We start from the raw sequence: 72,089 nt of genomic DNA, 5'->3' as shown, positions 1-72,089 counted from the left end.
TACCATTTATTGAATATCTCTTATGTTCAGACACCTTGATAAAGGGACTTGATTTTGAGGCGCCTGGGTAGCTCAGTCAGTTAAGCGTCTGCCTTTGGCTCAGGTCATGATCCTGGGGTCCTGGGATTGAGCTCCCAGTCAGGCTCCCTGCTCAGTGCGGAGTCTGCTTCTCCCTCTCCCTCTCCCTCCCTCTGCTCCTCTCCCCCAGTGTGTGCATGCTCTCTCTCTCAAATAAATAAATAAAGTCTTTTTTTAAAAAAGGGACTTGATTTCATGCAGTCCTTATTATAGCTATTTTGTAAACATAAGAACAACATTTGACAAATTGCACAGGAAGTAGTGAGATGAGAATTCAAAACCAGGCCAGTGTGACTTCCAACTCTTTCCATCACTCTACTCTCAATAAATAAATGAGAAGCTGGAGGTGGGAAGAAAGGATAAACTTTGGGAAAAGCAGGGTTTCTCAGAGACCTCATTCCTGTTGCCTCAAGACTAGACTGTTTCTGTTCAGCAATTTAAAAAGAATATTTTGTAGCAGGGGCTTTGGACTAAGCAATTTGAAATAAATGCTGGCTTTGCAACTCATTTTATATACTTCAAGCATTCTTAAATTCTCAGTCTCAGTATTCTCATTTGTGAAGTGGAGAGACTAATTATCTAATTTAATAAGAGGGTATATAATATGCTTTGCAGAGAAGCTTGGTATAAGATGAGGATATAATTGTTCCTGCCTTCCTGGAATATATCCTGATATATCATTGTGTGTTCTTGTTTTGGCACTAGGTAGATTCAGTTTGCTACTTTTCATTTAAAATGGCTTCTTCTATAATCACAAGAGAACAAGAATGTTTCAATATCGGAAATTGAACAACACATTAAAGCAGACAATTATGGGGCACCTGGGTGGCTCAGTCTGTTAAGATGCTGGCTCTTGGTTTTGGCTCAGGTCATGATATCAGGGTCCTGGAATTGAGCCCCGGATCGAGCTCTGTTCTTAGTGGGGAGTCTGCTTGGGACTGTCTCTCTCCCTCTCCTTCTGCCCCTCCCCCAACTCATGTGTGTGCTCTCTCTCTCAAATAAATAAATCTTTTTTTTAAAAAAAGAAGACAACTATAGTTATATTAGTGGGTGCTGAGAAAGCACTTAATAGGATTGATCAAATAAGCTTATTAAAAATCAATAAAATTTGGAATCAATAAATCAATAAAATTGGAATACACATATATTATTTAAATATTAAAAGTTTACCCAAAGATCAAGCAGCCAACCATTGTTCTAACAGGTGAAACATTAATGCCACTTCTGTAAAAATAAAAAACAAGATTTGAATGTTCATTTTCACTCTTAATCTTTCATAATGGGTTGGGGATTTCATAAATTAAAGTAAAATGGAATAAGTTGTGTGAATAGTAGGGAAACATTACCAATCACCCATTTTTACTTATATATGCTAAATACAAATAAAATCCAGAAATAAAATCTATAATTTACATGATAATTTGGTAAAATAGATATTAATGCAAGATTAAAATGTTATTTCTCAATCTAGCATTATGTGTGTGGAAATAGAAATAGGGAAATACTTTATTTATAAAAGCAACAAAATACATTTTAAAACTATAGAAATAAATTTAATGCAAATAATTTTATTGACAAATTTTAAAAAGGTGTTAATAAGTGAAACATCTATCATATATTCTTGGATGTGAATGCTTATCATCATAAATGTTGATTCTCTTACATTTAATCTGTACAAATAATGTAGTTCTTGTTAGGATTCCAAAGCTCGTGTTTGTTTTATGAGAGGGAGATCACTTTATGCCATATTAGCTAAGTCAGACTATGAGGCTACACTAATAGATCAGTGATATGTGATTATATACATGACACATATATATAAAATCCATGAAAAGGTCTGTAAAACAATGTACACACACATGTAGAGTGCCATCGAATGTTTCTGTCTTCTCATTTCTCTGCTGTGTAGCTGTTTAACTCCTCCAGTTTCCTCAGTTATTGGGGTATAGACGTGGTGGGGAAATTAACAAAAACAGAACAACAACAGATGCATACTTGGAAGGTTGTGACAACACCTAGATCCTGGCCTCTCTATGCCATGGATCAGTAACTGTGGGTAGACCACTGCCATTCTCTGGAGCTTGTAAGCTTTCTTTAATATGCACATGCATACTTGCAAGGACAGGCATCCATGTATATGTGCTTATGTGTGCCTGAGTGACCATTTCATGCATGGTGAACTGAGTTCTTATCATGAAAGCCTTTGTACCAGGTAGCCCTGAGCTACCAAATGTGGAGGGCATCCTCCTCATGGAGCACAACCCACCTTCTTGGGCTGTAACCTCTTGAGTATTCTCTCTCTAATCTCCTTCATCTTGACGCTATAGAGAATAGGGTTTATCAGTGGAGGAAGCAGGAAGTGGACATAGGAGAGAAGAGTATGGGCAGGCTGAGGTTGGCACCCTGAGACGGTCAATGAGGGCCAGGAGGATCATGGGCATGTAGAAGAGGAGCACAGCAGAGAGGTGGGCAGCACAGGTTTGACCAGCCTTCCAGCGCTCCTCGCTGGATCCCAAACCTTGCAACACCCTGCCAATGAGGCCATAGGAGAAGAAAATAAGCAGGGGGTCCAATCCCATGGCTGACAGAACCACAAAGAGGCTGTAGACTGCACTCCAAGCTCCCGGGCAGGCCAAATGGGCTATATCTGGGTGCAAGCAGTAAGAATGGGTCAGAACCTGTGGGTGGCAGTAGGACATGTGGGCCAGGAGGAATGGCAGGGGCAGGTGGAGACCCAGACATCGGAAAGCGATAGCCAGGCCAATCTTGCTAATGACATCATTGGTGAGGAGCGTTGGGTAGTGGAGAGGGCGGCAGATGGCTAGTGCTCGATCTAAGGCCATGGCGAGCAAAACAGAGGACTCCATGACAGAAAAGACGTGGACAAAGAACATCTGGAGGAGGCAAGCTGAGGCAGGGACAGCATGAACACCAGCAAAGGCAAGACCCAGGAGGGTGGGCATCAGGGCTGTGGCCAAGCCAACATCAGACACACTCAGCAGGAAGAGGAAGAAGTACATTGGGCGGTGCAAGGTGGGATCCAGGGCAATGACGCAGAGGATAGTACCATTTCCCAGGGCAGAAAGAAGGTAGATGGTGATGAGTGGTATTGTCCACCAGGAGGGTACAGCTGACAGACCTGGCATGCCCACCAACAAGAAGGTGGGGGCCATTGAAGTGTTACTGGGGGCTGCCTGGTTGGGGAATGTTGACATAGTCCTGGATCCCACTTTGAATTCTGGAACCTGAAAACTGATTGGAAAGATTTACTTAGTATTTTGACACATTTGCATGATGCAATCTAAAACAACCTGCCTCCTCCTTCCCCAGCCCCCAGCACACACGCTTACACATTCCCTTCCCTGAATACACATACATTCTAATATCTATGCCATACTCATCTCTTGTCTTGGCAGTTTTTCTAAAGCTGTCTTTAAATCTGTTTCTCTCCCTAAATCGTTGCCCCACTTTCCTTTAACCCTGCCTTTTCTTGTAGCTTTTTCCTAACTAATGTCCCGCCGTCAATGGTAAACACCTGCGAGGGGGTCTATACTCCTATAAATATCTTTTCTGCTCCCCTCAACCCCAGACATTCTGACTTCATGCTGCCTTAACACACTCACATTTCAGTGAACTTTAAGTGCTCTCATCAAAGTCACCAGTTACCCCTTTAGTACTAAATCAAGGGGCACTCATATTTCCTAAACTAATGTATTTCTCAATGAGCTTTGGCTGTTATAAATCCAGTTTCTCCTTTTCTTTTTAATTCTACCTCTCAGAAGTTAACTGCTCAGTTCATCTTGCTGTGTCCTGTCCAAGGTATATCTTGGCATTTTTGAGGGATCTTTATTTGGGTCTTTTCTTTTTCTTCAGTGGTCTTATCTACTCTCATGACTTTAACTAAACTCTGTAAATTGATGAATCACAAATATATCCCCCTAGATCATTCTATGTTCATCTCACCCTGGAAATCTCTACCCTTATGTCCCATTTATCTTTATTTTATTTTATTATTTTATTAATTTAATTTAATTTAATTTATATGAGAGAGTGAGAGAGAGAGCACGAGCTGGGGAAGGAGCAGAGGGAGAGGGAGAGGACAAAGGAGAGGGAGAGGACGAAGGAGAGGGAGAAGCAGACTCCCTGCTGAGCAGGGAGCCTGAAGTGGGGCTCCATCCCAGGACCCTGGGATCATGTTCTGAGCCAAAGGCAGATGCTTAACCAACTGAGCCACCCAGGTGCTCCTGTCCCATTTATTTTAAATTCAAATAATTCAGAACAGGTCTTCACAAAAGCTTCTTAAAACCTCTTCCAGTTTCCTCAATTAGTAGGAGACAGTGTTAGGGAAATTACAATGACAAAAGAAAAAAAGAAAAAAGGGAACATATCTTGATTCTCAAAGTCAGTTGGTGATATCACCACTCACCAATTTCCCAAAATAAAAGCTCCACAATTAACCTCATTTCACATATAATGTCCAAATATTTTTCCTAATTTCAACAAGAAGGACTGAACACACACTATAGTCTTATCTCCTTCCCTCAGTCAAATGCCCAAAAAAGTTAGAACTGAAATTCCAGACAAAAGGACCATGAAATTGTGATATGGGGAAAAGAAAAACAAAAAAATGCTAAGTTATGTTCTTAGGGGAATAATATGGATGTAAATTAACTCTAAATATTTATTATGAAATTCTAAATGTATATATCCTAAAAATATGAAGTTAAATATTTTAAAAATAAGTGTAAAACTTTCAAACTATGAAGGAAAATAAATGAAATAAAGATCTTAATCAATCTAACAGAAAACATTAAAAAAGGAATGAATAGAGGTGCCTGGGTGGCTTAGTCAGTTAAGCATCTGACTCTTAGTTTTTGGCTCGGGTCACTATCTCAGGGTCATGAGATCGAGCCCCTTGTAGGCATGGAGCCTGCTTAAGATTCTCTCTCTCCTTCTCCCTCTGCCCCTCACCCCTTAAAAAAAATGGAATGAGTAGGAACAAGATATTCATTTGTAGCGTGATTGAGTGAGGGGGTTGAAAAATCCTCTCCCGAAAAGCGACTGCAAAACTGGTAAAACTGTCAACACCATTTTAACACCCTGAAAATCCATCAAAAACATAAGCCCATTCATGAAAACTACAGAACTTTGGGAAATAACTCCCATGTTGTTGACATTCTGGCCTGGGGCTGCCCTCATTTTCCCCACTGCCTCCAGTCCTGTCGGCAGTGGTAACACAGGGAATGCTGACAGCTTTGCTCCAGGGGCCTGAGCTGGCTTCTCTGATCTGGAGCTTGTGTGGCGCTGCTGGGGGCAGCCCAGTAGGAAGGGCCTGAGGCTCTGCTACCCTGAGGTTGTGGCCTTCTCTGGGGTGAGCCGTGGATCAGCGCACTGGCTGGGTATTTCACAGGGAATTCTGGCAAAGTGGCAGATAGATTTCCAACCGTAACAATGGTTACAAAGTAAAAGGACTAAACACTCACAAAAAGTAGACACTGTTAGACAGAATAAAAAAAGCAAGGGATAACTATATTCTGTACACAGGAGTCATATTGTAGATGCCAAGATATGTAAGTTGAAAGTAAAAAGATGAAAAATCATATACCACACAAACAACTATAAGATAGCTAGAGTGGCTATACTAGTATCAGATGAAAAAGGGTTCAAGACAGGAAATAGTATGAGACAAAGATATTTCATAATATTGGAAAGATGGACATTTATAAATGCATATACAATAACACTAGATCTCTAAAATACATGAAACAAAACTGAAAAAATTGAAAGAAGAAATAAATGATTCAACAGTAACAGTTGGAGATTTCGATATCCCATTCTCATTAATTAGACAATTAGACAGAAAATCGGCAAAGAAACAGAAATCTTGAACAACATTATGAATCAAAAATGACATTTATAGAATACACAACATTGTGTATAATAGACTATAGTCTGGGTGACAAAATAAGCCTCAATAAACTTTTAAACAGTAAATCATACAAAGGATGTTTCTGGGTACAATGGAACTAAATTAGAGATCTATAATAGTAAGAAATCTGGACTTTAAGCAACATGCTTTTAAATAATCATTGGTTAAAGAAGAAATAGCCAGGGCAATTAAAAACTATTTTGAATTACATAAAAAAGAAAACAGAACATACCAAAACTATGGTGTACAGTTAGAGCAGTGCTTTGAGAGAGATTTATAAGTTAGTATGTCTAGATCAGAAAAGAAGTTTTCAAATCAATAACCTGAGCTTCTGCCTTAAGTAGTTGTAACACAAAGAACAATCAAAACCCAAAGCAGGTACAGGTGAAGTAATTAAAGATCAACAAAATGGAAAATTGAAAACAACAGAGAAAATCAATAAAACCAAAATTTGTTCTTTGAATAGAACAAAATTGAAAACTCTTAGTAACCCTTACAAAGAAAATAAGAGAAAAGATATAAATTATCAAGGTCAGGAATAAAATAAGGAACATCACAGCTGACCTTACAGAAATCAAAATGATAATAAGGGTATATTATAAACAACTATATGCCAACAAATAGATTAAGTGAAAAAAATTCCTAGGAAGACATAAATTACCAAACTGACTTAAGAATAAATAAGAACCCTGAACAGACCTATAACAGATAAAGAAATTCAATTAATAATTTAAAATTTTTCTACAAAGAAACCCCAGGCTCAGGTGGCTTCATTGGTGAATTACATAAAAAATCAACATAAGAACTAATACTAAATGTTTCTCAAGGTTTGGGTTTTTTTTTTTTTTAAATAGGGGAGAGTTTTTTAAAATCCAACTCATTCTAGTCCCCATGGTGGGATTAGTGATTTTATAAGGAGATGAAGGACCAGAGAGCTCTCTCTGCCACATGAGGATAGAGTAAGAAATTGTCCTTCTGCAAGATAGGAAAAGGGTTCTGACCAGGAATAAATTAGCTGGAATCTAAAATTTGGACGCCCCAGACTTCAGGCTCTGAGTAATAAATTTATCTTGTTAAAAGTATATATATATACATAAAAAATCCAACTCATGCTAGGAGGATAGTGGGACCTTGATTCTAAAGCTAGACAAGGACATCACAGAAAACTACAGACAAATATCTCTGAAGTGAATAGAGATACAAAGTATTAACATAATAGCAAATCAAATTCAGCAACATGTAAAAAGAATTATATACTTTGATTAAGTGAGATTTATCCCATAAGGGCAATGTTGGTTTTACATTTCAAAATCAGTTGCTATAATATGCCATATTAATGGAATAAAGACCCAAAACTTCATAGTTATCTCAATAGACACAGAAAAAGAATTCATCAAAATCCTATAATCATTCATGATAAAAATTCTTCACAAAATAGAAATAGAAAGGAACTCCTCAATCTGGTAAAGGACATCTGTGAATAAACCTACAGCTAACATCATACTTGACTGTAAGATTTAGAATGAGGAAAAGTTATCTGCTTTTGTCACTTCTATTCAACATTGTACTGAAGATTCTAGGTAATGCATGAAAGAAAACAAATTAAAATGTCCACTTTGGTAAGGAAGTTATAAAATGATTGTTAATCACGATGGCATGAAACTCTATGTAGAAAATTCCAAGGAATCCATCAACAAATTACTAAAACTAATCAATGAGTTTCACAAGGCCACTGGATACAAAGTCAAGATACAAATATCAATTGTATGTTTATAAATATCAGTGAACCATCTGAGAATAAAATTAAGAAAATAATTTTATTCACAGTAGCATCAAAAATTTTAAAATAGATAAGGGAAAGAATGGAACAGAGTGTCTCAGAATGGGACAACATTTGCAACTTACACTACTGAAAAAGTTTAAAATTGGAATATTTAAGGAACTACAAATAAATAAAACAGAGATGGGCAATCTGATGTAAAATCTAGCAAAATATGAGGTGTGATTTTATATAAGAATATATATATATATATATATATATATATATATCTCCATATATATATATGGTGCCTGAGTGGCTCAGTCAGTTAAGCGTCTGCCTTCAGCTCAGGTCATGATTCCAGGGTCCTGGGATCCAGTCCCTTGATGGCAAGGGAATACATATTTACAAAATGACAAAACATTTTTTACCTGTCATGTGGGATAAAATCATAAAATTTAATAAAATTATATGCTGGAAAAGATATTAAAACTGCTCTTAATCAAGGCTGTCAGTTATAAAATTTTGTAGCTCTTTTGGGAGCAATTTGGTACATTTCATCAAAATAAGAAATACTTGGCAATTCTAGTTCTTGATCTATCAGACAGAAAAACCCGTATGCATGAAGAGGCATAAAATATTTTTGTTTGCAAGAGGAGAACATAAGTAGAATAGAGTTCTTCATAATTCTCATATTAATTCTGATAACTAATTAATCAGAGAAATGGTCATGGTGCATAGTAGTCTCAATGGTTAAGAAAGAAAATATATTGTTGAGTTTAAAATATGCATAATGATTTATCTATTATGGTAGCATATATGTTTTAAAAGGCTCCTAATGCTATCCCTCAGATAGCTACATTTGTATATAAGTGCCTAGAAGTCCTGGACAGATTTGCATTAATTGATTTGATTAAAGTAGTAATGGCTGGAGCAAGGGGACTAATATTGAATTGAAGATAGGATTCAAAGATGACTTTGGCCTTAACCCCAACACTATTTTTTCTTGGAAAGACATATTCTCATACCAAATGAGTAACTATAAATTACTTAGTATAACTCCATTGTCTCATCTCAAACTTTTCTTCTGTATCCACTTTTACTCATCAACAGTGTTTTGGGTTTTGCTAAGGTTTCCCTGCTGCCAGTTCTTCTGCCTTCCAAATCTTCCTCCACGTAGGTGTCACAGTGTTATTTCTAATTTGCAATCTGATAATGTGGCTGTGGCATCTTTCCTTTAAACCATCTGATTTTCCACCGCTTTAAAATAAAGACCACACCTTTTTTTGTCATAGAAACCTCTTTACCATCTGTCCCCTAACAACCTTTACTGCTTAACTCATTTCTGTTCTACTTCTATACATGCATTTTAGCCTTCCAGAGCTACTGTGATTCCTCAGATAGATCATTAATTTTCACACATTCAAAAAATACATTTTATAAGTGGAATGTCCTGCTCTCTCATATATATCATGAAGTTCCAGCTCAGACATTGCTCCTCTCTTCCCTGAACACTGTGACCACCTTTTCTCAAACAGGCTCTGGGATAGATTATTTACCCTCTCCTATCACATCAGCACATTCTCTAATATAGTCCTTATCATTCTCAATCATTAATATTTCTGTGCCTCCCTCAATGGAATGAATAAAGAGATGGTTCTTTATTTTATTCATTGTTGTGAATCTAGTTCTTGGTTTATATTAAACTTCACATAAATATGCTTCATAAACCTTTTATACATTTTTTTTTACACATTTTACACATTTGCAATTCTTTTTCTCTAAATTTTCTCCTGGATTTGATCCTTCTTTCTGAAATGCCCACTGAGTTTTATTATTCCATAAACTGTCACCTTTCTCAAAATCTTCCTATCCACCCCTCATGTACGTACATCTCATATAAGTTTCTCCAAAATGTTATTCTTTTCTAGTGGAGTCCTTTCTTCTCAACGTATTTCTAGTCCTCACCCTCTTGGAGTCTATGCCTCTGCCTGAAGTGACCCCTAGATGGAGTTAGGCTTGCAATGCCGAGCACAGAGGCTCCTGCTGAATCTTACACATTTCACAGAACATTCCTGCTCATTAAAAGCAGGCCAGGTAGTGGATAGAATTGATAGAAGGCAAAGCAGAAAGAGGTTTGGGATAGATGCCTGTTGAAAAAAGCCTGTGAGACTTTTGTGGGAATATTTAAAGCTCCACGTGGGACCTTCAAATTTGACAGGTTCACTCCTTCCCAGAATTTTGAAAGCGCTGTCATATACACCTAACTAGCATACAAGAAGCACATGTACCTCCTGCCATTTGTACTATTCGAACACAGAAAGGTACTCACATTTTGTAGTCGACGTGTGTTCCCACACATAGCACAAACATATATGCATGCACTCACACACACGCACACACACACAAACACACACTTATCCACCCTGATACGCAGAAACACTCATGTATAGAAGGTTTATATTCATGGACAGAAATATTTTTGAGGCAGATGCATATCAAATTAACAGGTATTCAAACAAAAATATAACTTATACATATATTCAAGGGTGCAGAAATATGCAAATGCTCATTCCCGAAGATAGAAGCCCTTCTGAATACCTACCGATAGAAATGCATGTCTAAGTGAAAAGGCATGTGGAAGCAAAATGCTTGTAGGTCATGTATGTGATCATCTATGCACTCACCTCCACAAATTGTGAATGCCCAACGCTCTTAATCTTTTGCCACCTCACACAATCACAGACAGGTAAATTTAAAGATTCAGTCATTCTCCAAAACACACATATGCAGCTAATGAGTAACCTTTATCTCCTCACATACACACATGTTCATCAGATGTTCACAAACCTCCCTTCAATATGCAGCCACATGCGTACATCAATATATTTCAGAAATGCAGGGGATCATAAACATACATCTTGAGTCACATCTCACATCACACCAATTAGGCATCCTTATCTCACGTCTAATATCTGATATATTGCTACAAAGATAAGTAAGCTAGCTCTCTTTTTCTCAACCTGAAATCTTGCTCTCTATAGATTTAATTCTATGATTCAAACCTAAGAGTGGGAACATTGTCACCAAAACATGTGTATAAATACTGAATGATGTTTTTTGGGAGAGAACAAAAGTTTTATCCTCATTACCAGATTAGTTCCCTTCCATCTGAAAGGCAAATGGAACATAGGATATTTGGCTACAGGGCAGATTTTTAAAAAATTTTTTTATTGTTACGTTAATCCCCATACATTACATCATTAGTTTTTGATGTAGTGTTCCATGATTCATTGTGCATAACACCCAGTGCTCCATGCAGAACGTGTCCTCCTCAATACCCACCACCAGGCTAACCCATCCCCCGACCCCCTCCCCTCTAGAACCCTCAGTTTGTTTCTCAGAGTTATAGGGCAGATTTTTTTTTTAAATGTTTTATTTATTTATTCATGAGAGTCAGAGAGAGAGAGAGAGGCAGAGGCAGAGGGAGAAGCAGGCTCCCCGCCTAGCAGGGAGCCCGATGCGGGACTCGATCCCAGGACCCTGGGATCATGACCTGAGCCGAAGGCAGACGCTTAACCATCTGAGCCACCCAGGCGCCCTATAGGGCAGATTTGACGCTGGTGTCATGGAGAGTTCTGAGCAGCCACATAGAGATAGCAGAGTATTATGGGTAAATTTGCTCACTTTATTAGGTCCTAGACCTAGCCCTGGCAGTTAGGGCCCTCACCACAATTCTCCCTGCTATTTACCAGACTAGCATTGAAGACTGTTTGTCAGACAGGGTCTTTGGTTGCAAATGAATGCTGCAGTATTAGGATGGCTTCAAGAAGTGGCCAATGTGTGAGGATTTATAGCATCAGCTCTCTAGGTGTTGGCCCCGAGGGGATAAAATGGAGTAGGAAGAAATGGCTAAGAGAGTAGATTTGTCTCCAAGGCAATAATTGCCCCTCCATAACCTGAGAGGCCCCCTTTTGTCTCCAGATTAACCTGGACTGTACTGAAAGAGATATCTTTAGTGCTGAGCACCAAGCAATCCACTGGAAACAGGTGGTATATCCCATGGAAAAGCACTTAACAAAGTATGAGATCAAATCAGGTACATTATGGAATATTGATATGGTTAGAGACCTATGCATATCAGGAACATAAGGAAAACAAGCACAGCATGTGGGAGGGAGGAATAAAACAATCTAGGGAAGAGGAATGATTAGGTAAGTTATAAGGCCCAAATTTATTTATTTATTTATTTATTTATTTATTTATTTATTTATTTATTTTAAAGATTTTTAAAAATTTATTTGAGAGAGAGAGAGACACAGCGAGAAAGAGAGAGAGCATGAGCAGGGGGTGAGAGGGAAGGGGAGAGGCAGACTACCCGACGAGAAGGGAGCCTCATGTGGGACTCTATCCCAGGACCCTGGGATCATGACCTAAGCCGAAGACAGCTGCTTAACCGACTGAGCCACCCAGGTGCCCCGTAAGACCCCAATTTAGAAAATAACCACCCATGTTTTTAGTCTCAAATCTTGGTGGATAGTTGGAATATAAGGCAATGATCAGTTCGGCTGCTCCCTATATTCAGATTAAGTCTTTACTGGGGAGATAGAGTTTTGCCCTGAAGAACCTGGGAACAAAGGACCCTGGCAGGTTATTATCAGGCAAGGTAAGCAAAAAAACAGGCCATATTTGGGGGACAGAAGATACCACCACTGAATTTTTATGGTGCCCCAAATTCCACCATCCAGAGGTTTTGGCCACCAGTAAACTTAAAACTGCACTATGCAATTTGAAGACATCCCTCCGTGATCTGTTTGGTCAGCAAAGTCTGCTCCACATGACTTCCTAGTTCTAAAGTATGATGTTAAATATTCAGTCCCAGTTCCACATAGACTGCATGCTTGGTCATAATCCTTGGCTTTGCACCTATGGTTACCTGTCCCTTCTCTCCAGTTTTCCATCTCAGGAAACGACTTTTCCTTACTGGAACTCAGATCCCACAGGACTTCTATTGTATTGCTCCCTCCCAGTGAATCACTCTCTCTTCTACGACCCTGTGGACCCCTCTCGCATAAGCGAGTACGCTACCGGAACTCTTCCCATGCCTTCCTACTGCTCTGTGAGCTATTTGAAGACAAGAACTATCTTTTTCATTTTCATTCCTATTATAACATCTTTCCCTTAGACAGGAAATAAGTTTGTTGAATTCTGTGAGCTGTTTTAAAGAGTTGGCTTAAATAAAAATGTGTCTCACTGCCCAGATTCTGAGCCCCTCCCTTCTACAAAGGGCACCATGCTTTTCTGATCTCTCCACCTGCTCCATCCCAATCCTCCAGCCCCCATCTACCTTCCAACTCTTCAAAAATTGAAGTAACTTTCTGAGAATGGTCAAATTCTTTGGCCTATCTCCTTTCTGTCCTTTCAGGCTCAGAAACAGAAACTGCCACACCCTCCTCTTTCTTTCTTATTTCATCTCCCCACTTACTGTCCTCTCCCCATTTATTTTATCACTCTCACCCTGAGTCTTATTGTCCGTCCCCACACCTGCTTCTCCCTTTTGCAGTTCACTTACCACACTTGGTTCTCCCAGCGACCCTCACACACTTTGGTGTTCTAGTAGACTGACTCAGGTGTACTCTTTATGCAACCCTTGTTGTACCCCATCTGGGCGAGTGGATGGGGTGTGGGATACAAGAAAGGTGAGCACAGGTGTCCAGCCTCTTGTTGCCTGAACCCCATAGGGAGCCGCTGTGGTTATTTAAGGGCTGGTTGTTCTGCCCAAAGGAAGCACCATGATGACCTTTGAACTGCAGCGGGAATGGAAAAGTCCCTCCATCCCTAATATCCAGTCCTATCCTCATAGCCCATGAAGCAGGTTCCCCTCTACCCCATACTAATCCTGAGCTCATAGTCCTGATAGGTCCTGGTGTCTTGTCTCACCCTGGCCTGTCTGCTTTCTGACCATTGCCACAACCTCTCCCCAGCCTTTTTTTCAGAGAGCAGATAATTAGCCCCAGAGAGTGCCCCAGGCTCAGTCCACAGGGACACCTTCTAGTTTTGTTGCTTGTTTCTGTTTCAACTGATTGCCCTTCGCTCAGTGGAGTACCACATGGTGCTAATAGCTCTAAGGTCACAGGTTCCACCTCTGCAGAGATCACTTAGTCATTTTGCTTTGCATCCTTAGGTTAAGGCCTGAATCAATTCAAAGACTAGCAGGGGTAGAGAATGGTCTCTTACCGTCATGGTTTCATCCCCATCCCTGACCACATGCACACTGCTATCCATAAAGTCAACTCTCTCTGAAATACAACAACTAGCTGACTGGACCCCCTCACTCCTCTTGCCCATTTTGGCTCACTCTCTTTCTTTCTCTTCCCTTCTCTCTTCCTCTTCGGTACTTTGCACTTTCTCATTCTCCCTACCATTTCTTGATCTTTATAGATGCCCTGTTTGCTGATGGATCAGGTATTGCCAGGCAACCCGCTCCCCATGTCAGCTTGTAGCTTTTCCTTCACACCCTGGGCATAATCAGCCCAAATCTCCGTAAACCCTCATTGTAAGCCATGCTGTCTACTGCTCCTCCCCTCCCAGAGAACTTCCAGGGTGCTTTTGTTCCTGTAATCCCCGCAGCAGACCTGGGTAACCAGATCCCAACTCGTGGGTTTACCCAGCTCATCCCTGTTCCTTCTACTCCCTTTCAGGAGATGCTGCCTTAATCTCTCTATCCCCAGGGCACAGCTACACTTCTCCTGGACTCAGGTTACCCTCCTCACACTCCTTCCAGCAATTCCAGCAGGTGTGATCTGTTGGACCTGGATGCTGCCCTCAAACTCTGTGACTGAAGTTTAACCCCATGGTGAATGGAACTGAGGACATGGACTAAGTTAGTCTTAGCACCGCAAACACCCACAACTCCATAACCAGGTCCTCTCTCAGGCTCCCTGATTGGTTCAGTGAATGATTCTATATCCTTCTGTCATCCTGGGATGCAGGGTTACCTCTCTTCTGACCTCTAAATCATAGGAAGGGCCCCACAGCTATCTGCGCTCTGGTTTCCTGAATGTTCAGGATAGCCATTTATTCATGTGATAAAAGAATCTGGCTTAATAGGTTGGAGGGAGGGACAGAATTAAACCATCCTTGGGTCCCTCCTTTTCTCAGATCAACATGTGTTTCTTTCGATTTTATGTTTTAGGAGCCCACAGTATGGTGCTGTGGCTTTCAGATTTAGACTATCTAGGTAAAAATCCTCACTTTGCTATTTACTAGCTGTAAGGCTGTGGACAAGCTACTTCACATCTCTGGGCTTCAGTTTCCTCATCAGGAAAAAGAATTGGGATGAAATGTGAGTGAAGTGTCCAGAACAATGCCTGCCTCCTGTTATTTACCGTACATGCATGCCAATCTCAGTTCTCTACTCTCCCCTCTTTGTTGTCTAAAATGGCTTTCTTTCAACAGGTAATTTTGAGCACCTCATATATGCCAGGTGTTTCAGGCCACCGTAGTAAACAAGGGAGGTAAGACACCTTCTTTTATGGGTCTCACCTTCCAGTACAGAGTGATAGTGCAAGTATATATATGGTCTATGTAACAAACAGAAAAGGGTCATGGGATAAGAAAGGAAGAGTGCCTAAATACCACAGAAAGGGTGACATTTCTGAAGCTGATATTTAAGCTGAGACCTAAACGCTGAGAATGAAGTAGCCATGTGGAGGTATGGAGGACGTATGTTCCAGGCAAGTATTCGGGCAGTGAGGCAAGAATAAAGTTGGCATTGCTAAGGAACCAGAAGGTGGCCATTCTATTTGGAGTAGAAGGAAAGAGCCCGAGATCGAACGAAGAGATCAGAGATGTTCACAGGTTTATGCCACATAGTTTCAGATCAGACATGGTTAGACGTTTTTATTCTAAGTGAAAGGAAAGACTCTAAAGTGTTTTAAAAGCAGAGCAGTGTAAAGATGTAACTTATGATTTTAAAAAGTTACTGCCACCCATCATGTAAAGTAAGGATGGACTCTGGCTGACCATAATGGAAGCGGGAAGACTGTTTAAGGGAAACCTTCCTGGGCAGGTGAGATTAGTGGAAATTGACTCAGCATGACTCTCAAAACAACTATGTTTCTACATTTGTGTGTGCCACTGTACACTTAAAGATGGCTAAGATTCTTCGATTAGGCCAAGGAAGAAATGACAAAATTATCTGTATACTCCCTGACCAATCACTGCATATTTACCAAGTTCTGTGAGTTCTATGTAGCATTCATACTGTACATACTATTCATTCTTCTATCCTGTTGTCCCAGCTCTTGTTAATTGTACATTACCTTTGTATCCTGTTCCCTATTGTCCCCTCTTCTTATAAAGAATGTATCTGATCATGTCATTTTCTTCTGCAGAATTTTTCCATTGTTTATTCTCTGACCCTTAGATAAATGTGAAATTATTAAGGCATTTAAGGCCCCTAACATACTATTTCCAATATTTTCTACTCTTACCACTAATGTCCTCTCACCCTGTAACTCGCTGTGTGGAGCTACTGCATTGTCTCCTGAAAATGCCTTAAACTTTCTCACCCACATGCTTTCACATATGCTCTTCCTCTACCTGAAATATTCTCCCTAATAGCTCTGCAATCCAAATCCTAATGTTTCTCTAATACCTAGTCTAATTTCACTTCACACGTTAAATTTCCTCAGTCCTCCCTGCCCCCTACCAGCTAACAATGATTCTCCTCATTTTAAATGCCTAATCTTGGTCTGATCTCCTCAGACAGCCCATAACACTTTTAACTTCTCTTGTCATTATTTCTTTTTTAAAGATTTTATTTATTTATTTGAGAGAGAGAGCACACAAGCAGGGGAAGTGACAGGCAGAGGGAGAGGGAGAAGCAGGCCCCCCGCTGAGCACAGAGCCGGATGCAGGTCTCCATCCCAGGGTCCTGGGATCATGACCTGAGCCGAAGGCCAACGCTTACCTGACTGAGCCACCCAGGTGCCCCTCTTGTCATTATTTTAATATTAATTTCTTTTCTGAATCTCATATACACACAGATCACCAAAATTTTTTGATCTTATGAATCTGAAACTCTATACTCATTAAACAGTAACTTCGTGTTTCCCTTTCCCCACAACCCCTAGTAACCACCATTCTATTTTCTGTTTCTATGATTTAGACTACTTTACATACCTATATAAGTGGAATCTTATGGTATTAAAAGGACATCACTCATATTTTTAACATTCCAATAGTAACTACTTTTTAGTGATGTTTGTTTATTAACAATATGTTAAAATGCTTTTTTCCCATAGAATTAAAATTTACAAACTTTCTCTAGCAATACTTAATGCTATCCAGATAATGTTGAAATCAATATTTGAGCTTTAGCCATTAATTTAAGAAAAATTTCATGATGTATTCTATATAGAGACTCAAAAATACAGTTTTCATCATTAAGGAAATCAGTAGTTACTGTTGATCAGATTTTTTCTATATATACATATTTTTTAAAAAAGTCTCAATGAACAATTTGATGGATGAAGGGTATCATTACACATGGTTTTATAAACTGCTTTTTATTTATTTTTTAAAAATTTTTAAAATTTTATTATGTTATGTTAGTCACCATACAATACATCATTAGTTTTTGGTGTGGTGATCCACGATCCACTGTTATAAACTGCTTTTTAAAGCAAAGTTCAGCTCAATGCTATTTTGTTTTATACAAATGAAATGAAGGGCTTCTAAAAGTATTGCCCATATCTGTTAAATTAAAACAAGAGAGGGGCACCTGGGTGGCTCAGTCGTTAAGCGTCTGTCTTCGGCTCAGGTCATGATCCCAGGGTCCTGGGGTCGAGCCCCGCATTGGGCTCCCTGCTCAGTGGGAAGCCTGCTTCTCCCTCTCCCACTCCCCCTGCTTGTGTTCCCTCTCTCGCTATGTCTCTCTCTGTCAAATAAATAAATAAAATCTTTAAAAAAACAAAAGAAAACAAAATAAACATGAGATACAGTTGTAAAAGACACAAAGCCCTGTTCTTATTTCACTGGTACCTCCACAGTAGAGTTAGTATGAAGGGGAAAAAAACATAGTATAGTATATTCATACAGATGATTATTATTTCTGATTGTTCAGTCCAATGGAAACTAGAGATGTAATAACTAGAGAATTTAAAGGTTTAATGTATTTTATTTTTCCGTCTATACTATACAATGTAGACCTGATTATGCTATGCAGTCAATAAATCACTGATAGAAAGGCATATGAATACCTAAAATTTATCATACAAACATTTTAAGCAAGATCACTGCAAGTCAGGAAAACAAATCAATCAAATTAGATAACAAAATATTCATATATCAAATAGCTTAATATTTACATTTCTGAGAATGCATGTTTCTTTTGACTACAGAGTAGCTTCTTACTAATAGCAAAGTAAAGCCCAATATGGAATTTGGCAAGATTATTAAATATTTCCAGGTGAAAAGGCAGAAGAAAGGACATAAAGTACATTTCTGTTCTCCTTTCCTAGAACATTTGGCTCACCCTTTATTTCAACATTGCTTCTTGCTCTCTGGGAGGGGTAAGTCAGCAAAGCAAGTGACGGCATGGTTGGCATCAGGACCACGTTTGGCCACATCACATGGTCAGAAAAGAAGGTGTGAATAGCAACAGAAGTTACAATGCTTGACACACTTTGCTTTTAAATGCTGGCATCAGAAGCAAATGGTTGAAAATTACTTTGTAGGAACATTCAGTTAGGTAACAAATACAACTCATAACCTGCGCATGCTAGGAGTGAAAGGCTCTCAAGTAAAGGAACAAAAGCCAAACTCAAAAAAAAAAAAAAAAAAAAAGGAAAAGAAAAGTTACAGTGACCATACCTGAGAATGGTCAGGACATATAGTCTTTGTTCCATGACTATCGTCACCTAATCCAGGGATGTCCTTCATGGAAGTTTCCAGAGAGAGCAATGAGGAAGGAAAAAGTCAGTGGAGTTGAAAAGGACACAGTCACGACAGACAATGTTGCCTACGCAATCTAGATTCTACTCTGTTCTTAAGAAATGATGTTTACCCCAAATTTCCTGGGCTGAGGAAAATACCATATGATTTCACTCATATCTGGAATTTAAGAAAGAAAACAAGTGAGTATAGGAGAAAAAAAAGAGAGAGAGAGGCAAACCAAGAAACAGACTCAACTATAGAGAACAAACTGAAGGTCACCAGATGGGAGGTGGGTGGGGGATGGGTTAAATAGGTGTTGGGGATTAGGGAGGGCACTTGCTCTGATGAACACTGGGTGTTGTTTGTAAATGTTGAATCACTATATTGTACACTTGAAACTAATATTACACTGTAAGTTAAGTAAATGGAACTTAAAAACTTAAAAAAAAAAGATTCAGCAAATACATTCTTTGTCCACTGTCAATGTTGCCACAGAAATGTAGCAATTTGAACAATATGCTGTTTCATGACAAATTCTCAGATTTAACATCCACCAATACAAGCTCATTACTCAGCAACTATTTAACATTTGCTGGGAGGGAAAGAGTAAGCAAATGTGCTATGCTAGTGTTTGTAGGGGCCAATGGCAGGCTGCCCAAAATGTACCACAGTGGTATATTGATTATTTTGAATTGAAACTACCTGGGAAACAGCCAGTGCAGGGACATTCAGACACTTTTCTGTCACCCCTGAAAGCAGGAAATAAATCTCCCATATGAAAGATACCTTCCCTGTACTAAGAGGCGAAAGGATATCCTTATCACCAAAGATAGAAACTTTAAAGCTGAGAAAGCAGAAATAAAACTTGCTACTTTTTTTTATTATGTTATGTTAATCACCATACATTACATCATTAGTTTTTGATGTAGTGTTCCATGATTCATTGTTTGCGTATAACACCCAGTGCTCCATGCAGAACGTGCCCTCTTTAATTCCCATCACCAGACTAACCCATCCCCCCACCCCCCTCCCCTCTAGAACCCTGTTTGTTTTTCAGAGTCCATAGTCTCCCATGGTTCGTCTCCCCCTCTGATTTCCCTCCTCATTCTTCCCCTCCTGCTATCTTCTTCTTCTTCTTCTTTTTTTTTTTAACATATAATGTATTATTGGCTTCAGAGGTACAGATCTGTGATTCAACAGTCTTGCACAATTCACAGCGCTCACCATAGCACAGTCCCTCCCCAATGTCTATCACCCAGCCACCCCATCCTTCCCACCCCCCACCACTCCAGCAACACTCAGTTTGTTTCCTGAGATTAAGAATTCCTCATATCAGTGAAGTCACATGATACATGTCTTTCTCTGATTGACTTATTTCACTCAGCATAATACCCTCCAGTTCCATCCACATCCTTGCAAATGGCAAGATCTCATTCCTTTTGTTGGCTGCATAATATTCCATTGTATATATACCACTTTTTCTTTATCCATTCATCTGTTGATGGACATCTTGGCTCTTTCCACAGTTTGGCTATTGTGGACGTTGCTGCTATAAACATCAGGGTGCACATACCCCTTCAGATCCCCACATTTGTATCTTTGGGGTAAATACCCAGGAGTGCAATTGCTGGAGTATATGGTAGCTCTATTTTCATCTTTTTGAGGAAGCTCCATACTGTTTTCCAGAGTGGCTGCACGAGCTTGCATTCCCACCAACAGTGTAGGAGGGTTCCCCTTTCTCCGCATCCCCGCCAACATCTGTCGTTTCCTGACTTGTTAATTTTAGCCATTCTGACTGGTGTGAGGTGGTATCTCATTGAGGTTTTGATTTGGATTTCCCTGATGCCGAGCGATGTTGAGCACTTTTTCATGTGTCTGTTGGCCGTTTGGATGTCTTCTTTGGAAAAATGTCTGTTCATGTCTTCTGCCCATTTCTTGATTGGATTTTTTGTTCTTTGGGAATTGAGTTTAAGAAGTTCTTTATAGATTTTGGATACTAGCCCTTTATCTGATATGTCATTTGCAAATATCTTCTCCCATTCTGTTGGTTGTCTTTTGGTTTTGTTGACTGTTTCCTTTGCTGTGCAAAAGCTTTTTATCTTGATAAAGTCCCAAAGTTCATTTTTGCCCTTGCTTCCCTTGCCTTTGGCAATGTTTCTAGGAAGAATTTGCCTTGGCTGAGGTCGAAGAGGTTGCTGCCTGTGTTCTCCTTTAGGATTTTGATGGACTCCTGTCTCACATTGAGGTCTTTCAACCATTTGGAGTCTATTTTTGTGTGTGGTGTAAGGAAGTGGTCCAGTTTCATTCTTCTGCATGTGGCTGTCCAATTTTCCCAACACCATTTGTTGAAGAGACTGTCTTTTTTCCATTGGACATTCTTTCTTGCTTTGTCGAACATGAGTTGACCATAGAGTTGAGGGTCCATTTCTGGGCTCTCTATTCTGTTCCATTGATATATGTGTCTATTTTAGTGCCAGTACCATACTGTCTTGATGATGACAGCTTTGTAATAGAGCTTGAAGTCTGCAATTGTGATGCCACCAGCTTTGCTTTTCTTTTTCAACATTCCTCTGGCTATTTGAAGCCTTTTCTGGTTCCATACAAGTTAGGATTATTTGTTGCATTTCTTTGAAAAAAGTAGATGGTATTTTGATGGGGATTGCATTGAATGTGTAGATTGCTCTAGGTAGCATTGACATCTTCACAATATTTGTTCTTCCAATCCATGAGCATGGAACATTTTTCCATTTCTTTGTGTCTCCCTCAATTTCTTTCATGAGTATTTTATAGTTTTCTGAGTACAGATCCTTTGCCTCTTTGGTTAGATTTATTCCTAGGTATCTTATGGTTTTGGATGCAATTGGAAGTGGGTTTGACTCCTTAATTTCTCTTTCTTCTGTCTTGTTGTTGGTGTATACGAATGCCACTGACTTCTGTGCATTGATTTTATATCCTGCCACTTGACTGAATTCCTGTATGAGTTCTAGCACTTTTGGGGTGGAGTCTTTTGGGTTTTCCACATAGAGTATCATATCATCTGCAAACAGTGAGAGTTTGACCTCTTCTTTGCCAATTTGGATGCCTTTTATTTCTTTTTGTTGTCTGATTGCTGTGGCTAGGACTTCTAATATTATGTTGAATAGCAGTGGTGATAGTGGACATCCCTGCTGTGTTCCTGACCTTAGGGGGAAAGCTCTCAGTTTTTCCCCATTGAGAATGATATTCGCTGTGGGTTTTTCATAGATGGCTTTTATGATATTGAGGTATGTACCCTCTATTCCTATACTCTGAAGAGTTTTGATCAAGAAAGGATGCTGTACTTTGTCAAATGCTTTTTCTGCATCTATTGAGAGGATCATATGGTTCTTGTTCTTTCTTTTATTAATATATTGTATCACACTGATTGATTTGCGGATGTTGAACCAACCTTGCAGCCCAGGGATAAATCCCACTTGGTCGTGGTGAATAATCCTTGTAATGGACTGTTGGATCCTATTGGCTAGTATTTTGGTGAGAATTTTTGCATCCGTGTTCATCAAGGATATTGGTCGTAATTCTCCTTTTTGATGGGGTCTTTGTCTGGTTTGAGGATCAAGGTAATGCTGGCCTTATAAAACGAGTTTGGAAGTTTTCCTTCCATTTCTATTTTTTGGAACAGTTTCAGAAGAATAGGTATTAATTCTTCTTTAAATGTTTGGTAGAATTCCCCTGGGAAGCCATCTGGCCCTGGGCTTTTGTTTGTTGGGAGATTTTTGATGATTGCTTCAATTTCCTTAGTGGTTATAGGTCTGTTCAGGTTTTCTATTTCTTCCTGGTTCAGTTTTGGTAGTTGATACATCTCTAGGAATGCATCCATTTCTTCCAGGTTATCTAATTTGCTGGCATAGACTTGCTCATAATATGTTCTTATAATTGTCTGTATTTCTTTGGTGTTGGTTGTGATCTCTCCTCTTTCACTCATGATTTTATTTATTTGGATCATTTCTCTTTTCTTTTTGATAAGTCTGGCCAGCAGTTTATCAATCTTGTTAATTCTTTCAAAGAACCAGCTCCTAGTTTCTTCTATCTGTTCTACTGTTCTTTCGGTTTCTAGTTCATTGATTTCTGCTCTGATCTTTATTATTTCTCTTCTGTTGGGTTTAGGCTTTATTTACTGTTTTTTCTCCAGCTCCATTTGGTGTAGGGTTCGGTTGTTTATTTGAGACCTTTCTTGTTTCTTGAGAAAGGCTTGTATTGCTATATACTTTCCTCTTAAGACTGCCTTTGCTGCATCCCAAAGATTTTGAACAGTTGTGTTTTCATTTTCATTGGTTTCCATGAATTTTTTAAATTCTTCTTTAATTTCCTGGTTGACCCATTCATTCTTTAGTAGGATGCTCTCTAGCCTCCATGTATTTGAGTTCTTTCCGACTTTCCTCTTGTGATTGAGTTCTAGTTTCAAAGCATTGTGGTCTGAAAATAGGCAGGGAATGATCCCAATCTTTTGGTACCGGTTGAGACCTGATTTGTGACCTAGGATGTGATCGATTCTGGAGAATGTTCCATGGGCACGAGAGAAGAATGTGTATTCTGTTGCTTTGGGATGGAATGTTCTGAATATGTCTGTGAAGTCCATTTGGTCCAATGTGTCATTTAAAGTATTTCCTTGTTGATCTTTTGCTTAGGTGATCTGTCCATTTCAGTGAGGGGGGTGTTAAAGTCCCCCACTATTATTGTATTGTTGTCGATGTGTTTCTTTGCTTTTGCTATTAATTGGCTTATATAATTGGCTGCTCCCATGTTAGGGGCATATATATTTACAATTGTCAGATCTTCTTGTTGGATAGACCCTTTAGGTAGGATATAGTGTCCTTCCTCATCTCTTATTACAGTCTTCGTTTAAAATCTAATTTGTCTGATATAAGGATTGCCACCCCAGCTTTCTTTTGGTGTCCATTAGCATGGTAAATGGTTTTCCACCCCCTCACTTTCAATCTGGGGGTGTCTTTGGGTCTAAAATGAGTCTCTTGCAGACAGCATATCGATGGGTCTTGTTTTTTTTATCCAATCTGAGCCTGTGTCTTTTGACTGGGGCATTTAGCCCATTTACATTCAGGGTAACTATTGAAAGATATGAATTTAGTGCCATTGTACTGCCTTTAAGGGGACTGTTACTGTATATTGTCTGTGTTCCTTTCTGGTCGATGTTTTTTTTAGGCTCTCTCTTTGCTTAGAGGACCCCTTTCAAGATTTCTTGTAGGGCTGGTTTTGTGTTTGCAAATTCCTTTAGTTTTTGTTTGTCCTGGAAGCTTTTTATCTCTCCTTCTATTTTCAAAGACAGCCTAGCTGGATATAGTATTCTTGGCTACATATTTTTCTCATTTAGTGCTCTGAATATATCATGTCAGTCCTTTCTGGCCTGCCAGGTCTCTGTGGATACGTCTGTTGCCAATCTAATGTTTCTACCATGGTAGGTTACAGAACTCTTCTCCTGAGCTGCTTTCAGGATTTTCTCTTTGTCTCTGAGAGTCGTAAGTTTTACTATTAGATGTCGGTGGGTTGACATATTTTTATTGATTTTGAGGGGGCTTCTCTGTGCCTCCTGGATTTTGATGGCTGTTTCCTTCCCCAAATGAGGGAAGTTCTCTGCTATAATTTGCTCCAGTATACCTTCTGCCCCTCTCTCTCTTTCTTCTTCTTCTGGGATCCCAATTATTCTAATGTTGTTTCATCTTATGGTATCGCTTATCTATTGAATTCTGCCCTTGTGATCCAGTAATTGTTTATCTCTCTTTTTCTCAGCTTCTTTATTTTTCATCATTTGGTCTTCTATATTACTAATTCTCTCTTCTGCCTCATTTATCCTAGTGGTTAGAGCCCCCATTTTTTCCCTCTTGTTTTGCAATTTATTTATTTTTTAAAAATTTATTATTGTTATGTTAATCACCATACATTTGGGAATCATGGCAACAGGCCCCTCCCCCAGAAGATCAGCAAAAACAGCCATCCAAGACCAAGTTTACTGATCAGTGAGAACGGCAGAACTCCAGCACTAGGGGAATACCACACATAGAATTCATGGCTTTTTTACCATGATTTTTTAGTCTTTCAAAGTTAATTTTTTTAACTGTCTTTTTTTTTTTAATTTTTCTTTTTCCCTTTTTCAACCAACATCTTATCAATCCCTTTTTTAAAAACATTTTTATTTTTCATTTTTAGAGTCATATTCTATCCCTTCATAGTAGTTACCCTTATTTTTGGCATATATATATATATATATATATATATATATATATATATATATATATATATAAGTTGTTCTCTCTTTAAAATTTTGAGATAGAGTTTCTTCTAACAGATCAAAATATACCCTAAATCTCTAGTGTATGGCTTTGTTCTACTCTCCTGCCTGATCCCATTCTCTCCCTTATTTTTTCTTTTTTTTTAAATACTCTTCTTTCTTCTTTCAAACAAGTTCTTATCTTATCAATTCCTTTTATAAAATATTTTATAATATTCATCTTTACAGTCATATTCCATCCCTTCATCGTATTAACCCTTATTTTGTATATATGTAAGTTTTTCTTTCTTTAAAATTTTGGGAGCTTTTGTTCCCTGCAAGCTTTCCGTACAGCTTTGGAGGACGAGTGTGAAAATGGCGGCCCCCCAATCTCTGCCCCGGAGCAGCCAAGAACTCGGGGCCCTGCTCCTCAGTGCGCCCCCAGAGAAAAGCAGTCAATCACTGCTGTCTCCCCCATCTCTGGCCACACTCCGTGCTCACCCAGCCTGTGACCGAGCGTTTCTATCTCTGGCACACGACCCCGTGTGGAGTCTCCAAACCCAGCAGATCCCTGCGGTGCGCTCACAGATCTGCCGCTTGCTGGGTCCCTGCTGGAGGAGCAGTGGCCTGACTCTGCCCCGGATCACGGTGTATGGCAACCCTGAGCTGAGAGCCCACTCTTTGGCTCTGTCTCTGCAGCCGGCTTCCCTGTTCCAATACCTGGGAGCTCTGCCGCACTCAGTCACCCCCAGTCTTTCTGTGACCCTGAGGGTCCTGAGACCACACAGTCCCGCGAGGGTTCCACTCCCCGCTTAGCCACTGGAGCGATATCCCTCATTGGAGCCCACTTCTAAAAGTTCCAATTTTGTGCTTTGTGGCTCTATCACTTGCCAGAAGCGGTGGACGGAGACCCCCTCCCCCACCGTCTATCCTCCCAAATATCGCCTCGGATTCACTTCTCCTCACGTCCTACCTTCCAGAAAGTGGTCGCTTTTCTTTTCAGAGAGTTGTTGCTATTCTTTTCTTTGATCTCCTTTTGAATTTGTAGGTGTTCAGAATGGTTTGATCCCTATCCAGCTGAATTCCTGGAACCAGAGGAAATCCAGGTCTCCTACTCCTCCACCATCTTGCTCTGCCCCCCCCAAAACTTGTTACTTTTTCACTAACTCTTTTACTACTAATAGTAAAGTAAATTTCACTTACTAAAAATTTCACTTACTTAAGCTCCCAAAGGCCTATTTTGTTTATCCTGCCAATTTCTCACAAAGTTATTGTCTCTTTGTCCAAAATGTATAAAAACTGCCTGCCCTGATCATTTGTTTGGGTCTCAATTTCATTATTAGGCCTGTGTGTACTTGGGTTTTTCTGTTAATCTGTTTCATGTAAATTTAATTCTTAGTTCAGCAGGAAGAACCTTGGACAAAGGAAAATTTCTTTCTCCCTTTCATAATCTATATAGGTAACCTCATTGCTCTCACATTAGCTAGTATTCCCAAAAATATACCTGGCAATGGAATTCAATATTTCTGCCAGGAAAAGAACATGTCTCCAGCCCAAGAGAGTGGCATAATAGAAAAGGCAAATCAGACTCTGTAGGCTCTCTAACTTGTTGGCTGTCAGCTGAGGGTTGCTTTCCTATCCTAGAGGCTGCTCTTATCCTTGTATGTGGTCTACTCCACCTTCAAAGCCAGTAATGGCATGTTGAATCTAACACATTTTTATAGCCAAAACTCTCAGCAAATTAAAAATACAAAGGGAACTTGTGTAATTTTATAAAGGACATCTATAAAAATGCTTCTAGCTAACATTATAATTAATGATGAATGACCTAATGTTTTCTCCCCAAGATTGGCAAAAAAGCAAGAGTACTGTACTGGAAGTCCTATTCAGTATAATGAAGGTATATAGAAGTCATAGAGATATAGATTAGAAAGGAATAAATACACAACTGTGTATTCACAGATAGCATGACAGTCTATATTTAAAAGCCCCCAAGAAATCTGTGAGAAGGTCCTAGAACCTTAAAGGCAAGTTTAGCAAGATGATAGGATATAAGTTCAATATAAATAAATCAGTGATATTTCTACATACTAGCAATGAGTAATTAGAAACGGGTTTTGTTAAAGTACCATTTATAATAGCACCAAAATGACACACCAGGGTGTGTAGCTAATGAAATTTGTGCAGGATTATTATGCTGAAAACTAAAAAGCATTGCTAAAAGAAATAAGAGATGACCTAAATAAATGGCAAAACTGAATTGCAGGGAAAGAAACTGAAGAAGACACAAAAAGATGGAAAAATATTCCATGCTCATGGATCAGAAGAATAAACATTGTTAAAATGTCTATGCTACCCAGAGCAATCTGTACCTTCAATGCCATCCCGATCAAAATTCCAATGACATTTTTCAAAGTGCTGGAACAAACAATCCTAAAATTTGGATGGAATCAGAAAAGACCTCGAATCACCAAGGAAATGTTGAAAAAGAAAAACAAATCTGGGGGCATCACGTTGCCCGATTTCAAGCTATATTACAAAGTTGTGATCACCAAGACAGCATGGTACTGGCACAAAAACAGACATACAGACCAATGGAACAGAATAGAGAACCCAGATATGGACCCTCAACTCTATGGTCAAATAATCTTTGACAAAGCAGGAAAAAACATGCAATGGAAAAAAGACAGTCTTTTCAATAAATGGTGCTGGGAAAATTGGACAGCCACATGCAGAAGAATGAAACTCGACCATTCTCTAACACCATTCACAGAGATAAACTCAAAGTGGATGAAAGACCTCAATGTGAGACAGGAATCCATCAAAATCCTAGAGGAGAACATAGGCAGTAACCTCTTTGACATCACCCACAGCAACTTCTTTCAAGATACATCTCCAAAAGCTAGTGAAACAAAAGCAAAAATGAACTTTTGGGACTTCATCAAGATAAAAAGCTTCTGCACAGCGAAGGAAACAGTCAACAAACAAAGAGGCAACCCACAGAATGGGAGAAGATATTTGCAAATGACACTACAGATAAAGGGCTGGTATCCAAAATCTATAAAGAACTTCTCAAACTCAACACCCAAAAAACAAATAATCAAGTCAAAAAATGGGCAGAAGACATGAACAGACACTTCTCCAAAGAAGACATACAAATGGCTAACAGACACATGAAAAAATGTTCATCATCATTAGCCATCAGGGAAATTCAAATCAAAACCACATTGAGATACCACCTTACACCAGTTAGAATGGCAAAAATGGACAGGGAAAGAAACAACAAATGTTGGAGAGGTTGTGGAGAAAGGGGAATCCTCTTACACTGTTGGTGGGAATGCAAGTTGGTACAGCCACTTTGGAAAACAGTGTGGAGGTTCCTCAAAAAATTAAAAATAGAGCTACCCTATGACCCAGCAATTGCACTCCTGGGTATTTACCCCAAAGACACAGATGTAGTGAAAAGAAGGGCCATATGCACCCCAATGTTCATAGCAGCAATGTCCACAATAGCCAAACTGTGGAAAGAGCCGAGATGCCCTTCAACAGACGAATGGATAAAGAAGATGTGGTCCATATATACAATGGAATATTACTCAACCATCAGAAAGGATGAATACCCAACTTTCACATCAACATGGACGGGACTGGAGGAGATTATGCTAAGTGAAATAAGTCAAGCAGAGAAAGTCAATTATCATATGGTTTCACTTATTTGTGGAACATAAGGAATAGCATGGAGGACATTAGGAGAAGGAAGGGAAAAATGAGGGGGGGAATTGGAGGGAGAGATGAACCATGAGAGACTATGGACTCTGAGAAACAAACAGGGTTTTAGAGGGGAAGGGGAGGGGGGGATTGGTTAGCTCGGTGATGGGTATTAAGGAGGGCATGTACTGCATGGAGCACTGGGTGTTATACGAAAACAATGGATCGTGGATCACCACATCAAAAACCAATGATGTATTGTATGGTGACTAACATAACATAATAAAATTAAAAAAAAAAAAAACTGAATTGCATGACTCAACACTTTTTGATATATCAATTCTTTCCAAATTGTTCTAAAGATTTAATATAATACCAGTCAAAATCCCAGCCATGTTTTTGTAGAGATAGACAAGCTGATTATAAAATGTATATACAGGGGCTCCTGGGTGGCTGTCGGTTAAACATCCAACTCTTGATTTCTGCTCAGGTCATGATCTCAGGGTCATGATCTCAGAGTTGTGGGATTGAGCCCCACACTCAGTACAGAGTCTGTTGGAATGTCTCTCTCTGTTCCTCTCCTTCTGCTCCTCCCCCTGCTGACATGTGCTCTCTCTAAATAAAGAAATAAATAATCTTTTAAATAAATAAATAATAAATGTATATGGAAAATCAAAGGAACTGATATAGACAAAACAATTTTGAAAAAGAAGAGAAAGTTTGAAGGCCTTCAATATCTGACTTCCAGACTTCCTATAAAGCTATAGTAATCAGAAGGATTTGGTTTTGGCAAAGGGATAGACACATAAATCAGTGAAACAGTATAGAGAATACACAAATAGTCCTACAGAAATATATCAATTGATTTTTGAACAAAAGAATCATAAACCTAAATGTAAACATAGTACTATAAAACTTCTAGAAGAGAAAATATAAGAAAGTCTTTGAGACTTTTTGTTATGCAAATAATTCTTAAATTAGACACCAAAAGCACAGCTCAAAGCAAAATATATATATTTCATCAAAAGTATTTTTATAAGATATCTTTTTTATAAAAATGCTTAGTGAAAGACACTGTTAAGAGAATTAAAAAGCAAGTCAGACTAGGGGGGAAAAGTCACAAATCACTAAACAAGGAAGTTTTTTTTTTAATCGAAATATATATTTAAAAAAACCTATAAATTCAACAAGAATAAAAAGTAACCCAATAGGAAATAATGGGCCAAATATTTGAACAGACATTTCACCAGAGAAGACATATGTATGGCAATAAACACATAAAAAGAGGCTCAACATTATTAGTCATTAAGAAAATATAAATTAAAACCACTATGATGAGATGTCACTATATACCTATAAGAATGACAAAAAAATTGATAATTTAAGATTCTGGTTGAAACAAAAGCAGCTAGGATTCTCATACACTGATGATTGGAATACAAAATGGCACAACTACTTTGAAAAATAATTTGGTATATTTTATAAAGTTACATACTTAAGATATGCCTGGGATATCCACTTCTAGGTATTTAAACAAGAGAAATAAAAACTTACATACATATGAAAACCTATGTGTGAATGCTTATAACAGCTTTATTTATAAATAAACTTCCTTCAACTGCAAAATAGATAAACAGACTATCACCTATATCCATACCATGAAACACTGTTTAGCAATAACATGGATAAATCTCAAATGCATTATGTTAAATGGAAAAAGTCAGGTTTGAAAGATTACATACTATTTAGTGAACCAAAGTTATAGGGTCAGAAAACAGATTAGTAGTTGCCAAGGGCTTATGGTAGATGGAAGGGATCAACTATAAGGGATAACATGAGGGAATGTTTTGGGTTGATGGAACTTTTCTGTATTTGGATTAAAGTGGTGGTTATATGACTCTATGCATTTGCCAAAATTCATAGACTTGCACAAAAAGAAGTAAATTTCATTGGATATAAATTTTAAAACCATTAAAAATTGCAAACACTCATAAGAGCATTTGTCAGTTTCATTTCTTTAAAATTTACCTTTCAAGGCTCATCCATCTTTTCTTATGTCCTCCCTCTTTCTCTCCCATTTTCTCATTATATTATCTTCCCTTGGTTTCCTGTTTTTTCCCACTCTTCCTTTCTTCTGTCCTTCTACACTTCCCCTTTTTATTATACAACAAATATATTTTGATCACCTTTGTCATACAATATATAGCCCTGGATCATGAATTGAAGCATTTGTGTTTGACAAATTCTAGTAATTTAGTTTTTTAAATGCTTCAGAAATGTAGCAAGAATGAGTCAAAAAGAAGGAATATGTTTTGGGGAAAATATACACTTTCATGGATGTTAAAAATAATCTTGATGTTATGAAAACTGCTTAAGGAAAAACAAGATATATAGGCTTACAAATTATTTACAAATGCATTTTCAGCTTTTCATGATTATAATTTTTTCATAAGGCTTTCATAAAAAATCAAATTTATGTGGCAATGAAATTATTTAACTGCATGTAATAAGACATGTCCAGTTCAAATTTGGTTAGTGCCAAGTATTATTACAATAATATTTCCTAAAGAAATTGACAATAAGAGAAACCTCATTTCTCACATATAACTAAGAGAAAGAAGGAACAGGGAAGAACAAGAATAAGCAAAGCAATTTATTTTTATATAAATAAAAAAAAGTTATAAGGTTATTGAAGAAGCCCATGTAGGAGAAATAGAGGGTGTAGAATTGAATAACATTGTTCGATATAGAAAGAAAGGAAACAATATTAGAAATATTTAAATATTTAAAAGAGGTAAAAATGTCAGGACTCGCTATTTATTGGATATACATATCTATCTATCTAATATATATTTGTATTTGTAAATATATATGTATTTGTATTTACATGACTAGATGGATTGAACTATAAACTGAGATATAAAAGTAAAGAAATAACCAGTTAAAGTATGGAGGAGAAAGCATAAAGTTGGTTTTTAAAGTTATGGATTTGTTGATTTTGATGAATATGTGTGATGCAGAGATAAAGATGATGGCCACCAGACAGATACATATAACTGTATGAAACTCAACACAAGGATGAGGATCAGAGATATATATTTGGGAGGAATCTGCTTATACGTAAAGTTGAATGAGAAAAGAGAGTTAAAGCAGGAAATGGAGTCAAAGACTCTAGGACTGGGGTAGGGTTAATATTGAACTTGGAAAGAGGCAATTTACTTGAACTCTGGGATGGAAATGATGGATGTGGATATATTTCAAGAAGTAGCTAAGAGAGGGTAAGGTACTGAAAAAGATTGGGGCAAATCATCACAATTCTTTTGAATGAGTAGGGGTGGGGTTTTGCTGTAGAATGTGATGGGGGAGAGACTGAGTGGGAGGTGGGTTGGAAATGTGAATATTTGAAATTGCTTTTGATAGGAATGGTATTAGTATCCAATTAAAGAAAATTAAAATAATTAATGGAAGATAGAGTCTCTAAATCTATAGGACCTATTGCATAGTCAGTGTCCTCTATCCATTTTCAGCTTTGAAGAGGTTGAAATTTAAAAAGAGAGATAGTGATATTTGTTTAGTTTTATATTTGTGCTGACGTATAAACAGAAAGTGAAAAGAAATCAGAATCCATGGGCGCCTGGGTGGCTCAGTTGGTTAAGCGTCTGGCTTGACTTCAGCTTAGGTCATGATCTCAGGGTCGTGAGATTGAGCCCTGTGTAGGGCTCTGCACTGAGCATCGAGCCTGGTTGGGATTCTCTCTCTCCCTCTCCCTCTGCCCCTCCCTGCTCATGCTCTCTCTCTCTAAAAATAAAATAAAATAAAATAAAATCTTAAAAAAATCAGAATCCATGTGAGATATAAATGATCAACCTATATATAAGTAAAAAACCCAACCAAACCCAACCAAACCAAAACAACCATCCAAAAACCAAAAAACAATAAAACATTTGGCTGATAGATTGGAATAAAATTACAGTGAATGGCTCAAAACCCCTCTTTGTCAATATAGATGAAAAATATGAATAAGAGTGTGACTGAGCTGCAAGGTGTCATCTCTGAAATGAGCAGTGGAATATAGAGGTTAAATTATTACAAGCAGAGCAATCCCACAGCTTAATTACTCCAAACAGTATTGAAAGAGTGATCATATGATGTAGAGATGAATTTTATTTAGTTAAGGAACTGAACACTTTGAGAGTCTATGGTATTGAAGAGTAATCTATATTAATGTTAAATTACTATAGGACCATCATGTAGATAAATGGCAATTGATTAAGAAAGCTTAGACTATTAGGCTCATTCTATATGAGCATTTCTTCCTTATCTAGTCATGTTGACCTTCAGGAACATACCTGGGGCAGTGAGGAACCCCCGCTCTATTATTTCTATCATAAGTAATTTCTACAATAAAAATCATTGTAGTTGCATCGACAATCTAGACTTATTCACAGTGTGATCCTCTTTTTTTTTTTTTTGGAAGCATGAAGACGATAATACTCACCATATCAACTTCACAAGAGTTTTAAAGTTGTGAAGATTTATGAGGATTATGATGATGAAAGTGTAAAGCCAATGTGTTAAATCATATAACTGATGAAGCTCAGAATTAATGCTGCTGTTGATGTTATTAGTATTCAGAGGGCAGATAGGAATGGTAGCATTATCTGAAGGTGATAATTGGGTATTATGCAACATTAATTGTCTCTTGACTGATTGGTATGATTGATGATTCCCTGTAGGGTCTCTTGCTTTCCTTTTGCACAGCACATGGCTAGATGTATTAGGTTGATACTGAAAACTGAAAAATGCAGATAAAGAATCAGGAAAAATTCATTCACTAGGGGAGTCATTTCAACTGCAGATTTCATGGGAAAATAGAACGGGAAAATCTTGGGGTCACTTTTCCTTGGGATATTTTTGTTTGTTAGTTGTGCTGTGTTTTGAGAAAAATAAAGGCAACTATCATTCATTTTAGGGCATGGAAAGGGTGAGGTGCCTAAGATGGCCCTGAGAGACCATGATTGAGCAATAAGCAGCCTCTGAAACTGACCCCCTCCACACACATACACATAAACAAACACCTTTTTCTACTAGCCTCCTCAATACTATCTCATATCCCAGACATGAATATCTAGGAGGTGATTTTACAGCCCTGGGGAGACCTCCTCACTCTTAGAAGGTCCAGGGAATAACACTGCTCATTGATCCGTGAAACTCTCCATGGTGTGGTAGGAGGAGGACTCTTGGAGCAGTGCAAGAAATAAAAGTCCTCATGTGAGTAGCGGCAATGGTTTTGTCAGGTGAGTCTTAGGCTGCTCAAGATCCTCTTCCAGTTAGGGATACTCTCAGCAACCAGGTAAGTTTTAGAGCAAAATCAGAGGATAAAGTTGGCCTATCAACAGAATATTTTAAGATATCATCATTGAAGTTTCTAATTGTCTCCCAACCATTTTTTTCCTGTTTCTTTCCAACCCAAGCTCTCCACATTCTATGTTCTGCCCCCTTTCTCATTCACACCTTTAAGGGAAAGATGTGAAGATAACTTCTTTAACCTCATGGTGAATGGGTCACCTTTTTTCTAAGAGGTGGGTAGATAGCTGATCCTCCGTGGTAAATGCATTGCCTTAAAATGTAGGGAACTCCCAGTCAATGGAACTAATGTAGGCAGAAGATATGTGTCACCTATAGAATACTGAGTAACTCTTTCTATATTGGTTAGACATTGGACTTTTAAAATTACTTTCATTTAGAACCCTAGAATGATTGCAGTTTGGGAATTTCCCCCTTGATAAGGGGGTTTGTGGCTCTACTATCAGGTGAGGTATGGTTATAATTAATCTCTACATTAGGAAGGTTTTTCTGTTTTCCTGTTTCCTCAGATTCTCTGTACCTTTCATTCATTCTGGTATAATGAAGAGTAAGCCTCTCTTTTAAAGGCCAGTCCTAATCTTATTCTATCATCTACAAATATCTTAGATTGCCTAGAAACTTGGAAGTTTCCCTAGGCAGGTGGAAGTGTGTTTTTTTTTTGTTTGTTTGTTTGCTGCTACTCACATAAGAGAATTTTGTAGTTTTATTTTATTGTTCACCTGCTCCTACAATTTAGGATCTATAACAAGGCCATTAGCTTGTGGTAGCCTGGGGGCAGATATAGAACACTTAGTCTGTTTTTCCATAAACATGGTAGTATGAACAGTGGAGGGTCAGGGCTAGATTAAACCTTCAAAGGAACAACTTGAGATCTAAAAGCCTAATCTTTAGGACATAGACTTGAACTCCTCCTGTTTTCTAGATCCTGGGCAATATAGATAAAGAACAAAATCTAAGGACCATATTAGGGAGTAAGCATCTTGGCCAAGAGATCTAATTTTGACTTGGTCTTCTCTAGTTAAACCCTCAAACTCCTATTGCACTTAACTGTAATATTCCTCAACAAGGCTGTGCCTTTCTCTCTCTCTTATCTGCATCGATACTAACTAGGTATTTGACTCAGGGTAAGTTGTTTTCTTTATCTAGGCTTCAGTTTTTTCATTAGTGAAATGTGAAATAGATCAACTTATACTTCCGCTGCTCTTTGGATCTGTTTTTCTCTTTATTCTTTTTCTCTTCTCTCCTTCCCTCCCTCTACTTTATTTTCTTTTCCCCTCTATTTGTCTACCTCTTAAACTTTTCTCTCATTTCCACTTTTTATTACAATTATTTGAGAAATATAGCATTTTATTTCTCAAAAATCACTAAAACAGACAAAAATTAAAACAATAGTTTATTGGAAAGAAATGTATGCTGGCAATCTAATAGGCCAGATATTTGAATCAACAGCTAGCTCTTTTTCATAAGAGCGATGGGAAGAAATGGATGTTTGATAGAAAGAGAGAAAATGTCCTGGCTAAGGCTGGGGAAATATGAATCAGAAATCTTTCAAAATCTTTCTCTTTTGGGAGATGTAAAAAACAGTTATAATGGGATTTTTGATTCATCATGAGCATGGGTCAGCCAGAGATACATACAGCCTGGGGGTAAAATACTCAAGAATTGAAAAGCAGAGGGCAAATTATTAAAAAATTATAAGAGTTGCAAAAATAAATGTGAATTTGACTTATTTGTGGTTGGGTGAGTCTTTTTCTCCTGGGCCAGTAGACGCTTCCTCAACAGGATACACTGTGGAGTAGTAATTTCAGGGATTCAGTCCTCTCTTACACCCTCCCCAGCCATGTGAAAATAAAATTGTTTCACTCCCAGGGAAGTCAGATTCTAATATATTGCTAATCCCTGTCCCTGTATTTTTAGGAAGTCATCCATCAAGATCCCACAAGCACCCTCCTCATGCCTGTGTCACACTGGCTTCATGGCAGATAATAACCACTCTTACTTCCAACACTCTTACTTTGTCTTAACTGGAATTCCAGGGCTTGAACAAAAGTATTACTGGATGGCATTCCCACTGGGTGCTATATATGTCATAGCCCTCTTTGGCAATGGTGTCATCATCTCTACCATCAAGTCTGAATCATCCCTGCATATCCCCATGTATTATTTTCTGTGCATGCTGGCGTTGGCAGACATGGGGCTTGCCCTTTGTACTTTGCCCTCTATGCTAGGCATATTCTGGTTTAACTATAAGTCCATTCCCTTTGATGCCTGCCTTGTTCAGATGTACTTCATTCACACCTTCTCTGCCATTGAATCTGGCGTGCTGGTGGCCATGGCCTTTGATCGGGTGGTAGCCATCTGGAATCCACTCAGGTATGGCACCATCCTAACCAATGGTGTGGTCTGCAGAGCAGGGGCAGTCATCTTGACAAGGGCAGTCTGTGTGGTCTTCCCTGTGCCTTTCCTCATCAAACGACTTCCCTTCTACTGCTCCAACATCCTCTCCCACTCCTTCTGCCTCCACCAAGACATCATGCGCCTTGACTATGCCAGCACTCGGGTCAACAGTCTCTATGGACTTATTGCTGTCATCTTCACCAAGGGTTCTGACTCCCTCTCCATCCTCCTCTCCTATGTGTTCATACTCCGAACAGTAATGGCCATTGCCTCAGGGGAGGGCCAGCTGAAGGCACTCAACACCTGTGTTTCACATATCTGTGCTGTACTCATCTTCTATGTTCCACTCATTGGGGTGTCTGTCATTCATCGTTTTGGAAAGCACCTTTCACCACTGACTCATGCCCTCATGGCTAATGCCTACCTTCTTGTACCCCCTGTGCTGAACCCTATAGTCTATACTGTGAAGACCAAGGAGATACGAAAGAAAATCATCCAAATATTTGTTCAAACCAAGATTACTGCAGAGGGTTAGGGTCTGCCAGTTTGAGAGAGAAGGAATCTATTCTGTAAAGGCTCAGTTATGACTATGAGAAATAAAGGTTTATATTTTTCATGTTTTCTATGTGATTTGAATTGGACAAAAAGAGATTTCCCTGCACCGAGAGCAGGGAAATCTCTCCTTTTCCTGCGCCAGATTGTTCTTTGCTTACTATAGAAAGAGTGACATTTATAGGAACTGTTCAATGTACTATCCTATAGCCCTGCATTTATGAGTTGGCATATAACAGCTGAAGGCAGGGAATATTACTAATTCAATTTTTAAATAACTCTTCTGAACACAAATAGGCCATGAGTTTAATGCCTTTTAAATTAAATCTCACCAAATTAATTTAACATTCTAGCTCAAGAATTAGGAATGACTTCCATTCTTAAAAGGGGAGAAAGGAATTATATGCATTAAATAATAAGAGAGCATCTGGGGATAATACATTATTAAAATAAAACATGAATCAGAAAAATGATCAAATTTTAGGATTAAGAATATAAATGTGTGCAATTGAGCAGGGGCCAACTATGTTGCATAACTTGGGATCAAAAGATTAAGGGTAAGGTTTAGCTTTTCCATTTGTGACACTGGGTATCTCTTACCTGGGCATCCAGTGTTGTTATGAAATTAAGTTTAATCATATGAAGTACAACTATTTGTAAACATGAGGTTCTGTGAAATTATAAGAAGTGTCTAAGAATATAAGGGAATAAGGAACTTGTATTTATAGACTGTCCACTAAGCAAAAGACACAGTGCCAGAGCCTTTTACATGATATTTTATTTGGTAATTACAGCATCCCATTTAGGGAAAGTGTTATGCACTGTCTATTATCTATGATGAGGCAAGTACAGAAAGGGAGAAAGTTTGAAAATTTTTAGAGCAATTTGAATTTGCAGTGCCAAAGCACACAGTTTTGTATACAATACAATAAAATTGTATGGGTGCAATTTTTTTTTCCTGGTATGAGTGGGTAGAGTGTGGGGTTTCCCAGGAAGGCACACAGGGTGCACTTGGAGTCCATAGGGTGATTATGGCTTATGGTGTGACAAGGGGAGTGAGTGCAGGTCCAGATGGAGGGGCAGGGAGAGGATGGTCTGGGATGAACTGAATTAAAAAAAAAAAAAAGCTCAAAATTAATTTACTACATACAATTTGAGAAATACTGATTTAGTAGAAAAAACAAGATACATCTTATTTTTTTCATAGTTAATTTAAAAATATCTATCCTATGTGTTTGAATTAGGCATAGGGCTACATAATAAAAATGAAACCCACAAAGACCAAGACTGAAAAAAAAAAAAAAGAGAGATAGTCTAATGGTGGAGATAAGGCAAGTAAAACCAGGAATGCTTTCTAGGTGTCAATAAGGTCGCCTGGAAAGGAGAACATGCTTCCCACTTTCTCAGGTAAGGATGGCCCACGGTCAGCATGCTTTTTTTTTTTTTTTAAGATTTTATTTATTTATTTGTCAGAGAAAGAGAGAAAGAGAGAGCACAAACAGGGGGAGCAGCAGGCAGAGGGAGAAGCAGACTCCCCGCCGAGTAAGGAGCCTGATGCAGGACATGTTCCCAGTACCCTGACACCATGACCTGGGCTGAAAGCAGAAGCTCAGCCAACTGAGCCACCCAGGCATCCCAGTCAGCATGCTTTTGATGGTTTGTTGATATGTGAACTTAATCCTTTTAGTGCCATGACAAGATCCTATACTCAGAGTCTGGAGGCCACATTCATTGGGACATAATGTAATTCCAATTTGTTTCTGTATACCCATCTCAAGAATCTAGATAGATTATGACTCTTACAGTGTTCAGTAACCTGAATTTTGTTCTTTGCAATGTTGGAAAACTTCAAGGATAGCTCCAACATTATGAAGTCTTTCAACCTGGCTTCAGCCCCAGCTTCCTGATGCACACATTTGTCTCTTAAAGTCAGGGACTGTAGTATATAGAATAATGACGTCCCCATAATTTCCATGACCTTAGAACTGTGAGTATTTTATGTTACATGGCAAGGGAAAATTAAGGTTACAGATGGGATTAAGGTTGCTAATAAAATGACTTTGAGATGTGGTGATTACCCTAGATTACATTGGTGGGCCCAATGTAATCACAAGGCCCTTTTTGTTTTGTTTTGTTTTGTTTATTTATTTATTTATTTATTTATTTATTAAATTTTATTTTATTATGCTATGTTAGTCACCATACAATACATCATTAGTTTTTGATGTGGTGATCCACAATTCATTGTTTTTGTGTAACACCCAGTGCTCCATGCAGTACATGCCTTCCTTAATACCCATCACTGGGCTAACCCATCCCCCCACTGTCTTCCCCTCTAAAACCTTCAGTTTGTTTTTCAGAGTCTATAGTCTTTCATGGTTCATCTCTCCCTCTGATTCCTTCCCTTCATTTTTCCCTTCCTTCTCCATGCTATTCCTTATGTTCCACAAATAAGTGAAACCATATGATAATTGACTTTCTCTGCTTGACTTATTTCACTTAGTATAATCTCCTCCAGTCCCATCCGATGTTGATGTAAAAGTTGGGTATTCATGCTTTCTGATGGCTGAGTAATACTCCATTGAATATATGGACCACATCTTCTTTATCCATTCATCTGTTGAAGGGCATCTCGGCTCTTTCCACAGTTTGGCTATTGCGGACATTGCTGCTATGAACATTGGGGTACATATGGCCCTTCTTTTCACTACATCTGTGTCTTTTTTTAAAAAATTTTTTTATTGTTATGTTAATCCCCATACATTACATCATTAGTTTTTGATGTAGTGTTCCATGATTCATTGTTTGTGCATAACACCCAGTGCTCCATGCAGAACATGCCCTCTTTCATACCCATCACCAGGCCAACCCATCCTCCCAACCCCCTCGCCTCTAGAACCCTCAGTTTGTTTTTCAGAGTCCATCGTCTCTCATGGTTTGTCTACCCCTCTGATTTCCCCCCCTTCATTCTTCCCCTCCTGCTATCTTCTTCTTTTTTTTCTTAACATATATTGCATTATTTGTTTCAGAGGTACAGATCTCAGATTCAACAATCTTGCACAATTCACAGCGCTTACCAGAGCACATACCCTCCCCAGTGTCTATCACCCAGTCACCCCATCCCTCCCACCCCACCCCCACTCCAGCAACGCTCAGTTTGTTTCCTGAGATTAAGAATTCCTCATATCAGTGGGGTCATATGATACATGTCTTTCTTTGACTTATTTCGCTCAGCATAATACCCTCCAGTTCCATCCACGTCGTTGCAAATGGCAATATCTCATTCCTTTTGATGGCTGCATAATATTCCATTGTATATATATACACCACATCTTCTTTATCCATTCATCTGTCGATGGACATCTTGGCTCTTTCCACAGTTTGGCTATTGTGGACAATGCTGCTATAAACATTGGGGTGCACGCCCTTTCAGATCCCCACTTTTGTATCTTTGGGATAAATACCCAGTAGTGCAATTGCTGGATCATATGGTAGCTCTATTTTCAACTTTTTGAGGAACCTCCATACTGTTTTCCAGAGTGGCTGCACCAACTTGCATTCCCACCAACAGTGTAGGAGGGTTCCCCTTTCTCCGCATTCCTGCCAACATCTGTCATTTCCTGACTTGTTAATGTTAGCCATTCTGACTGGTGTGAGGTGGTATCTCATTGAGGTTTTGATTTGGATTTCCCTGATGCTGAGCGATGTTGAGCACTTTTTCATGTGTCTGTTGGCCATTTGGATGTCTTCTTTGGAAAAATGTCTTTTCATGTCTTCTGCCCATTTCTTGATTGGACTCTTTGTTCTTTGGGTGTTGAGTTTGATAAGTTCTTTATAGATTTTGGATACTAGCCCTTTATCTGATATGTCATTTGCAAATATCTTCTCCCATTCTGTCGGTTGTCTTTTGGTTTTGTTGACTGTTTCCTTTGCTTTGCAAAAGCTTTTTATCTTGATGAAGTCCCAAGAGTTCATTTTAGCCCTTGCTTCCCTTGCCTTTGGCGATGTTTCTAGGAAGAAGTTGCTGCGGCTGAGGTCGAAGAGGTTGCTGCCTGTGTACTCCTTTAGGATTTTGATGGACTCCTGTCTCACATTGAGGTCTTTCAACCATTTGGAGTCTATTTTTGTGTGTGGTGTAAGGAAGTGGTCCAGTTTCATTCTTCTGCATGTGGCTGTCCAATTTTCCCAACACCATTTGTTGAAGAGACTGTCTTTTTTCCATTGGACATTCTTTCTTGCTTTGTCGAAGATGAGTTGACCATAGAGTTGAGGGTCCATTTCTGGGCTCTCTATTCTGTTCCATTGATCTATGTGTCTGTTTTTGTGCCAGTACCATACTGTCTTGATGATGACAGCTTTGTAATAGAGCTTGAAGTCTGGAATTGTGATGCCGCCAGCTTTGCTTTTCTTTTTCAACATTCCTCTGGCTATGTGGGGTCTTTTCTGGTTCCATACAAATTTTAGGATTATTTGTTCCATTTCTTTGAAAAAAGTGGATGGTATTTTGATGGGGATTGCATTGAATGTGTAGATTGCTCTAGGTAGCATTGACATCTTCACAATATTTGTTCTTCCAATCCATGAGCATGGAACGTTTTTCCATTTCTTTGTGTCTTCCTCAGTTTCTTTCATGAGTATTTTATAGTTTTTTGAGTACAGATCCTTTGCCTCTTTGGTTAGATTTATTCCTAGGTATCTTATGGTTTTGGGTGCAATTGTAAATGGGATCAACTCCTTAATTTCTCTTTCTTCTGTCTTGTTGTTGGTGTATAGGAATGCCACTGACTTCTGTGCATTGATTTTATATCCTGCCACTTGACTGAATTCCTGTATGAGTTCTAGCAGTTTTGGGGTGGAGTCTTTTGGGCTTTCCACATAGAGTATCATATCATCTGCAAACAGTGAGAGTTTGACCTCTTCTTTGCCAATTTGGATGCCTTTGATTTCTTTTTGTTGTCTGATTGCTGTGGCTAGGACTTCTAATATTATGTTGAATAGCAGTGGTGATAGTGGACATCCCTGCCGTGTTCCTGACTTTAGGGGGAAAGCTCTCAGTTTTTCCCCATTGAGAATGATATTCGCTGTAGGTTTTTCATAGATGGCTTTTATGATATTGAGGTATGTACCCTCTATGCCTATACTCTGAAGAGTTTTGATTAAGAAAGGATGCTGTACTTTGTCAAATGCTTTTTCTGCATCTATTGAGAGGATCATATGATTCTTGTTCTTTCTTTTGTTAATGTATTGTATCACGTTGATGGATTTGTGGATGTTGAACCAACCTTGCAACCCAGGGATAAATCCCACTTGGTCGTGGTGAATAATCCTTGTAATGTACTGTTGGATCCTATTGGCTAGTATTTTGGTGAGAATTTTTGCATCCATGTTCATCAAGGATACTGGTCTGTAATTCTCCTTTTTGATGGGGTCTTTGTCTGGTTTTGGGATCAAGGTAATGGTGGCCTCATAAAATGAGTTTGGAAGTTTTCCTTCCATTTCTATTTTTTGGAACAGTTTCAGAAGAATAGGTATTAATTCTTCTTTAAATGTTTGGTAGAATTCCCCTGGGAAGCCATCTGGCCCTGGGCTTTTGTTTGTTGGGAGATTTTTGATGACTGCTTCAATTTCCTTAGTGGTTATACGTCTGCTCAGGTTTTCTATTTCTTCCTGGTTCAGTTTTGGTGGTTGATACATCTCTAGGAATGCATCCATTTCTTCCAGGTTATCTAATTTGCTGGCATAGACTTGCTCATAATATGTTCTTATAATTGTTTGTATTTCTTTGGTGTTGGTTGTGATCTCTCCTCTTTCATGCATGATTTTGTTGATTTGGGTCATTTCTCTTTTCTTTTTGGTAAGTCTGGCCAGCAGTTTATCAATCTTGTTAATTCTTTCAAAGAACCAGCTCCTAGTTTCGTTGATCTGTTCTACTGTTCTTTGAGTTTCTATTTCATTGATTTCTGCTCTGATCTTTATTATTTCTCTTCTCCTGCTGGGTTTAGGCTTTATTTGCTGTTCTTTCTCCAGCTCCTTTAGGTGTAGGGTTCGGTTGTGTACTTGAGACCTTTCTTGTTTCTTGAGAAAGGCTTGTATTGCTATATACTTTCCTCTTAGGACTGCCTTTGCTGCATCCCAAAGATTTTGAACAGTTGTGTTTTCATTTTCATTGGTTTCCATGAATTTTTAATTCTTTAATTTCCTGGTTGACCCATTCATTCTTTAGTAGGATGTTCTTTAGCCTCCATGTATTTGAGTTCTTTCCGACTTTCCTCTTGTGATTGAGTTCTAGTTTCAAAGCATTGTGGTCTGAAAATAGGCAGGGAATGATCCCAATCTTTTGGTACCGGTTGAGACCTGATTTGTGACCTAGGATGTGATCGATTCTGGAGAATGTTCCATGGGCACTAGAGAAGAATGTGTATTCCGTTGCTTTGGATGGAATGTTCTGAATATGTCTGTGAAGTCCATTTGTTCCAGTGTGTCATTTAAAGTCTTTATTTCCTTGTTGATCTTTTGCTTAGGTGATCTGTCCATTTTAGTGAGGGGGGTGTTAAAGTCCCCCACTATTATTGTATTGTTGTCAATGTGTTTCTTTGCTTTTGTTTTTAATTGCCTTATATAATTGGCTGCTCCCATGTTAGGGGCATAGATATTTACAATTGTTAGATCTTCTTATTGGATAGACCCTTTAAGTAGGATATAGTGTCCTTCCTCATCTCTTATTATAGTCTTTGGTTTAAAATCTAATTTGTCTGATATAAGGATTGCCACCCCAGTTTTCTTTTGGTGTCCATTAGCATGGTAAATGGTTTTCCACCCCCTCACTTTCAATCTGGGGGTGTCTTTGGGTCTAAAATGAGTCTCTTGCAGACAGCATATCGATGGGTCTTGTTTTTTAATCCAATCTGATAGCCTGTGTCTTTTGATTGGGGCATTTAGCCCATTTACATTCAGGGTAACTATTGAAAGATAGGAATTTAGTGCCATTGTATTGCCTGTAAGGTGACTGTTAGTGTCTATTGTCTGTGTTCTTTTCTGGTCTATGTTGCTTTTAGGCTCTCTCTTTGCTTAGAGGACCCCTTTCAAGATTTCTTGTAGGGCTGGTTTTGTGTTTGCAAATTCCTTTAGTTTTTGTTTGTCCTGGAAGCTTTTTATCTCTCCTTCTATTTTCAATGACAGCCTAGCTGGATGTAGTATTCTTGGCTGCATATTTTTCTCATTTAGTGCTCTGAATATATCATGCCAGTCCTTTCTGGCCTGCCAGGTCTCTGTGGATAAGTCTGTTGCCAATCTAATGTTTCTACCACTGTAGGTTACATATCTCTTCTCCCGAGCCGCTTTCAGGATTTTCTCTTTGTCTCTGAGAGTCGTAAGTTTTAGTATTAGATGTTGGGGTGTTGACCTATTTTTATTGATTTTGAGAGGGGTTCTCTGTGCTTCCTGGATTTTGATGTCTGTTTCCTTCCCCAAATGAGGGAAGTTCTCTGCTATAATTTGCTCCAATATACCTTCTGCCCCTCTCTTTCTTCTTCTGGGATCCCAATTATTCTAATGTTGTTTCGTCTTATGGTATCACTTATCTCTCGAATTCTGCCCTCGTGATCCAGTAGTTGTTTATCTCTCTTTTTCTCAGCTTCTTTATTTTCTACCATTTGGTCTTCTATCTCACTGATTCTCTCTTCTGCCTCATTTATCCTAGCAGTTAGCGCCCCCATATTTGATTGCACCTCATTAATAGCCTTTTTGATTTCTACTTGGTTAGATTTTAGTTCTTTTACTTCTCCAGAAAGGGTTTCTCTAATAACTTCCATGGTTTTTTCAAGCCCAGCTAGTATCTTTAAAGTGATGATTCTCAACTCTAGATCTGACATCGTACTAATGTCCGTATTGAGTAGGTCCCTGGCAGTCGGTACTACCTCTTGTTCTTTTTGTTGAGGTGATTTTTTCTGTCTTGTCATTTTGTCCAGAGGAGAATAGATTAATGGGAGAACAAAATGCAAACAGGGTAACAACATCCCCAGAAAATATGCTCTACACAAATCAGAAAAGACCTGAAGCAGTGGGAAAAGAAAGGGAAAGAGAGAAAAAAGAAAAAGAAAAAAAAAGAAAAAGAAAAAGATAAAGATAAAAACAAACAAAAACAAAACAAAACAAAAAAAACAGAATGTGATCAAATATGATCAGGCTGGTATATAGATCAGTGCCACACACTAGAGTTTGGGTGTATTGTGATCTGTTAGAAGAAAGTGCCTCCCAAAATTTTAAAGAAAGAAAAGCTTATATATGTACAAAAATAAGGATTGATATGATGAAGGGATGGAATATGACTGTAAAGATGGAAATTATAAAAAATTTTATAAAAGGAATTGATAAGAAGTTGTTTGAAAAAAGGAAGAAGAGGATTTAAAAAAAAAAAAGGGAGAGAATGTGATCAGGCAGGGGAGTAGAAAAAAACCATACACTAGAGATTTAGGGTATATTTTGATCTGTTAGAAGAAACTATCTCAAAATTTTAAAGAGAGAACAACTTATATATATATGCCAAAAATACGGGTAACTACTATGAAGGGATAGAATATGACTCTAAAAATGAAAAATAAAAATGTTTTTTAAAAAAGGGATTGATAAGATGTTGGTTGAAAAAGGGAAAAAGAAAAATTCAAAAAAAAAAAGACAGTTAAAAAAAATTAACTTTGAAAGACTACAGAATCATGGTAAAAAAGCCATGGATTCTATGTGCAGTATTCCCCTAGCGCTGGAGTTCTGCCGTTCTCACTGATTTGTAAACTTGGTCTTGGCTGGCTGTTCTTGCTGATCTTCTGGGGGAGGGGCCTGTTGCCGTGGTTCCCAAATGTCTTTGCCAGAGGCAGAATTGCCCTGCCCTTGCCCGGTCCAGGCTAAGTAATCTGCTCAGGTTTGCTCTCAGGAGCTTTTGTTCCCTGCAAGCTTTCCATATAGCTTTGGAGGCAGAGAGTGAAAATGGCGGCCTCCCAATCTCTGCCCTGGAGGAGCCGAGAACTCGGGGTCCTGCTCCTCAGTGAGCCCCCAGAGAAAAGCCGTCAGTCACTCCCATCTCCCTGGTCTCCTGCCGCACTCTGTGCTCACCCGGCCTGTGACCGCGCGTTTCTATCTCTGGCACCCGACCCCGTGTGGAGTCTCCAAACCCAGCAGATCCCCGCGGTGCACTCCCGCCCCTCTCCTCCCGGGGGAGGAAGGTGAGTCTCCCCGGATCTGCCGCTTGTTGGGTCCCTGCTGGAGGAGCAGTGGCCCAACTGTGCCGCGGATCATGGTTTATGACAACCCTGGAGCTGAGAGCCCGCGCCTCGGCTCCGTCTCTGCAGCCGGCTTCCCTGCTCTGATACCCGGGAGCTCTGCCACATTCAGGCACCCCTGGTCTTTCTGTGACCCCGAGGGTCCTGAGACCACACTGTCCCACGAGGGTTCCACCCCCCGCTTAGCCACCAGAGTGACGTCCCTCAGCGGAGCAGACTTCTAAAAGTTCCGATTTTGTGCTCCGCGGCTCTATCACTTGCCAGAAGCGGCGGATGGAGGCCCCTCCCCCGCTGTCTATCCTCCTGAATATCACCTCGGATTCACTTCTCCGCACGTCCTACCTTCCAGAAAGTGGTCGCTTTTCTGTTCAGAGAGTTGTTGCTCTTCTTTTCCTCGATCTCCTGTTGAGTTCGTAGGTGTTCAGAATGGTTTGATCCCTATCCAGCTGAATTCCTGAGAGGAGACGAAATCCAGGTCTCCTACTCCTCCGCCATCTTGCTCCGCCCCCTCAATATGGTTTTGATTTGAATTTCCCTGATGGCTAATGATGATGAACATTTTTTCATGTGTCTGTTAGCCATTTGTATGTCTTCTTTGGAGAAGTGTCTGTCCATGTCTTCTGCCCATTTTTTGACTTGATTATTTGTTTTTTGGGTGTTGAGTTTGAGAAGTTCTTTATAGAACTTGGATACCAGCCCTTTATCTGATATGTCATTTGCAAATATCTTCTCCCATTCTGTGGGTTGCCTCCTTGTTTTGTTGACTGTTTCCTTTGCTGTTCAGAAGCTTTTTATCTTGATGAAGCCCCAAAAGTTCATTTTTGTTTTTGTTTCACTAGCTTTTGGAGATGTACCTTAAAAGAAGTTGCTGTGGCGGATGTCTAAGAGATTATTGCCTATGTTCTCCTCTAGGATTTTGATGGATTCCTATCTCACATTGAGGTCTTTCATTCATTTTGAGTTTATCTTTGTGTATGGCTATGCTATAATATTTAAGACATTCAGTTTTCAAAAAAAACTCTAAGAGTTTCAAAGAAATAGGAAAACTTGACCATAATCAAGAAAAACAGCAATCAATAGATTCCTAATGTGACTCCTAAAGGACCCACATGTTGATTTTAGCAGACAAATAATTCAAATAATCTATTATAAATGCATTCAAAGAATTAAAGAAAATTATGTTCAAGTAATTAAAGAAAATACAATGGTAAATGATTGAATGAATAAGGAAACTCCATAGAGGAAAGGATACTATAGGAAAGAAACAAAAGAATTTAAAAAATATAATAAACTGAAATTTAAAAAAAAAAATCAATACATGGACTCAGCAGATTTGAGGAAGGGGAAGGAAGAATCTGTGAACTTGAAGACAAATAGAGAAGTCTCAAGTTCAAATAATATAGAGAAAAATATTGAAGAAAAATGAACAGAGTCTCAGATATTTGTGGGGCAACATCGACATACCAACATATGTATATTGATAGGTCCAGAAGAAGAGAGCAAAGTAACAGAATCAATATTTGAAGATACAATGTTAAAAACTTTATATATTTAACAACAACAAGAAAGTCCACATGTCCAAGAAGCTCAAGAAATCTTAATTAGAATAAATACAAAGATATTAACACATAGAAACATTATAATCAAACTGCCAAAAGCCCAAGACTGATAATGGCAGAAGAAAATGACTAATCAAGTTACAGGCTAAAAAGCTTGAAATAATTCCTAACTTTTTATCAGGAAAAAAAAATGGAGTCTGGAAAGCAGTCGAATGGCATATTCAAAGTTCTGGAAAAAAAAAAAGCAGTCAACTATTAAAACAGTACAATAAAAATCTTTAACATGATAGAAGACAAGGAGAAAAGGAAGAACCAAAAAAGACTGAAACATATAAAAAACAAATAACATGACGGATGTAAATCTAACCAAATCAATAGTTACATTAAACTTGAATCCTTATACATTGGTGATGTGAGTGTAAAATGGTTCAGCCCCAAAAAGTTGGACATCTTCTTCCAAATTAGAGAAATACCTATCATACTACCCCCAGTAATTCCTTTTCTAGATATCTGCCCAAACATGTCCATACAAAGATTATATGCTAATATTTCTAGCAACATTATTCATAATAGTCAAAAGTGGTAAACAACCCAAATGTATTTCAACTACCAAATGAGTAAATAAATATGTTTTACCCATACAATGACATACTACTCAGGAAGGAAAAAGAACAAGCTATGAATATATTCAGCAGCATGGATAAAACTCAAAACACTATGTTAACTGGGAGACAAAAGACAATATATTTTATGATTCCTCTTATATGAAATTTCTATTAAAGGCAAACTATGAAAACAGAGAGCATATCTGTGGTTTCTTGGAGCTGGAGACATGCCCAGGGCTGATCTCAAACCACCGTCAAGGAATCTTTTTATGTAATGGAAGTTTTAAGACTGTTTTGGGGTAATAGTTTCACAATTGTATAAATTTACTAAAACTCTTCAAATTGTACACTTAAAATGGATCAGTTCTATGATTTGTAAATTACACCATAACAAAATAAGACAAATAAAAGAACAAATTAAAAAAAAAGTCATTAGGAGACTATTGCTCTATTCTACAAGAGGTCATGGTAACCTTGCTGGCATGGTAGGAGCGAAGATGAAGGGAATTTGAAGTATGTGAAATATATTTTGGTTTGGACTCAATAGGCCATGGTAATGGATTAAATGTAAGGGAGAGGGTAAGAAAAGATCTGGAATTTTGGTTTGAGTAACTGGGTGGATTGTGGTATGGTTAGTGTGATTTATTGAAATTAACTATAAGCAAATAGGAAGAAGTTTTGTTTTTGTTTTACAGTATTCACTGTGCTAATTTTAAGTTTCCTATTTGATATCCACATGGAATTATCAAGTAGTAATTGGTCTGGAGATCAAGACAGAATTCAGGCCTGAAGATATGCTTTTGGGGGTAATCGACGTATGGAGATATTAAATCAATAGGATTTAATAATATCACTCAGGGAGAGTGGGATTAAAGTATAGGGAAAAAGACCAAATAAGAGACACACTAACATTTAGTGATGTAGGAGGGAGATAAGCCATCAAAGGATATCGAAGAGTGGAAATTAAAGCAGGAGGAAAACATGGTGTCACAAAAAAATCAGAAATGAAAGTAACTCAACATGGAGGCAATTTTCCACTGTTTTGAATCCTGCTGAAAAGGAGAGTAAGGTGAGGAATGTTCTCTGGGTTTAACAATAAGCAGGCCATTGGAGACACCTGCAAAGATGCTTTCAGTGATGTGGGAAAGAACTCTCACTGAAGTGAACTGAGGAGAGAATGGGGAGTACATGGAAACAGAGACTACAGACCACAACTTTGAAAGGCTTTACTATGAAGCTGAGGAAGGAATGAGAAGTAGTAACTAGAAGGAAACATGAATGACCTTTTCTTTTACATTTTTTCTTGCTTGCTTGCTTGCTTGCTTTCCTTCGTTCCTTCCTTCCTCCCCTCCTCTCCCTCTCTTTCTCTTTCTCTCTCTTTTAGAGAGAATTGTAAAGATTAGGCACTAAAGTATATTTGCATTTTGGTATAGCTAGTGAGGTACCATTCACAAAGGACTGAGACGAAGTCTATATTTGGTTGGTCGCAGGTTTGAATTAGGGAAAACTAGGTCCTCTGAGATCAAGACAAAGAAGACCAAAATGCCCAGAAGCCTGAGATTATATAGCTGTTGGCCCTGGGGACTTCTCCATGAAGACTGATGCTTTGTCTCTAGAGGATCACTTCAGAGGGAATTCTGGATTAGGGTCCTGCAGGTTTTAAATCTCTGGCTATACTGCTATGGTGGCCAGCATCGGAAACGACTCTCATCTCCTAGACTAGGCTTTGGGTGAGTTGGGAAACAAACTGAGGCCCAGGTAGTGCTTTCTCTGAGGATGCTTTCACAGAATGGAGGGGACTGTAGTTATGGACAATTCATAGAGAAATCTTTAGAGGTCAGGACAGACTAGTTGGAGTGGAGGAGGTAGGGTCTGTTAAGCCCAGTGTACTGTTTGGTCTGGACTTTGAATTTGGTGGCAGAAGTTGTCTCTGTGGCCTAAAGCTTATCATCTCCTATAGGACTAAATAGACCTTCATAGCATAATGTTCAGAGCAGCTGGATTTAAATTTTATTTTTGGGATTTGAGTCAAGTTAATTAACTTCTCTGACTCTTATTTTACTGATGCATATTGGCAACAGTTCTTCTCTCATAAGGTTTTTTTAGTCATTAAAAGAGATAGTATATGTAAAGAGGTAAAAACAGAGGCTGAAGCATAAATAAGCATTTAATAAATATTAGATTTTTTTATTATTAAAGACTGAAATAATTTAAAATGCCTGCCCATTATCTTTTGCATTATTTCTCTACATCATCATATAAAGTGATTGCTCATGATTTTTATATATCTATAAAGAACCTAGAATCCTCAGTTGCAGCAAGAATTTTTTCAGCAAGAATTATTTTTCCATTTCCTTTACATTTTTCATTAAAATAGAAATAACAATTTGAACTGTACATATGAAGAATTCAGTGGTGAGTATATTCTACTACCAAAGCCTGATGAGAGAAACAAGAGTCTTCAAATTTTTGCCCTTCCTTCAGTCCTGGCTCAAGGCAAATAGCAAATATATTCCTTCCCCAGGTGAAAGACTAGTCCATGGCTCCTACAGAGGACAAATCCAAAGGGCCAGAACTGTGCTTCAGCCTGCAGCTCAGACACTTAGAGTATTTTATGCTCGGTCCTGTCCTTTAGAGAATAGCTCTTCCACTTGGCTTCCTGGGTGGAAAAGAGCATTGAACTGTAGTTCCATAGCAATAGAAAAGAAAGACTCTTGTTGCCTATCTTCTCTTCCACCTCCATCCCCACATATGCTTCATAAGCCACAGAAGCTCCTGCCCTTTTGCTGTGAGGAAAGTTTAGGTTTGATTCTGTCCATGGTCTGTCACTGGTATTGACGGAAACAGAGTTAGGCTGAGTGCAGCTGGTGATACAAGCTGGATATATTGACCCTTCTGTAAAGCATGTCTTCATTCAACCCCAGGTACATATTCCACTCCTGTTTCTCCTCTTGTTTTTCATGTTTTCTTTGATAAGGAAAGAAGTTGCTCCTTTGGTCCTCTGATTACTATGGCATGCCTAGTACTTAGTAGGCATTTGACAAATATGAAGCCATTAATCAGTAAGTTAATTAAACATGAAAATCTCTTCCTGAGTTCTTTAGATCTTAAGGAATCAAGAGCTTAGTTTGGGGGTGCCTGGGTAGTTCATTTGGCTAAGGGTCTGATTCTTGATTTCGGCTCAGGTCATGATCTCAGGGTTGTGAGATCAAGCCTCATGTGGGGCTCCGCTCTGGGCATGGAGCCTCTTAAGATTCTCTCTCTCCCTCTGACTGTCCCCGCGCTCTCTCTAAAAAAATAAATAAATAAAAGAGCCTAGTTTGTAATCCCTCTCTTGAATTCTGGAAGGACTGTGCTGGTCTTTGGGATCGAGCTCCTCAGATGGTCAGTGTGGTGTTGCTTTTGGGGTTCTAGTCCCTCAGAATCAATTACCCTTATTCTTTTCTTCCTCTTACTGATATTCACTACTCATGACTCCTACTAGCATATCATTCTTTCATCTCTAGTTTATCTAGGACCTGCTTCCAATAAATCCTTTACAGTAAGCCTTCATAATTAAGTGCAGAATCACTGAGCACAGATCCATAGATGTCCCATCTTGAGCACTGCAACAGCCACTACCTACAAGCCATAGATTTTCAGTGTTGGGCTAAACTGGCTGAGGCATGGAGAGATTTAGGTAATATAGAATTTGATCAAAATATATAACTAATATATGGGTAGGTAGATAAACTTAGCAGTATATTAATGGATTTCATGGCTTATAAATGTCTTCAGAGACAGTTTTCACAGTTAATGAAACATTACAAAATTTATAGATAACAGATGAACATTGATTGTAGCTACCCTTTATTGAGTGTTGATTCTTTGTCTGGTGCTCACCTAAATGACCTATCAACATTTCCAGTGAATACTTTTAACTATCCCATGGTAAATACTATTATTTTCATTTTAATTTTAAAGAGGTAAGGAATAAAGCATAGAGATTATTAAGTAACTTGTTCAAGGTCACAGACCCAGGATTTAAACCCAGATGATCTATTTCCAGAGTCTTTAGTTTTAAAGCTATTTTCTTATTCACTTTTCCAGAAAAGAGACAAGACAGAGAAAAGTATGTAAAGAGACACAGGTTATGCAGTATATAGGTAAAAGACCCACAAATCCAACTGGATCTAAGATTTGTCAAGAGGTCAGCTAGAATGTTGGTATCCTTTAAATCTATAGTCTGCAGGATCAATTTTTCAAATTTCAATAGAACTTTCTGGATTATGGAAATTTTCTATGTTTGTACCACACAGTTCAATAGTCACTAGCCATATGAAGTTATTGAACACCTGAAACGTGGCTAGTGAAACTAAGATACTGATGTTTTAATTTAATTTAAATGTCAATAGGCACAGATATCTAGTGGCTATGATATTGGACAGTGTAGAACTAAACTATTGACTTACAAGAAACTTGGAGTAACTCTGTCTGGTTTCTAGTCATGCCCAAGCACCCAGAGCTTTCTGCCCCTTGCAATTTGTCTAGTGACTTTTCTCCTTGTTGTGACCCAGGCTCCTGTTCCATTTTCTCTAACATGGGTCCTGAGATGCTCTTAAATAATATATGAATTCACTTAATTTTTATACAGAACTTTGCTTGTATTTGTGTGTGTGTGTGTGTGTAACATTCTTATTTGGGAGACTCTCCATCAGATTCTCATTAGCATCATAACTCAAACAATAAGAGCCATGACAGTCCTATTCTTTCTTTTAATCCTGAACCCTTATCAACTGTGGCTAGACTGGCCCAAAAAGTGATTAGCTCAGGTGCACATTTGGATATATCTTCCTGAAGATAATAGCAAATAATTGAAATAGAAGAGGGCTGTGTGGCACCAAGATTTTAATATTGATCTTTGTCACTGCAAGTGTTAGGCATTAATGTCTAGAATGGCTCACAGGTCTATCTAGGTTTTACTCAGAGTAGGAAATACAGATACTGGTGACTCAAGGTGGAGTTTACTAGAACAGCCTCAAAGAAGTATGGAATGCGGAGAAGGGGAAGTCTCTATGGAGGGACAGGGAAACTTAAGCCCAGTTGAATTTTTAACACCAGGGATATTGACTTCACCAATCTGAAAAATGTTTGGACCTTGTCTTTTGGAATCCTCTATGTGTGGAATTAATTTCATTTCATTCATTTCATTTCTTACCAAAGAAGAAGACAGGGCCTGAGTAAAAGACTGAAGGAGAAGAGTTGGAATATTTCTGAAAAGGAGCTAAAGCAACTCTACTCTGGCCCCTCTGGGTAAGGTTTTCTACTTTTTCCATAACAAATTACAACAAACATAGTGGTTTATAATACACATATAATTATTTTCTTACAGTTCTTAAAGTCAGAAATCCAACAAGACCCTTACTGGGCTGAAATCAAGGCGTCAGCAAGTCTGCATCCCTTTCTGAAGACTCTAGAGAAAATTCCATTCCACTGCCTTTTCCAGCTTCTAGCGGCTACCCATATTTCTTGGCTTTCTGTCCCCTTCCTTCACCTTCACCAGTCGTGCTGTCTTTCTCATGCTGCTATCTCTCTGGTTCTCTGCAGCTGGGAAAATTTCTTCAATTTTAAGGACTCATATGATTAGATTTGGCCTACCTTGGTAATCCAGGATGATCTCCTCATCTTGAGATCCTTAGTTTTAATCACATCTGCAAAATCTCTTTTGCCGTGTAAGCTAACATATTCATAGGTTTCAAGAATTAGGATTTGAACATCCTTGGAGATCTTTATTCTGCCTACCATAATGGGTCCTTCTAAAGTTTTTTGGCAGCCAGAGTAACTTCTCCCTCCATCACCTGCTGCAAGCTCAGGTCCTTTTAGTACCCACACACTCCCAGGAATGCAGAAGGTTAGAGCTTTACAGACCTTAAAGAGTATATTTCTTCCTCTGTCCCACATCATGCAGGTGGAAAATTGAGTCCCAATGAGCATAATGTCTAAATCACCACAATTTAAGATCACAGTCAAGATAAAGACACACACATCTGCATATCTGTGTTTATGAACAACCCTTATGTCACATTTGTGCTTGCTAACATTTCCTTTCTGGTTATTGGCATCAGTGTCATTACCCACATAAATGTCGAATATAAAATTCTTTCTTAGCAAGGAAACAAGTCAGCTAACTCCTTGATGTTTCTGGATGAATTATATCCCTATTGGATGCAGATGTTGATTGAAGTTTTTTCTTTTTTCTTTCTCCTAAGTATATTTTAGCATATAATGGTCATTGATTTATTGCCTCATGGGGTAGGACAATCAGTTTCTCTATCAGATTGTGAACATAAATGTATTAGAATAATATTGAAGTCACTCCTTCTTATGGCTACTATCTCAATACTTATAGCCACTGATTCTAACTGAAGCTTTTTGACTTAATGAATTCTTCTCTTTTTGCCCAGTCAGACCTTCATTCCACTATGTAACCATTCAACCAAACTACTGATAACCACCAGAACTTTACCATGACTGGGATTCCGGGAATGCCAGAGAAAGACTTCTGGATGACCTTGCCCCTTTGCCTTCTTTACAGTACCACGTTCTTAGGCAACGTCATCATCCTTGTTGTCATCAAGGTTGAGCAAAGTCTCCATGAGCCTATGTATTATTTTTGGCTATGCTAGCTGCCACTGACCTCAGCCTTTCACTATCTCCCATGCCCACCATGATTAGTGTTCACTGGTTCAACTGGCGCTCAATAACCCTTGATGCCTGCATCACTCAGATGTTCTTTATCCATACCTTTGGGGCAGTAGAATCAGGTGTTCTGGTTGTCATGGCCTTTGATCGCTTTGTGGCTATTCGCTTCCCTTTGCACTTACGCTACCTTTCTCAGTCATGGAGTCATCGGCAAGATTGGAGCAATAGTCCTGCTACGAAGTGTGGGTGCAGTGTACCCTGTGCCTTTCCTCATCAAAAGGCTACCTTTCTGCCACTCCAATATCCTTTCCCATGCATACTGCCTCCACCAGGATGTCATAAGGCTTGCCTGCGCTGACACCCGTGGCAATAGCATCTATGGCCTGCTGGCTGTGATCTTCATCATTGTACTGGATGCCTTGATCCTTTCAATTTCTTACTTTCTAATCCTCCAGGCAGTACTGGGTATTGCTTCCCAAGAACAGAGACTCAGGGCTCTCAGCACCTGCTTCTCTCATATCTGTGCAGTATTGTTCTTCTATGTGCCTCTCATTGGCATGACTCTGATTCACCGCTTTGGGAAACATTTGTCACCAATAGTACACACTCTTATGGCCAATGTCTACCTTTTGCTTCCTCCTGTGCTCAATCCTATTGTGTACAGTGTTAGGACCAAGCAGATCTGGCAGCAGATTGTCCGAGTGTTCTGTGGGGATAGGATTGGCCCTTAATGGCATCTATGAGTTCTGTGTAGATGCAATCAAGTCAGGGAAAAGCATCAAATGTACCACTGTCCAATAGAATTTCCTGCAGTGATGGAAGTGTTCTAAATCTCTGTTGTTTAATGCATTAATTAAACTAGCCACACATAACTATTGAACACTTTAAACTTTGGTAGTACAACCAAGGAACTGAATATTTAAATTTTATTTTATTTTAATTAATTGAAATATAAATTTAAGTAGTGACATGTAGCTAGAAGCTACTGTATTGAATAGTACAAATCTAATGGGTTATAATATGCCTTTGTATAATGGTTTTGCTGAAAGCAATAATTTATCTTAGGTAGCTTGATAGATATGAATTATCCTTAAAATGGTATGTAACAGCTTATCAACATTTTAAAAAAATTTTATTTCTTTAAGTTATCTCTGCACCCTTGTGGGGCTTAAACTCACAACCCCAAGATCAAGAGTCACATAGTCTTGCAACTGAGCCAGCTAGGCACCCCACAGCTTATCAACATTTATGTACAATAAAATTCACGCTTTTTAGTATATGGTTCTAATCAACTTTTGACAAATACATAGAATCTTGTAACCACCAGTGACACCAAGATATAGAATAAATACATCACTGTTCAAAATTCCCTCATGTTACCCCTTTGCATCCGTACCCAATCCCTGACAAGCTCTCATTTGTTTTCCATGCCTATACTTTCTCTTTTTTGAATGTCATGGACCCTGCAGTATGTAGTCTCCCATGTCTGGCTTCTTAGCATAATACATGTGAGATTCATTCATGTTGTGGTGTGTAGTGGTAGTTTATTCCTTTTTATTGCTGAACACTATTCCATTGTATGTCATTAACAATTTTTTCAAGAAAAATCCCCAGATTGTTTTTGCTCCATTATAGTCACTCTGGGTTGTTTTTGCTCCATTATAGTCACTCTGGGATTCAGACATTCCTGTTCTTTTGCCTTTTGTGTTTATATGTTCTTTGAGTACTTTTTAAAGATTTTTATTTATTTATTTGGCAGAGAGAGAGACAGCGAGAGAGGGAACCCAAGCAGGGGGAGTGGGGAGGGAGAAGCAGGCTCCTGGCTGAGCAGGGAGCCCAATGCGGGGCTCAATCCCAGAACCCTGGGATCATGACGTGAGCCGAAGGCAGATGCTTAATGACTGAGCCACCCAGGTGCCTGGTTCTTTGAGTATTTTTTATAAAAATAAAGTGTGTATGTACAATAGGCTGGAAGCAAGAGAGAAAAATATTAAAAAGAAAATGGCAGGTAAAGTATGAGAGCATGGTGCAGTCAATGTGCTGGAAGAATAGGAACTCCTACATATACGTTAGATTTTAATTTAGACTTCATTTTTGTCCAGAAAGCTCTTCTGACATGCCTTTCTTTACTTATGTTACAGTTTCTCATACTGCACCATAACTTACTAATAGTATATCTTCCCTGCTAATCTATATACTTTATAAGAACAGGTACCCTTTTAACTTTATTTCAGTCTTTCCCAAGTACTTAATGTAGTTCAGAACATATGATGGACACTCAATATATAATTTTTTTGAATTAACAAATGAGTGAAAACTGTACTTTATCAAGATTGATTTCATGCTTCCAAACTTCTTTGTTTCATTTAATATTAATAAGTTTCATTTGAAATTTCCAGAGTCATTCATTTTTGCTGGTGGGAACCAGTGGAAAGGGGTGGTATTTACATATAGATATGAACATTACTTACTGTGTAATTTTATGGAGTTAATTAATCTCTCCAGATACTTGTTGGGATAGATATCTTCGCTCAGTGTGCCCAATAAACATATAAAGGTATGGACCGGAAAATGTTCAAGGAGGATTGGAAAGTCAGAGATTATTATACATGGTCAGAATTATTAATTCACGGCCTACTATGGAGAGGTAGATTCTGGTCAGAATGAGGCTTAAACCGGATGTGGGCATACAGTTGGGAAGCAAGCAATCTGTAGAATGGATGGATAGAGGAACATATATTACAACCATATTTTCTGAAGCTGTAGTGGAAGCAGTTGACTATAGGAGGCAGTATAGCATAGAGTAAGAGCTTTAGAGTAAGTTAGACATGGACTCGAATGCCAACTCTGTAACTTGCTAACTTTTAGATGGGTAAAGTTATTCTAAACCTCTCTGAGTTTAAGTTTCCTCATCTGTGAAACAATGGAGAATAATACTTAACCCGTAAACTTGATAATGAATAAATACAACAATGCATTTAAAGGGTGTAGTGCAATTTTTAGCATGTATCATGACTTCATCAAGTGCTAGTTTAATTATGCTTAGAAGGGTAGGTGGGCTGCAAATGTGACTCAGTGAATAGGTTGGCTTCTTAGGAGGGGCTTCTGGGTAAGAGGAGAGACATGGGAATGGCCAGGGCACAATGAGACCTGTTAAGAATAGTACATACTGGAGCAGAGAACAGAGGGAGGACTTATCTGCACTCTCCTGATCCTGCTCTGATATTCAGGGAGCCTCCCTGGCTGAGACTCTGTAGCCTAAGGCAGGGTGAAGAGGAATGGTTGTAGTTATCGGACCAAAGCAGACAGTTTTAGAAGGTACCCATTACTGTCAGCCCCCAGGGCCAGGACTATGCTTACAGCTCCTGATGTATGGAGTTTGCTTGGGCCTGGGAGCAGGGTTTGAAGCTGTCAGGGAGATGTGTCTGAGCTGTTATAGAGGAACATATTCTTATGGGTCCCATAATTCTTGCTCCACCCAGTACACTCACTAATAAAGATAGCTCTTTGTTGCCTGGTGACTCTACTAATTTTCCTATAAAGCCCCCATTCTTGGGAGCTGGTTTAGTCCTTGCTTGGTGATGGGTCTGAAGAGAAGTTGGTGGTGTTTCCTGCTGATGTGAACAGGTAAGAAGAGTGTGTAAATGGAAAGGGATAGGAGGCAAAGGGATGAAGGGGTGAGAAATGCTAGGAGAAAGAGGGAAGGGAGAAGAGCAATGAATGATGGGGGCTACATGTCAGCTGGGGTGAAGAAATGGAGGGATGTAATGGAGCCTGGATAAAACTGAGATAGGGAGACAGAGGACAGGAGGAAACAGAAGGATAAAGAGAAAAGAAGATGAGACTCAGAACTCTCTTTTTTTTTTTTTCAGTATATATATATATATATATATATTTTTTTTTTTATTATGTTATGTTAATCACCATACATTACATCATTAGTTTTTGATGTAGTGTTCCATGATTCATTGTTTGCGTATAACACCCAGTGCTCCATTCAGTACGTGCCCTCTTTAATACCCATCACCAGAACTCTCTTACGGACAAGATCATTCAGCTGTCAGTAAACCTTACTAATTGAAGCTGTCTATTATTCCAGATCCTACTTTAGTAGCTAGCATTAGAAACACAAGAATGCCCAAACTTTTGAGGAACTCACCTTCCAGGCAGATAAAGAGGATTACATCTGCTTATATAAATTACTAATATCAGCCATGCCTCAATATTAAGAGTCAAATGAACGGTCCAAGTATGAAGTGGTGCAGAGAAGCAGAGGCTTCTGGTGAACATATCCTGGAGCTGTCAGGGCAGGTTCCAGATTGTGAAGAGAATAGATTTCAGTGTTGAGAAATGACCAGAAGGTTTGAGATTGGTAGATAACATGGATTGCTTTTTACCGTTATTGATGCTGGAAAGCAGGGATGTTGACCTGTGGATCACTAAATTATTGAGTTGGGTGGATCTAATCCAAGTCATATAATCTAGGCTTTTGTATATGAATTTGTAGACATTACTTTCTGGCTATTCAGATGGAGAACTGAAAATAGAAAGCACTAGCCTGTTTTTCTGGTTAGTGGACAGTGCAGAGAAAACCTTGATGAACTGAGGCACTGAACTTTATCCTACAACTGGTTCCAGAGTATATGAGTTCACTGGACCAGAGAGGAAGCCCTCTGCTCCTTCTCCTGTCCACATATCTACATTCCATAGGAAATATGTTCTCCAGCAGCAAAATGAGCCATTGTCTCCTCTCCTTCTACCCCCTCACATCATCCAGTGTCATCTTTTGGTCCTTTATGTGATACAATTCAAAGAACAGAAGATAACTGGAATCTGTTTTATGATCACCTTATCTCTCAATTACTCTTCCATTCCAAAACTCCTCTCTACATATACCAGCACAGAGAGATACACACAATATAAACATAGAAACATTCACACATATTTCTAAACACACATGGATGTCCCAAATATTCTTCTTTAAATAAGCCATGAGGACATTGTTTTCTCTTTTACTGATTTCTCATCTCTATTGCTCCTCTAAATCATATATACATATATATGATTATATACATATATATACAACAGAGTATAAATAATTCTTATATTTTAAAAGAAAGAAATCACACTGTCCAACTACTCAACTTCTCTCATAAGCTTAGCTTCTCTGAATGGTTTATGGTTTAATGAAAAATAATGGACCTTAGAGTTAGTAAATCTGGTTTTGAATTTTGAATCTGTATCTATTTTACCTTTGCTATACTGTTTTATCTTGCTAGGCCACTTCCCTTTCTTTAAAATAGGATAAAAACATCTATATCCATTTTTCCTGGGATTATATAAAATTATATATAAGATGGCTAGTAAATGTTGACATATACAGAGGTTCTTAATTCATCTCCTTTTCTCTTAACCTACCCTCCTTCTTCCAATCAGTGAGAGGATATTACTCTCCTTAGTTTCCCTAGTGGCTAGGCTCATCCTTCCCTCAAAATTTCCAGGCTCAATATATATTTCTCTCATCTAGTCTTTATCCATAGCTCTATCATCTGTCATTTATTTATCTACCCATCAATACATCTAATGTAAATTAGATTATTTGAGTTTTTATCATGTACCAATCACTAAGCTTGTCTCTAGAGAAAATACAAAGATGAACACATATGTTTTATATTCCCAGAGAGCCAGCATTCTAGAGGGAGAAAGAAATGTGATCAAGCAATAGAATTTTAGTGCTTTAAAAAAAAAATACATAAAGTACTATTGAAGGAGAGTCAATAGATTGAGTGATTTGGTATTGCAGAGAGATTCTTGGAAGGTTTTCACAGAGGAGATTCACTCTTTTTTTTTTTTTTTAATGTTTAACAGTGGCTTTATTAGGTGACTGATTGAAAGCATTCAACATTAAATTCAATTTACTTCACATTAATGTTTGCAAAAACATTATTAGCAATTCTTAAATATTTCAAATCAACCAACTTAAGGACAGAAGGCATGCTTATAAGTCTTCTGAGGTGATGTGAAGACTGAAAGGAGCCTAGGACTTGAGTCCAGGTCTCTAACCACCCCTGCCATGGGTCACACTCACGATACTTCTGGCAGGATCAGGAAGGGGCCTGTACCTCTCAACCTTGAAGTTCCCTCATATGAGTTCACCAGTGATGACATAGTAATTGTTGGTTAGAGATTCACTCTTAATATCTGTGTTCATCGGGTTGAGAAGAAGAAGAATGAAACAGAAATCTCAACAGCCTTCTGTTTTCCTGTCTGGCTAGTCTTCCCGTGTGTCCCCATGTGGTAATAGCCCTTCATTAATATTTTGCCTTGGCTTCTGACACTATTCATTCCACCGAGTTGAGGGAGTTTTGAATGCAGAAACTGTTCTTTAGTCATTTCTGTTTCCCTGGCCATCAGCAGTAACTGACATTAAAATAATCATTTAGAGTCTAAATGGCTGACATAAGCCAGCATGTTTGTAATCCATATCTCATTTGGCATTAGTTTTCCTGATTCTTAGTGTTTTTTTTTCAACCATGTATAATATAATAATATTAAATATTATAGCAGAAAAAGCAATTAGTCTTTTCTTTTCCCCTCTGGAGTAACAAGTGGTCCTTTCTATCACCATCTTCAGTAGACTGGAGGAGGGGGAGAAAATAACCAACAATCCCTTATATTTATGTTTATGTTTATATAGCAACTGACAGGGCCTGGTACTAGCAAATTACTTGCATCCACTCAGACACAAGACAGCAAACCTACATACTGAAAAATAAGAATACTTATGGCTGGCCATATCCACACAACACATGGGCTGAGTATATCATTCCTTGCTAGCTCTTCATTGATGATTCAATGCCCTACGTACAAATTTTAAAATCAGCGATGATGGCACCAGCATTCAGTGAACAAGTCCTAAATAGAATTGCAATGGTCATCTTAAATATGGATTCCAGATTCTGCCTCCTTTATAACACCATCTCTCTTTTCTGTGCAGCTGCCCTTCTATGTACTTTCTCACTCAGTGAGCTACTTGATATTCCAACTTGTGATGTCACCTCAGCCTTCCATGTCCTGCAGTGATTCCCTTTTAGTTATTAGTCCCTACTTCCATCCCACCTGTGCTTTTTACAAAGTCACTCATCACATGTTGCTGAGTGCTTCCCATGAATTTCATACTGGAGTTTTGTCTAGGCTTACCTACTTTGCCTAGCTTAGGATGCCCGAAATGTATTCCAGAATACTGTTTAGGATTTTTCACAGAATTCATTAGAGCAGTCTGCTCACAGTGAGTTGGTCCAAAGTCACATGCTAATTATAACTATCCATGGAAAGGAGTAGAAACAAGTATCCCAGGATGTAAGATGAAGAAAAGGAGATCTAGACCTAGTTGTTTTCAGTATACCTGGAGAAGTACATGGAGAAACAGAATTAGAACGCAAGATAAATTCAAGTCCCATACACATGTGGAGTGGGGAAGGGAGAAATTATAGGGACTATTCCACTATAGGAAAAGGAACAAAGAAACCCTGATACCAAAAGGAGACTTCTAATAGAGTCTACTAGGAGGGTGTGGCTGATGATAGAAGTACAAGGATACTTCTGGATACAATATCCCAGACCAGCTTCCAGCAAGGACATTATGGAGTATGCTATCACACATGCCCAGTGGCTCTCGTGTGCTTGTCCATTGTTTCCTAAGCAATTTATACAGCTTGGAGATTTAATGCAAAGACCCATCAATTGTAATTGTGGTTGTTGTTGTTTTGTTGGTGTGTGTGCATGTGTATGACATAAGCCTATATGCATTTCCTACTTCAAGCCTCAGGACTAGTCTGGGCAGTAGGGTGGGGATGAGCCTAAAGAGATTGATGGTTATAGTTGGGAGAGGGTAGAGGAAGAAAAATGGGGCCAAGTTTTGACAAGAAAAATTCGATACTGTGGAATTATGTGATAGGTACCATAACTGGACTGGGGGCTTTGAATATAGAGAAACAACTGTGTAATTTGGGAAGAGTTTATAAATGAGTTAGAACTTGAAAAAATGATCACTATGACAAACATTATCCTTGTTGTCTCTCTTTTCAGGGTGTGTTCTCAATCCACCATGGTAATTTTTAATAACACCACATCATCTTCCCCAAACTTCCTACTCACTGCATTTCCTGGGCTGGAACTTGCTCACGTTTGGATCTCCATCCCTGTCTGCTGTCTCTACATCATTGCCCTCTTGGGAAACAGCATGATTCTGTTTGTCACCATCATTGAGAGGAGTCTCCACAAGCCTATGTACTATTTCCTCTCCATGCTGTCAACGGTTGATCTATGTCTGACCATCTCAACCCTTCCCACTGTGCTTGGGGTTCTCTGGTTTCATGCCCGGGAGATTAGCTTGAAAGCTTGCCTCATTCAAATGTTCTTTGTGCATGGCTTCTCCTTCCTGGAGTCCTCAGTGCTCGTAGCCATGGCCTTTGACCGCTATATGGCTATCTGTAACCCACTGAAGTATGCTACTGTCTTCACAGACATGATAATCCTGGTGATTGGACTGGTCATCTGCCTGCGGCAAGTTATTTTCACCTTTCCCATGGTTCTAGTCTTGAAGAGTGTATCTTTCCATTCAGGCAAAGAGCTTTCCCACCCATTTTGCTACCACCCAGATATGATCAAATACACATATTCCAGCCCCTGGATCAACAATTTTTGGGGCATGTTTCTTCAGCTCTACCTGACTGGCACTGACTTGCTGTTCATTCTTTTCTCCTACGTTCTGATTCTCCGAACCGTCTTGAGAATCGTGGCCCCTAAGAAGCAACAAAAAGCTCTCAGCACTTGTGTCTGTCACATCTGTGCTGTCACTGTTTTCTATGTGCCCATGATCAGCCTGTCCTTTACACACCGCCTTCTCAGCTCCACCCCAAGAGTGGTCTGTAGCATTCTGGCCAATGTTTACTTGATTTTACCACCTGTACTGAACCCTATCATTTATAGCTTGAAGACCAAGGCGATCCGCCAGGCTATGCTCCAGCTGCTCCAGTTTAAGGGCTCACGGGGCCCCAGTGTGAGGCATCTTAGAGGACGGTGGGATTGAAGGGGAGGTAAGTTACATTTAAGTAGGAGAGGGATTTGGGTCTGTGCCATCCTCAGGCATTTTGGTTACTAAGGCAGTTTCAATTAAATCACTGGAGCAGAAAGAGGAGAATACATGTCCCCTAAACTTACTGAAGAGTTAAACAAAACAAAACAACACTATAGTTCAAAACCAAATTAATTGTGTTTGCCCCTCAAACATTTAAAACAATTACATGGAACTCCTGTCCACATTAAAAGCATGATAAGATCATTTTATTCTGGTTGAATAATTTAATTATCTGCTTAGAAATGGTAACTCTTTGACCAAAAATAAATGCACATTAAAAACAAAATAAGATCATTTTATTCTGGTTGAACAATTTAATTATCTGCTTAAAAATGATAATTCTTAGGCCAAAAATAAATGACTATAATTTTCTGTCTGCGCTCAGATGACCAAAAATCATTCATTTCTGCGGTCAAATTTCCCAGGGGGCATCACAGATTTTTCCTTGACCTGGTAAATGAAAGAGTTATGTGTGTGCAAAGACATGCACATTGCACTGTGTAATTTAACAGGAAATTTTTGCACACTGGTTTCAGTTCCTAAAGTCACCTCTAGGGAGCCCCATCTCCTTACAGATGCACTCCCCAAACCTCTATCTTTTCTTGAATCTTTTCTCTCCTTAGCAAAAGTGAAACTCTCACAGAACTAATTGCTACTTGTTATACCTCCAGTGAGTCCAATATCTAAAGTCACATATTGCCTTTCGTTATTTTTCCCATTGCCTAGATAATCTAAATACAGTTCCTGATTCTGATTCTGTAACACCTCTTCTGTGTCAGCTCTGCCTCAGGACAGCACCTTTTTTTCTATTTGCCCTTGTTTCTTGGGTAGTTAATTTTTTACCTATCTGTTGGGCTTCTCGACCTTTTGGTGTACTTGTCATTGTAGAATTGCACAGTGACTTTGATGCTTCTTAGTAGGAAATCTTTGGAGTATCTTTCTTAACAATATTTGTTTTGTCAAGAAGTAACCTCACTATCAAGTTGATAGGATGTTGGAATTTTCCTGTTTTCTTTCACAGAGTTATGAAACTTTGTTCCACTCAGGATAATTCATGTCTGAGCACAGGAGAACAAGCAGATATTCTGATCTGAGCCACCTGTCTCCTCTCCCTATATCAACTTCCTACTCCTGGCAGACAGGGGATACCATTTCCAAACTCCGGTGTGTTTGCCCCGGCCTTCTGTTCAGCTCAAGCTGGTGTAATGCCTCAGGGTTGTAGGGCCTTTTTAGAGTATAGAAAATTCTGAATTCCAAGAGTTTTAGTTGAACAGTTGTAGAAATGTGCAAGCATTCTTCCAGTTTTATGATGGTCAATATTTAAGGCAGTCTGCTGCATTTGTGTTCATCTTTTTTTATTCCAAATGTGCTTTTCATATCTAGCTCAAAAGGCAACTCACCTGCTCAATACCAAAAACACTTTTATCAGTCTTCTTCATCCCCCTAGCAATTGTTAATAGGACATGAATTTGTTTTGTTGTTATTTCAAGGAATGTATTTAATATATTTGGAGGTTGTTCGGATTATAAATGTCATGTCTGATTATAAATGTCTGATTATAAATGTATACTTATACACACCTATATATAACATATATAATTAAAATTTTGTGATTAAAAAGATAACAAAAATCATTCACAATCTACTAATGAGAGATTTTATGATATATAAGTGAATCTTTTTTTAGTAGCCAACATATGTGTGCACACATACTTTTTTTTTAAAGATTTATTTATTTATTTGAGAGAGAGAGCATATGCAGGGGGCAGGGGCAGATGGAGGAGGAGAGGGAATCCTCAAGCAGACTCCCCACTGAGCATGGAGTCCAACTCAGGGCTTGATCCCAGGACCCTGAGATCATGACCTGAGCAGAAATCAAGAGTTGAATGCTCAAATGACTGAGCTACCCAGGTACCCCTGCACACACATACATTTATGAACTAGGATACTAGTGTATACTCAAAATGTATATCTTACTTATTTGCTTGATATTATTTATCATTTTCTGTTAATAATATATCAGATTTTTATATTAGACTTTATATTAGACTTTACTTCCACTAGGAAGCTCTCTCCTTTGATTCTCCAGTAAAATAGGCCAGTTACCAGTCTTTTATTTGCTTTCTTATATGTGTACTTAAACTTGCCACACTTTCCTCAGTGAATTTAATTATTTATTTCCTTGATCTCCCCACCACCAGACTGTAAGCTCCTTGATAGCAAGTCTAAATTTAAGTTTCATTTAATCCTTAACATCTAATACAATGCTTAGCAAATGCCACTTAGTTGTTGATGCTGTGTTTCATAGGTGAATAATATTTGTTATTATTTGTATATCATGGTTTATGTTATTTATTACTTAATATTTCAGTAGTTTATGTATTTTTATCATAGAAAATAATCCTTGATATACATTATAAATAAATATTTGATCACACCTCTGATTATGTTCTTAGATTCCTAGAATATGAATTATTAAATTTAGAAAGAAGCAAAATAATAGTTGGTCTGGTGTAGTGCATGAGGTTGTAGGCTCTGGAAATGTACTATCTGGGTTTATAAAGCTCCTAACACTTTATAGTTCTTTGTTTTTGGAAAAATTGTTGAACTTCTCAGAGCTTTAGCTTCTTAATCCATGAAAAGGAGGAAGTAATAAAATCTGCCTTCCCACATTCTTGCAAAAGTTAATTGAGTTTATACAAGTAAGTATATAGCCCAATGTCTGGTACCTGGTGAACGTTGGATTATACTGTATGTTAATTAACTGGAATTTAAATAAAAACTTATCTTTGTACTTAATTCCTAATCTATTTTAGTTTATTTTTGTGTGTAATAAAAGATCACACACAAATATGGTTTCTAAAGTAGGTTGTAATTTTTTCTACCACTATTATTTGAATAACCTATTTTCAATGAGGTTCTGATATTCTTTAATTATATATTATTTTCATATCATTTAGAGTATATTGCAGTGTGTTTATTCTTCTTTGTTCTTCCCATTGATTTGTTGAGCAAACTACACACAATTTTATAGCTGTTTAATAAATTTCTCTATCTTATGAAACTATTTTACAGTTGCTATTTATTTTTTTCTTACATTCCCAGTTGACAGTTGAAAATCTGTTTTAAAATTATTTTGGTACATTCTCAATGAAATATTACTGGAAGCTTGATTGGAAATGCATTAAACCTCTATTATAATTGAGGAAAACAGATTGTAGCCTATTCACTCTTATGATCCAGAAAAACATTTATTGACACCTTATGACTTGAGCAGTTTCTTCTTGTAAAGATCTGAATTTCTGAGTTGAGGGCAAATACTAAAGAATGGAAGATAAATATTCTGCCTTGTTTCTCTCATGACAACCTGTTTGCTTTTCCTTGTGGCTACACAGGACATGAACTATTTATCAGGGCAGCTTCTTTGACTTAAAATTTATAGTTATTCCTTACTGATTTTGGCAATATATATTTTTTTTTTAATCATTTTAGATGTTCTGTATGCTTGTAATTTATTATCATATCCTGAATTGTCAAAGGTTTTTTTTGTATGTGTGCCTGTGTGGTCTTTTTTTCTAAACAAGTTGGGAGATGTGTCAGACTACTATCCACATGTCATTTATATACAGCGTACAGGTCTGGAGATATGCCAACAAATTTGATGTATACAGTTTCTTTAAGGAAACAAAATATAAGTAAGAAAAACAGACAGGTGAACTAAGAACATAATTGGAAACAACATGGGAGGAAGCCCAAAAGTTTGTCTTGACTAAACTATGGGCATCTAGACAAGGTCAGCTATTGAACAATAAGAACTCTGTTAAACTCACCTGGGGACATAAAATGTATATGAATGTTTATTCATCAGAGAACAACTTCTTCAAAAATGGTTCTTTGGAACAAATAATACTATATGTGAGTTCAACTGAGGCAATAAAACATTGAAATTGATTACCAATAGTTTTTTTCCCAATTCACAGGACAAACTTTTTAAGGGTTTTGGTTGACTTATTCTAAATTTTATGTTTTATACCTCTGTCTGCTATGAAGTACTCACAAATAAAAGATGAACAGGAAACAAACGAATTTTATAGAGTATATTGAGATAGCCAATCTAATTTAGTTGACTATTTTTTAAAAATGGAACCATATATGTATGAATATCATTTTATATTGCTTAATATATGGTCATATTTTCTGCTAGCTTGTTTAGTGTTATTGAATATATCATAGTTCAAAATACCAAGTGCTTAAACAAGCATGAGATCCATTATTTTAAAGTGGTAAAGAATATCAGTGTTTTATTTTTTTATTTTTTTTAAAGATTTTATTTATTTGACAGAGAGAGACACAGTGAGAGAGGGAACACAAGCAGGGGGAGTGGGAGTGGGAGAAGCAGACTTCCCGCAGAGCAGGGAGCCCGATGTGGGGCTCGATCCCAGGACCCTGGGATCATGACCTGAGCCGAAGACAGACGCTTAATGACTGAGCCACCCAGGCGCCCCAAGAATATCAGTGTTTTAAAAATTACTGAACTACTAGCTTTCTTGTCTTCTACCAATAGTAGAATTGTTCCTCTCTTCTCCTTTTAGTAACTATAATTTCTTGGAACCCTGTTGTAATATGGAGAAAAAATCTGGTCTGTCTTAAAGAATGTTATGAGAGAGCTTATTGTCATAATTCAAGGCTATGAAAGCTCTAACATAAAAGAGAATCACTGATTGTCTCTATTTGATTACTAAGGAAAGAGCAAAGAGGAAATTTTTAACCAATTTGCATTTGACAATACACTTCTTTCCTTAAATGGAAAATCAAGGATTTGCATTAAATAGACTGAAGACCCCTCAACAGATACATGTCTGAAGACTGCCTGAAAGAAATCCATAATTGGATTGGGGTAACATCCTTTAACTTCCAGTTCCTTTAGTATTCATTTTCTATAAGGGGGCACAAGCTCTACTCCCATGTGTATTTATCCTTGTGCTGTAATAAATAGTGTAACTAAAATTCCAAATCAGTATATTGATTCATGATTTTAATAGTATTGCAAAACTTCTCTCTCTCTCCGTGTCAAATAAATAAATAAATAAATAAAAATCTTTAAAAAATAGTATTGCAAAACTATTCCATACTTACCTGTCAATGCCCATGTCAGTCCTAGGCTCACAGACCTCAGTGCCCAGCTCATATGTTGTAGTGATTATAAGAATGGTTAAGGAAGATAAGAATAAATATCCATAATACTTTGCATAATAAATATCCATAATAAGAAAAAATATCCATAGTTGTTTTTATCTTGTTGTTAACTATCAGTGGCTATCTGAAATATATTATTTTATTCTCTGATCTTGGCTGACCTTGCCTTACTTTTTCCCATACCTTCATTTTAGATGTAATATTCCCCAAACCTTCTCATGAATTTGCCGTGTCTTCACACAGTATACAATGGGGTTCATCAGAGGTGGTACTAGCAAGAAAATGTCAGCAATGAGGATCATGACCACTGGGGATTTGTGCTTGCCAAAACGGTGCATGGAGGCCAAAGACAATGATGGGCACATAGAAGATGAGCACAGCACAGATGTGGGTGACACAGGTGTTGAGGGCCTTGAGCCGCTCCTTGTGGGATCCAATGCCCATCACAGTCTTCAGGATGAATATGTAGGACACAGCAATGAACACACTGTCTGACATCATACAGAGGGCAATGAAGAAACCATAGAAAAAGTTGACCATGTTGTCGGAGCAGGCCAGCTTCATGACATCCTGGTGCAGACAATAAGAGTGAGAAAGAAGGCTTTTCCTACAATATGTCAATTTTTTGAGAGTGAAAGGAAATGGGAGCACTAAAAGCATGCTTTTAATGAGAAACACCAGGCCCATTTTGGCAACTCTGGCATTGGTAGAGGATAGAGCTATATCTCAGAGGGTTGTGTATGGCCAAAAAACGGTCAAAAGACATGACCAGGAGCACTGAAGACTCCATATCTGTGAATCCATGGATAAAGAATTCTTGAGCAGAACAGGCATTTGGAGAAATTCCTGTAGCATTGAAAACAAAGATCCTCAGCATAGTAGGGAGGGATGAGAGGGAAAGGCCCGGGTCAGAGACAGCCAGCATGGAGAGGAAATAGTACATGGGGGCATGGAGTGAGGGCTCTGTCCTGATCACAAAGAGGATGGTGCAATTGCCAAGGATGGCCACCAGGTACATGAGGCAGATGGGGACAGAGATCCAAACATGAACATGCTCCAGTCCTGGGATTCCAATCAGGAAGAAGGTGGTGATCTCAATTTTAGAGGAATTGAGGGTGTGCATGATGCATCAGTTGGAAAGTATTTATTCCCAGATCTGAAATGACACTTTCAACATAAGTCTATTATGCTCATTTCCCTCCTTTCAGCACTTTTGTCTGAGACATAAAGAAAATGCAATTTTGAGGGGCACCTGGGTGGCTCAGTCATTAAGCATCTGCCTTCGGCTCAGGTCATGATCCCAGGGTCCTGGGATCGAGCCCCGCATCAGGCTCCCTGCTCCACGGGAAGCCTGCTTCTCCCTCTCCCACTCCCCCTGCTTGTGTTCCCTCTCTAGCTGTGTCTCTTTCAGTCAAATAAATAAATAAAATCTTAAAAAAAAAAAAAAAAGAAAAAAAAGGAAATGCAATTTTGAAAGACTCAGATCAAGAAATAAAAGAAGGAAGTATTTCTTCTGAACAAGCTATTGATAATAGAGTCAGATAATGTTAATCGGTAAGGAGAACCAAGAATATAGGAACTATCTTAACCAATCACATTTCTCCATAAAGTCCTCAGAAAAAAACACCTACATAAAGAGCAGTGACCTGCAAATAAATTCCCCCTTTTCTATTAGGATTTGCCCCTCCCCAACCCCAATCCAATGAAAAATTTTATACAGTTAGGCTGAACCATAGATAACACTTTTTGCTTGGTTTAGAGTGAGCCCAGAATTAAAAAAAAAAAAAAAAGCTGGAAACTGCCAACAGTAGATTTTTAAGAGAGCAGATACTAAGTGGTTTCTCCAATTTCTATAGTCTTTCCCTCCAAACGTTTTTCAGGCCAGGACTTGAGCTTCTAAAGCTGACCTTACTCACAAGCTCTCCATAGGAAGAGGTACAAAGAAAGGACAGAAAATAGGTCGTGTGTGCTTGACTGTTAACCCTCTCTTATAGTATAGTGGAAAATCCCATTTTCTTGTATGGAAGCAGATAGAATGGTCTTTAAAATGAGTAATCCATATCAGTGCTCTCCATCCATGAGCATGGGAGGAGAGAGACTTTCTTAGACTTGCTTTATAGGCCAACATATACTCTCATAAACACAAAGTGACTCGGACTATAGGCCAGCCATGGTGGGTGGCAAGGTGAGAGACATAGTATGTTGGTGATGAGGGAGACTGGTATTCTCTGTCCTTTTTTTTTTTCTGACACCATAAGGTAAATAGATGTTCTACAACTGTAGTTTGTTTGTTTTTATAGACAACTGATCTCACTATGTACCTTTGAGAGTTTTCTCTTTTTTTTAAGATTTTATTTACTTATTTGACAGAGAGATAGCGAGAGAGCACAAGTAGGCAGAGAGGCAAGCAGAGGGAGAGGGAGAAGCAGGCTCTCTGCTGAACAGCAAGCCCGATGTTGGGCTCTATCCCAGGACCCTGGGATTATGACCTGCGCCAAAGGCAGACGCTTGACTGAGCCACCCAGGCACCCTGAGAGTTGTCTCTTTCTTTATGGAATTAAGTTAATCAGGGACAACAGGTTCCACGATACATCGAGCATATTGGTTTCTACCCCTTTGCCTAGAGAAGGGAGGTTTAATTGAGAAG

At 38.5% G+C, this 72,089-nt stretch overlaps 3 protein-coding genes and 2 pseudogenes across 3 annotated transcripts; 3 read left to right on the top strand and 2 right to left on the bottom strand.

Moving 5' to 3' along the window:
• Nucleotides 1–2,326: 2,326 nt before the first annotated feature.
• OR51S1 (olfactory receptor family 51 subfamily S member 1) lies at nt 2,327–3,293 on the bottom strand. The gene is given in 2 exon segments (XM_036114425.2): nt 2,327–2,474; nt 2,476–3,293. Coding segments are annotated over 2 exon segments (966 nt in total).
• A 32,723-nt stretch (nt 3,294–36,016) lies between these two features.
• LOC118549810 (olfactory receptor 51H1-like) lies at nt 36,017–36,973 on the top strand. Its single transcript, XM_036114410.2, has one exon. The coding sequence runs from the start codon at nt 36,017–36,019 to the stop codon at nt 36,971–36,973; it is 957 nt and encodes a 318-aa protein (XP_035970303.1).
• Nucleotides 36,974–54,887: 17,914 nt separating this feature from the next.
• Nucleotides 54,888–55,838, top strand: LOC118549811 (olfactory receptor 51H1-like; annotated as a pseudogene).
• Nucleotides 55,839–63,196: 7,358 nt separating this feature from the next.
• Nucleotides 63,197–64,198, top strand: OR51T1 (olfactory receptor family 51 subfamily T member 1). Its single transcript, XM_036114423.2, has one exon. It carries the CDS (start codon nt 63,215–63,217, stop codon nt 64,196–64,198), a length of 984 nt encoding a protein of 327 aa, XP_035970316.1. The 5' UTR covers nt 63,197–63,214.
• A 5,429-nt stretch (nt 64,199–69,627) lies between these two features.
• On the bottom strand, nt 69,628–70,565 carry LOC118549812 (olfactory receptor 51A7-like; annotated as a pseudogene).
• Nucleotides 70,566–72,089: the final 1,524 nt, after the last annotated feature.

Source organism: Halichoerus grypus, chromosome 11, assembly GCF_964656455.1.
Source record: "Halichoerus grypus chromosome 11, mHalGry1.hap1.1, whole genome shotgun sequence".
Lineage (NCBI taxonomy): Eukaryota > Metazoa > Chordata > Mammalia > Carnivora > Phocidae > Halichoerus > Halichoerus grypus.
Note: the sequence above shows the minus strand (reverse complement) of the source record. Positions and strands in the feature narration are given on the sequence as shown.

What these genes read in the sequence shown, in the direction of transcription:
- OR51T1 (XM_036114423.2), top strand. Translation starts at nt 63,215, where the DNA reads ATGGTAATTTTTAATAACACCACATCATCTTCCCCAAACTTCCTACTC.
- LOC118549810 (XM_036114410.2), top strand. Translation starts at nt 36,017, where the DNA reads ATGGCAGATAATAACCACTCTTACTTCCAACACTCTTACTTTGTCTTA.